The sequence below is a fragment of the Podarcis bocagei genome (assembly GCF_964188305.1).
Source record: "Podarcis bocagei genome assembly, chromosome: 1".
Taxonomy (NCBI): domain Eukaryota; kingdom Metazoa; phylum Chordata; class Lepidosauria; order Squamata; family Lacertidae; genus Podarcis; species Podarcis bocagei.
The window spans coordinates 21844868-21916956 of record NC_138125.1 but is presented as its reverse complement, the minus strand read 5'-3'; the positions used below and the strand labels follow the sequence as shown (position 1 = coordinate 21916956).

The 72089-nt window shown below is 45.3% G+C and overlaps 1 protein-coding gene across 1 annotated transcript; it reads right to left on the bottom strand.

Annotated features, from left to right (window-relative positions):
- Positions 1-36441: 36441 nt before the first annotated feature.
- On the bottom strand, positions 36442-64958 carry LOC308592706 (uncharacterized protein; the record flags this gene model as incomplete). The annotated part of the gene is made up of 10 exons (XM_081204352.1): positions 64802-64958; positions 60276-60979; positions 57831-58101; positions 56057-56204; positions 54653-54843; positions 50513-50651; positions 44222-44675; positions 39608-39878; positions 37350-37497; positions 36442-36633 (listed from the first exon to the last, which is right to left on the bottom strand). Exons 2-10 carry the CDS (start codon positions 60970-60972, stop codon positions 36442-36444), a joined length of 2511 nt encoding a protein of 836 aa, XP_081060478.1. The 5' UTR covers positions 60973-60979; positions 64802-64958.
- Positions 64959-72089: the final 7131 nt, after the last annotated feature.

The following is a 72089-nucleotide window of genomic DNA, read 5'->3' as shown; positions in this document are numbered from 1 at the left end:
AGGCCCCCTTTGGAATCGGAGGCCCAGCCCAAGTGGCCCAAATGGCCCCCCCTCTGGGCCTGCCCCTCCCCAAGCCAGCCCTTTCTCTCTCTCACGCTAAAGCAGTTCTCTGTATCCCCCAAGCCATCCCCACCACTCCCCTTAAGCAGCTCTCTCCCCCACCAGCCAGCCCCCCCCCGCAAAGCAACTCTCTCTCCCAAGCCAGCCTTCTCTCTCCCCACCTCCCTGTCAAAGGGAGCTGCCCAGCTAATCCGGATCTGGATCCCTCCCCCTCTCCATTCTCCCACCACCAAAGGGAGCCGCACAGCTGATACCGACCCCAATAGTGCCTGCACTCCCTGCTTCCCTGCCTCCCTCCTCTTCCTCCCCGTCAAAGGGAGCCACATAGACGATGTGGATCCTGATAGTGCCTTCCCTCCTTGTCAAAGGGGGCCATGTAGCTGATCCTGATCCCTCCTTCCCTCCCTGTCGAAAGGAGCCTTCCCACGCTGCTTCTCCTCGCGCCTCCCTCTGTCTCTGCCAGCCCACTCCCCAATCGGGAAAGCCACACTAAGCCCACATCCCCTCTTCCAGCAGCACTGTGCAAAAATTTGGCAGAGCTGTGGAGGAGGCAAGAGAGGGCATTGGGAAATTTAATATGTCCATTTTCTCCCATTTTATTGTACTCAAACAGCTCCCCTTTCCATTCCTCAGGTACTACCGTCTTTCCCTGAAAGTAGGACATCCCCCGAAAATAAGACTTACTTCCAGTTTTGCCACTTGCTGTAATATAAGGCATCCCCCCGAAAATAAGACCTCTCCGATATTAAGGCCTCCCCCGAACATAAGGCCTCCCCGGAATATAAGGCCCCCGAAGCTACCATAAGGCATCTGACTCCTCTGACCGTAGCAGCGGGCGCCGCTGCACAGCTCACTGATTGGCCGCAGTGCAGCCAGAGCTATTCAGGCAGTGCGAGGTCTCTTTTAATCAGAGAGCCCACACTGCCACTAGGACAAGCTGCCGCCTGTTGCTTGCTCTGCCCTGACGGAGTCTGGCTGACTCACAATTAGACAATAAATGTGTGCCGTATTCTTCTTCATGGAAAAATAAGACATCCCCGGAAAATAAGACGTAGCGCATCTTTAGGAGCAAAAATTAGTATAAGACACTGTCTTATTTTCGGGAAAACAGGGTATGTGTACTCATGGTACTATGTGTTGCAATCAACATTAAGTGTCCTGTTCTACGTAGTAAATTAAAACATATATTTCATATAAGAACTCCCATCATATATGTATGTAGATTGAGACCCTAGTATACATCTGTTTACATCTGTTTTCCTCTCAATGTAGCTCTTCATATGAACCTCAGCTTCTGCACAATCCTAGAGCCAATGTGGTGTAGTGGTTAAGAGAGGTAGTCTCGTAATCTGGTGAACCGGGTTCACTTTCCTGCTCTTCCATATGCAGCTGCTGAGTGACCTTGGGCTAGTCACACTTCTTGAAGTCTCTCAGCCCCACTCACCTCACAGAGTGTTTGTTGTGGGGGAGGAAGGGAAAGGAGAATATTAGCTACTTTGAGACTCCTTCAGGTAGTGATAAAGTGGGATATCCAATCCAAACTCTTCTTCTAAATGTTAACAGGGAAAATATCGGCTTGATATTTAAAAACATTTGGCATAATTCATGAATTTCTAGGAGAGCTTGTTCATCTGTGAATAAGGCTCTCCTGGTTTTCAGGAGGAAATGATGAATATCTTAATGTACTTCCTGCTTACTGATTTCAGTTTGGTTAAAGCCACATCTTGACAAATGCTGGCTCAGGGTGGTGCTTTTATCCTCCAGTAAACAGCACAGGAAAGACAAAAACAAAACATTATTGGTGCCAGTCACTGAGATAACATAATAGTAGAATGTTCTGCTCAAATCAATTCACTTTGTGATATTTTCATGTAGGGCGGTTGTCATCACTTTTAGACAGAAAGTGGCCATTGTTGATGGCAGGAGTGGTCTGTAATCTTCTTCCTTAACCATTTCCCTCTTCCATTCCTCAGGAGTCTCATACAAGAGAAACAAAAGCTGTGGAGCCCTCAAATATCATCATAGCACCTCCACACCATGTTGGAATCCACCCAGAGTGGCTGGGGGAGCTCAGCCAGATGGGCGGGGTATAAATAATAAATTATTATTATTATTATTATTATTATTATTATTGTTCTTGTTGTTGTTATTATATTTCTTTTTCATTTTAGATGACTGGAAATATCCCTTTAACACTGAATTAACCCATAAAAAAGATTTTTTTATTGATGAAGGAAAAACTGTGAAAATTGACATGATGGAAAAAACTGAGCTTTACAGATATTTCCACGATGAAGCTCTGTCATGCTGGGTAGTTGAACTTCCTCACAAAGGCGGTGCTGCTGCCTGGTTCATTCTGCCTGATGAAGGCAAACTGAAGTAAGTGGAGGATGCTATGGGGGAGGAAACTTTGTCCAAATGGAGAACATCTTTAAAAAAGAGGTAAGGCTTTTCTCTGCTGTTTCTAAATGTCTCTGCAGTAGATAGTCTTTATTAGAGTTGGGAATGAAGGCATCTATTTTATAACTGTAAAATGCCTCTATTTAAGGGTATGAAGATCTGACACTGCAAATGCAGTTGATTGCTGAGTGTTATAAAACTCTTCATCGCTGATGATTTAATGTTCTGATTCTCGTTTAGGGAAGAAATTCGTCTGTCCCTTCCAAAATTCTCGATGTCTGCATCCTATAATCTCAAGAAGGTGCTGTCTAGGCTGGGCATTACTGATGTGTTTAGCGGCAATGCTGATCTATCTGGAATTACTGGAAGTAGGGACCTGAAGATTAGCAAAGTACGTGTGTAAATATCATGCCTTGGGTATTTTATGGTATGAGATCAGGCTTTTAAAAGTAACTGACAAATTTACTTCGAAGCATTAGGAATCGGCCCCTGGACCTCTCCACCTTCTCTTGCAGTCTCTGTAGCAAGAAGACTGTGCCTGATCATTCCTTATCAGGAGACTCTTTGCCTCCTTGCCATAGTAACCAAGTACATAGGGTTGTAGGCAGTGTTAGTACCACTCAGAGATAACCCATTCAGAATAATTTTATTTATTTTGTTAGTTAGTTAGTACCCATTCTTCACTCTAAGGTCCCAGGGTGAGTTACAACATTGAAACACAACATTAAAAATAGTTTGAAAACTACCTGCAATCATAAAAACAAGGAGGGTCGTAGAATTGTAGAACTGTAGAGTTGTAAGAGAGCCCTAGGGTCATCTAGTCCAACCCCCTTCAATGCAGGAATCTCAGCCAAAGCATCCATGATTGACGGCCATCCATCCTCTGCTTAAAAGCCTCGAAGGTATGAGAGTCCAGCACCTCCCTTGATCTGGATATTATACTGGAATGGACTTCCTTGGCCCAGATGCCCCTTTATGCCCCTTCTAACTCTACCATTCTATGAGTCTATGAATTATTCTGGGACCTTTACTGGTGGCAACTGCATGCACACAGACTAAATTGCATTGCATGTGAGAATTTTGCTTGGGTTAGGGAAATGCTACACTAAGTTCCAACACATCTGAAAGACGAGTCAGAACCCAGTGTTGTGGAGAAAATTAAAATAAAGCAGCCAATCAAAAAACAGTCCAGACTGGAAGTTCTTTAAGACAGGCAGAACCCAGTCCCTCCATTCTTCTGTGCATATTTACAGGCAGCGCTTGTGGCCTTGGAACAAAGGTTTGGAAGGAATTCTTCCTCCTCATTCCGAGCACCTTGGCCATGTGACTATTTTCACCCACTTCGCTATCTCTTAACAGAAAAAGTTATTAATTACGTAACTTCAAGCCTAAAGACATGAAAATAACAGGAAATACACCATCATATTTCACTATCTTCTAAACATTTTCTAATGCTAATAATGTGAATGTTTATTTAAATCCTGCCAGCAAGTCTATTGACTTTCTTTGTTTCTGCATATAAAATATGAATGGTTCCCAATCTTTTTTGAAGTCTCTGTTGTCTTTTTCTCTTAGTCTATCTGTCATTTTTGCCAGTTCTGCATAGTTCATCAACTTCTCTTGCCATTGTTCTTTAGTTGGTATTTCTCCGGTCTTCAAGGTAGACCAAGATTTCCCTTCACCCAGTACAGTTACATACGCTTCAGGTTACATACACTTCGCGTTACAGACACTGCTAACCCAGAAATAGTAGCTCAGGTTAAGAACTTTGATTCAGGATAAGAACAGGAATAGTGCTCTGGCGGCGCAGCGGCAGCAGGAGGCCCCATTGGCTAAAGTGGTGCTTCAGGTTAAGAACAGTTTCAGGTTAAGAACAGATTTCCGGAACGAATTAAGTACTTAACCTGAGGTACCACTATACTGCCTCGGTTATCTACCCCACTGTCTCTTGAGTTGTCTTTCCTGCCCTGACTAACAGCCAATTAATAAAATGCAACTGCAGCCTAATCAATTAGTCCCAAACATATGAAGTTCTGTAGAGGGGGGGAAAGGAGTCCTGAAGCCAAATATTCCTCCTCAGCTCCCAAATAGGCAACTAACTAAACCCCATACCATGCAGGGACGGAAGGTGGGCACTCCAATGAAAAGACTGGAGTGTTTCCACAGATCGAGGCCTCAAAGCAGCTTCGTCCTCTTGGCTAAGTTTCCACATGGGCCAGCAACACCCCTACCCTGGGGCAACCACTCGAGTCTCCTTTCCCGGGTGGATTCTGGGCATGGCAAATTCACCCCCACTCAAGTGAGCGAGCAGCATTCCTTTGGCTGTTCTGAGGAATCAGCAACAAATATACTGAAGCTACTTGTTTAATTTTTCTTGTAAATGTATAAAAGCATAGATAACATGCCAAGGTAAACTGAATTTAGCACCGCAGCTTGAAACACCACTTTAGAATAATATGGAACAACAGGAAAGAAATAAAGAATAGGTTTATAAATTTGAACACACTTGGCACCTATCCATGCACTTCCTGGTCATTGTTTGTATCAATCCCATACTCTGAGTAAACCCACTGAAATTAACCTTAACAAAGGTCCGTATAGTTAAAGCCCTGGTTTTCCCAGTAGTGATGTATGAAAGTGAGAGCTGGACCATAAAGAAGGCTAATCGCCAAAGAATTGATGCTTTTGAACTATGGTGCTGGAGGAGACTCTTGAGAGTCCCATGGACTGCAAGAAGACCAAACCTCTCCATTCTTAAGGAAATCAGCCCAGAGTGCTCACTGGAAGGACAGATCCTGAAGCTGAGGCTCCAATACTTTGGCCACCTCATGAGAAGAGAAGACTCCCTGGAAAAGACCCTGATGTTGGGAAAGATTGAGGGCACAAGGAGAAGGGGACGACAGAGGACAAGATGGTTGGGCAGTGTTCTCGAAGCTACAAACATGAGTCTGACCAAACTGCGGGAGGCAGTGGAAGACAGACGTGCCTGGCGTGCACTGGTCCATGGGGTCACGAAGAGTCGGACACGACTAAATGACTAAACAACAACAACAAAGTTTGTTGTGTCTATTAGCAGAAGAAGAAACAAGTGGGAGACATGCAGTTGGCCGAAAGAGGGGGAGTGGGAAGAGACTGCACACACGACAGTGGCTCATTCATTCGTTCGTTCATTCATTCATTTAATAAATATACTGCCCTTCACCTGAGGATCAGAGGGTGGCTTATAACATGAAAATATGTAACATAACACAACACAACACACTGGCGGCTGACTGGAAGCATTTAAACCTTAGACCCAATGGATGTGTGCTTGTGTGCATTTTTGTTTGTGGGGTTGTTTTCTTTGTGTGTGTTTGTGTGGTTGTGGTTTTTTCCTTGTGTGTGTTTTGATGGTGGGAAAGCACTGGGAAATGATTCTTGGAATGAGGATAGGAGAATTATAAATGTGTTTCACTTTTCATCTGTGATATGTTGGAGGCTGTGATGGCTTCCAAAAATGAATATATCTTCCTTCCTTCACGAGGCTGTTCTGGATATACATGAAGAAGGTAGTGAGGCAGCAGCAGTGACCGCTGTACAGATTGGTCCCAAATCTGCACGCCTCCCTTTCTTATTGAACTCATATTTGACAAGCCATTCTTTCTCACCATAATGGCACCAAATGATGGACCCATGCTTTTCTTGGGGAAAGTAGTGAACCCTGTTCAGAAATGAACATTAGGTGGACCATTCAGAAGCTTCCAATTACCAGCCATCTTAGTGATGAAAGAGGACTTTCCCCCTTTCTTTGACAGAAGTAAGCAGCATAACCAGTAGTTGTTTTTAAGGATGACTATGACACCGACAGCAAACTGCATGTACAATAAAGATAATTTTAAAATGTGTCTCTATTTCATTTTTAATATAATTTTTATGAACTTTTATTTTTTACAATTTAGAATATTCATTTAAACAACCTTAAAATATCAATGACTTCCCTTCTTCTCTTTCCATGGTTTGTTTTGCACAACATAAATCCCTGCATATTTTACATAAACCAAACCATTCATTATTACATTATTACATCCATCACAACTTATTTACACTGTTGAATTTATCTTAATGCTGCCAATGTTTTCAAGTGCACACAATCCCCCCCCCCAATATATTCAATAAACATTTTCCAGTCTTCTTTAAACCTATGTTCTTCTTGTTCTCTTACCAAACATGTCTCTATTTCAAATCTGTACTTCCTTTTACCGAACGCTGTGAATTACATTCCAGTAATATGTCAATATGTCAAAAATATGGTCTGAAACTCAACATCAAAAAAACGAAGATCATGGCCACTGGTCCCATCACCTCCTGGCAAATAGAGGTGGAAGAAATGGAGGCAGTGAGAGATTTTACTTTCTTGGGCTCCATGATCACTGCAGATGATGACAGCAGCCACGAAATTAAAAGACGCCTGCTTCTTGGGAGAAAAGCAATGACAAACCTAGACAGCATCTTAAAAAGCAGAGACATCACCTTGCCAACAAAGGTCCGTATAGTAAAAGCAATGTTTTTCCCAGTAGTGATGTATGGAAGTGAAAGCTGGACCATAAAGAAGGCTAATCGCCGAAGAATTGATGCTTTTGAATTATGGTGCTGGAGGAGACTCTTGAGAGTCCCATGGACTGCAAGAAGATCAAACCTCTCCATTCTTAAGGAAATCAGCCCTGAGTGCTCACTGGAAGGACAGATCCTGGAGCTGAGGCTCCAATACTTTGGCCACCTCATGAGAAGAGAAGACTCCCTGGAAAAGACCCTGATGTTGGGAAAGATGGAGGGCACAAAGAGAAGGGGACGACAGAGGACGAGATGGTTGGACAGTCTTCTCAAAGCTACCAGCATGAGTTTAGCCAAACTGCGGGAGGCAGTGGAAGACAGAAGTGCCTGGCGTGCTCTGGTTCATGGGGTCACGAAGAGCTGGACACGACTAAACCACTAAACAACAACAATATGTCAGTCACTTAGTTAACTGTCCAGCTTAATCTCTTGACTGCAAAATAAATCCAATCAGATAGCAGATTACTTTTAGTTTAACAGATGAATGGGCACACTTCTTCAGATGCATGCACATGAAAGCTCATACCAATAACAAACTTAGTTGGTCTCTAAGGTGCTACTGGAAGGAATTCTTTTAGTTAATTCTACATTACATCTCCTCCCTCCAATTACTTGCAGGCTGTACTATATAAATTCTACAATAGAAATAAATCATATGGCTGGTTATTGATAGACCTCAGAATGAATTAATGAGTAAAACATTTGGCTGTTGAATAATTTGTTTGTTTGTTTGTTTGTTTGTTTGTTTATCTATCCCTCTGTGTTTCAATAGGTAGATCTCCTGATGCTGAGCCTAACACAGGGTTTCCCAAACTTGTGTCTCCAGCTGTTGTTGGACTACAACTTCCATGATCTCTGACCATTGGTCCTGCTAGCTAGGAATGATGGGAGTTGTAGTCCAACAACAGCTTGAGACCCTGGTCTAAGGGTAACAGGGGATCTCTTCTTCTCTTTGTGTAGTCTTTGGCATTAACTGTAGATATCCATGATTTCTAATGAATTCTCCTCAATTGGTCTTGATGGCATAGGAAATGGGTGACAAGTACTTCTTCACATTGGTTTGAGTCTTCCATCTTTTTTCATTGTCCAATTTAGCCCGAACAGGGTCTCCTGGATTGAAGTCAGATAGTGCACTAGCAGAATAGTGATTATTATAAAAGTATATGTAGGATTCTTTAGTCTTTCTGTCCCACTCTTGCAACTTTCCTCATATTAAGCCATGTCGGTGCGAATTTAATTTCAAGGCAGAAACAGTTGCCCTAAGTTGTGTGCTCATCAAGAGTTTTGCTGGGCTATAGCCTGTAGTCCCTAGTTTAGGATAGTGTGGATATTGTGGGCTGGAAGTAATGTGTTCAAAGTCATACTCTGGAACTGCTCAAAATCTGCAGCTGTAAACTGAGAACCAATGTCTGTCACAAGCTGTGTAGGAATCCTAAAGCATGCATGGAATTTCCCTTTTCCACAGCAGTCACACAATAGGTAGAAATCTTGTTCTGTACTAATCTTGGATCCTAGAACAATAGGCAAGTAGGATCCTAGAATGCAACAACTGATTGGCCTGCAGGAAAAGACCAATCAGGCTCCAGGAGGGAAGCAGAATCGGCCAATCAAACGGGACTCATTGTGTAAATAATGTATATAAAAACCTGAGGTTTGGGGGGCAATTCATCACTGTTTTACAAGCTGCAATAAAGAGCATGAAATCACTACAGGACTCCGAGGATATTTTAAATCTGCATGGAACAATACACCATGACCTCAAAGTTTTGTTCCTGGTATTTGAGCCCTCACGGTGAACCTTTTAAGACCCAGCCCAGGCCCTTGATGGATCTTACGGGATCCTTATGAAAGGTAGCACCCCACAAGACCTCCTGCGAATCTACCGGGAGGAGTTTAACTCTGCCTCCACCCCTGTTATCCAGGCTCCACATCTCCGGGGAATGATGCCCCATGTACAGGTAATGCCAGGATTGAGGTTTGTAATATGAGCTGTACAGTATTATGGGCTCAACTGCTTCAATGCCCAATTGACAAAAGCAGACAGGTTGGTTCTAAGAAAAGATTGTGAGTGTCTCCCTTCCAGTAAGGGAGATGGTCAAGTGTTAAAACAGGCACAGTGAAGTCTCTACAGTATGTGGAAATTTCAAGAGTATAAAGGGGAACAGCTGGAATAAAGTTTTTGCTACAGTTTCCAGCTGCTGGCTAGGATGTTTTATGTCAGTACCACAGCCAGTACTTTGAATGTCATTACAGTCAAACTTTGGTTGTCCAACGTAATTTGTTCCAGAAGCCCGTTCAGCTTCCATAACATTCGACAACCGAAACGTGGCTTCCGATTGGTTGGTTGGTCCTTCATTCAAGCGGAAGCCACATCAGACATTCAGCTTCCAGAAAACGTTTGAAAACCTGAGCATTTACTTCCAGATTTTCGGTGTTCAGGAGCCGAAACGTTCCAAAACAGAGCCATTTGGGCCATTCCCCTCTTTATCTAAAAGCCTTCATTTTTAACATGTTGACATTTGCGTAGGATTTAGCACTCTGCTAAGTTCTTTTTCGGGGCAGGAAACATGTTACACATTTGAAATGAGGCACATGAATTTCACCTACTTCCAAGAACCAGTGTTTTACAATCAACTTTATTTTACATTTAGTTTGTAGTCAGTGGCATAATCATCCGAAAAATCAACTGCTGGTTTTGATATTGGGCTGATTCCACAGCGTCTGTAGAACAAAGGGGGGAGGCTCTTTTGTCACTAAGAAAGCTGGCCATTGGAAGCCTCGGAATGGTCCCCTTATGTTCATGGATGAGCTGGGTTTACTGTTTTCCCCATGAAAAGCATGGGCCCATCAACTGATGCCATTAAGAAAAAAAAGTATGGCCTGTCAAAGACCAAACTAACGGGAGGGGGCCCAGGAGCAGCTCCAACCTTATAGCTCATAACGGTGGCGGCGGCTGCCTCGGTGCCACTTTCATCTATATCCAGAAGAGCCTTGTGAGAAGCCTGCACAGGAGGGAAAATAGGTATTTTACTGGAAACCATCACAGCCTCCAACACATCACAGATGAAACGGAAGACACATGTATACTCCCCCTATCCTCATTCAAAGGATGGTCTCCCAGTACTTCCCCAATCACTGTTCTTCCCCATGGGTACGGGATGTATGTGTGTTGGATATAGGAATACAATGCAGAGCTAAAGCGACCTGAGGTAGGTTTGTGGTGGAGAGACATGAGTGACACATTGCGCTCAATGGAATAAAGGCAGGATATAACAAATTTTCCACTTTATTTGAAGTGGCCCAGATGTTCGTCTCAGTGGGTAAAGGGACCCCTGACCATTAGGTCCAGTCGCAGACGACTCTGGGGTTGCGGCGCTCATCTCGCTTTATTGGCCAAGGGAGCTGGCATGCAGCATACATGGGGCCACATGACCAGAGCAGCGCACAGAAACGCCGCTTACCTTCCTGCCAGAGTGGTACCTATTTATCTACTTGCACTTCATGCTTTCAAACTGCTAGGTTGGCAGGAGCTGGGACCGAGCAACAGGAGCTCACCCAGTCGCGGGGATTCGAACCGCCGACCTGATCGGCAAGCTCTAGGCTCTGTGGTTTAACCCACAGCGCCACCTGCATCCCATCTGGGTGGGTACTAGGAATGATTAATGCTTCATTGGAAGGAGAAAAGGTACCATCTGCCTTGAAGGAAGGGATAGTACACTCTTTCCTTAAGACAATCTCCCTGCACCCAGAAGTGTTAAACCAGTATTCTCCAGTGGCAAATATCTCCTTTCTACTCTATTCCGAACTTAAAAATGGAAAGCGTAAAGCTGATGGTCAACAAAATAGATTTAAAGACTCTCTCAAGGCAAATCTAAAAAAATGCAGTATAAACACCGACAATTGGGAAACACTGGCCTATGAACGCTCCAATTGGAGAACAGCCTTTATCAAAGATGTCATGGGCTTTGAAGACACTCAAACTCAGGACACAAGGGAGAAACATGCTAAGAGTTGATCTTGTGCTAAGTTGATCACCGTGATCAACTCCCACCCAGAAACCTATGTCCCCACTTGTATATGCAAATCCAGAACTGGCCTCCACAGTCACATATGGACTCACCGTTAATACCATGTTCTTGGGAGACAATCTTACTCGGCTACGAGTGATCAGCAAAGAAGAAGATCCCCTTTTTGGACAAGTACTTTAGAGATGGTGGTGGTCAAGTTTCAGGCATCCTTGGAGGAAGCTAATTACTTGGAGCAATTCCTGTCTGGCTTCAGGCCATGTCATGGCACTGAAACTGATTTGGTTGCCCTTGTTGTTGATATTTATCAAGAGAGAGATGGGATGGGGAATGTGACACTGCTCAGTCTCCTTGATCTCTTGGCAGCTTTTGATACTGTTGACCAAAGTATCCTTCTGAGGCATTTCGAGGAGTTTGGGGTTGGGGCACTGTAGTTCCATCCTTGTCTCCAGAGCCTAGTGGGTGGTCCCCTAGATTGGATGGATGGGAGGTTGCCTGCTCTTGATGGGGTAACACCCCCTTTGAAGGAGTGGGTATGCAGTTTGGGGGCATTTCTGGATCCATTGCTGTCACTTGAGGCTCAGGTGGCCTCAGTGGTATGGAGTGCCTTCCATCACCTACTTAATCTTGTAAAAAGTCCAATCACATACCATGAAATACCCAAACTGACCACATTTATATACGTACTTTGTCAATCTTCACCTTGGCACCTCCAGTAATTCCAGTCAGGTCAGCGTTGGGAGTAAAGACTTCGGAAATGCCCAGCCTAGGCAACAAATCTTTGAGATCGTAGGATGTAGCCATTGATAATTTGGGGATGGACAAATAAAATTGCGTTCTGAACAAGAATCAAAACGTTAAAAGATAGGCGATAAGAAACTTTGTTTAGAAATATGCAGCATTTATGGCTTCAGGTCTACATATACTGGTACTTAAAGGGAAGCATTTTGCAGTTTGTTTTCGGGTGTATCCAGAGGCGTCGTGTGGGGAGGGCCAGGGACTGAAGCAGGGGCGTGAACCAGGTGTCAGCTTGCAGGCACCTCTACCCTGCCTGACACTGGGGGGTCTTGCTGCCGTGCTGCAAGTCTTCTCGCTGAATGGCAGCATTGGAGGAGGGGGTGGCCTGGCCCTGTGTGAGCGAGTGGGCAGGTGGTGCAACGTGGCCCCATGAACCCTCCACACCCCACACCCACTCAGTGGTGGCAGCAGCAAGGGTTGGGCTGGTGTGCTGGGTTTCACACCCAGCCCCTGGTCCCACATACAAACAAAACATGCAACACCACTGAGTATATCAGTTCTGATTGTGTTCTGTGTTTCTTTGCTGCTGTCAAGAGTGGGAGGAGAATAGCTTACTAAATCCTACAGGAATACGGTGAGCATATGCTGCTAACCAAATAAATCTTGTACTTGGAGAGCAGAGCACAAAGTTCTATTGCAGGTAAGAGAATCTTACAAGCGTCTTTTCCTGCTGACCCAGTGAAGGAAAATAGGATGGCGATGAGTGTTCATGACTCCTACAGCATCTTGAAACATTAGGTAGGCAAATCCTACCACTAGAGGGAGGGTCCTTATCATTCCCACAATAGCCCCTAACTGGCCCCAAGAAACCTCTCTCTTTTTTTGGCCTCTTTCATACTACTGGGAGTCATTTGTTTGTAGTGGCAATGCTTGATTGCTTTAATTGGCTGTTAGTCTGGGCTGGAAAGGAAAGTGAGGAGATGGCAGGGAGTAAATAACTGAGGCAGTATTGGGTTAAGGGCAACCTTTGGTCACCTTATTCAGACTTGTACTGGGTCATTGGAAATAAACTTTAGGCTTGGCATGCACATTTGGGGGCAAGGGGGGCAGGTCCAGTAGGGCTACTCTGCACTTGTCAAGCTCACCAGGAAACTTAGAGAAAGAAGGAAGTATCCCTTCCAATTATTTTATCTGCATCACTGAGTATCACCTGTAAAGATGCCCTGCTGTCAGGAGTGACACGGTTTTAGGGAACTTGTCTTCATACACCACATTTTGCTTAGGCTAAGTATAATTTGTTTTGCAGGTCCCCTAAAGGGTCATATTAAATAAACATAATTGTTTTCACCACAGTTAGTTTCTTGGCTCTTCTGTTGGTGTGTTGGCAGAGTCCTTTGCACATATGTCCTCCTTGATTTAAAAACAGATGCCTTTATTCCATGCATTAATAAATACTAATTACTACAGGGACATATAGAAACAGCAGAGAAAAGGCTTACCCTGCTTCTAAAGATTTTCTCCATTTGGACAAAGTTTCCCCTTTCAAACCATCCTCAACTTTCTCCAGTTTGCCTTTGTCAGGCAGAATGAACCAGGCAACAGCACCTCCTTTGTAAGGAAGTTCAATGACCCAGCAGGAAAGACTTTCATCACGTACATGTCTAAAATAGTCAGTTTTCTTCATCATGTTGACTTTCACAGTTGTCTTGTCATCAACAAAAAAATCTTCTTTTTTGGTATTTCGAGGAACGAATGGACTTTCCCACTCATCTTAGAAAAAAGGAAGAGTTAGTTGCCTATTTGAGAATTAACCTTCAGCCATGTGTATGAAAGCAGTGTGTTGAATCAGGAGAGTGCAGACAAAGGAGAAAGATTGCCAAGCGTAAGTCAACATGCTATTGGTGTTTCAGAACATGCCCAATCGCCTTCTAAATCCAGCCCGCAGATGGTCAGCGTAGTTTTTACATGAGTAGAATGTTTCTTTTTATTTAAAACGCATCTCTGGGTTATTTGTGGGGGCTGCCTGGTGTTTTTACATGAGTAGAATGTGTGCTTTTATTTAAAATGCATCTCTGGATTATTTGTGGGGCATAGGAATTTGTTCATTCCCCCCCCTTCAAAATATAGTCCAGCCCCCCCCCACAAGGTCTGAGGAACAGTGGACCGGCCTCCTGCTGAAAAAGTTTGCTGGCCCCTGTTTCAGAAGATAGCAAGGGAGATAAGAAATGGGAATAGTGGGGTCTCATGGGCCCAAACGTGGACTGAGTCAAGGGGAGCTGCTTCCTGTCTGGTAGATAAAAATCCAGGGGCAGGGACCTTGGTGCCCTCTGGATGTTGCTCGAGTTCACCACCATCAGTGTCAGCCAGTGTGCCCAGTGGTTAGGGATGGTGGAAGATGTAGCCCAAAAACATTTGGAAGCCTGCAGGTTAGCCATCTCAGCCTCATCCCGTGTCCTTTTCTAATGCTGCATTGAATGCTACATATTTTGGGACGTTCAACAGTTTTCAAGCCACCCCTTAGCAACTGGTAACTTGGCAGGCAATGATGACAAAGTTATGTACTTTAGTTAGCAAAGCTTCCTTTGTTTTGAAGGGATACTCCTTGCAACCCAGCCAGATGGGTGGGGAATAATGATAATGATGATGATGATGATGATGATGATGATGATAATGATACTGTCAGAGCTGCTTGAAGATCCTAGCTCACAGAGGATCACGCTAGCCAGCGAGCATTAAGTAAAAGTCTTTATTGAATTACAGTTTCCATTCTCACGCTGCTGCGCGCAAACTCTACGTCTAGTAGCTAGATCGGCGAAGCTCCGTCTGAGTCTCCGCCCCGTGTGCACCAACTTAATATCCTAGCCTTGCTCCACCTTTTCCGCCTGACTGTCCTCCTCTGGGTCCCTCTACCCCCCGGGGCTTCTTCCTTCCGGGATTCTTCTGACGCTGACCCGGACCCTCCTGCCTCCTTGCGCCGGGCTTTAGGACCTGGTTCCCTTTCGGGGCTGCTTACTGCGCCGCCTTCCTCTGCATTTGAACTTGGCGCGCGCGCCCAACCTTCCACCTTCCTCTTAACCGTTTCTTCGCTCCCCGATGGAGGTGTGGCCACTCCTGACTCATGCCCTCCCTCCTGTGGTGAGCTGCCAGCGCTTCCCCCCTGGCTCCCTTCCTCTTCCCTGCTTCCTGGCGGTGACGCTGGTCCCGATTTCCAGCTGCTCCCCCCTGAGTCCCTTCTGGCTCTATCTTCCTGGGGTGCCCCCCTTGACTCCCCCCTTGCCCTGGCCACTGGTGCTCCTTTCTGTGAATCCTCTGATTCACTGGAAAGACTAGGAGATCTCGGGTCGTCGTCATCACTCATCTTTTCTTCTGCCTCCTCCCCTTCGCTCTCTGTTTCCTCCCTTGCCCGTGCCTCTGCTCCTAAACCCCTGACATCCATCCCCCCCTCGAAGCCCCCCATTCCCCCCTCCCCTCCTTCCGGTGCTGGAGCTGGGGGCTGCTGTTGCAAAGGGACGAACGTCGGATATCGGTCGCTTCCCGTGGCGGGCCTCCATCTGAAGTCTTCCGGTTCTTCCTCCCTGCTCTCGTCGACGACGGTCACCTCCGCTTCCATCTCTGTGCCGCCGTGCTCGAAACCAGGGTCGTCCCCGAAAATGTCCATGTCCGTCTCTCCCTCACTTCCTCCTGGCGGCGTTGCTCGTCCTGAGCATTCCAGCCACTTTCTGCGGAACTGCTCCTCTGGCCTATCGTCCCACCAATACGAGGGTTCTGAGGCGGATCCCGAGGGTGACCCCTCCGGGGAACGGACGTCTCGTGTCGGTTCCTCGTCCGAGTCGAACCCCCGGAACGTGCTGGCCGAAAGCGTGGGCGTGAAAAGCCAGTCGTCGAAAAAGTCTGCTGGCATAGGTCTATGTGGGAAGAGGGCATGAAACTCGTCTTTGAGCAGAGGTTCGTCTAAGGCGTAGCCCGGCACCCAGCTGTTCGCACTGGCCGGGGTGCCCTCCTTGGCGAGAAAGTATTCTACCCCCTCTTCCCCCCATCTGGAGTCCCAAATCTCCGTGACTTCGTTGATGCGCTCCTTCTGTGCCACTCCCGCGTGCCCTGTTCTGTCTCTGGCCGGACTCGGCGCCGTTCCGGGTTCCTGGAACCTGTGCGGTGCCTTGTAGGGAGTGAGCACCGATCTGTGGAATACCGGATGCATTCTGGAACCCTCCGGAAGTGCCAGTCTGAAAGCTACCGGGTTGACTTGCTCTTCGACTTGGTAGGGCCCCAGTTGCTTATGCCCTAGTTTCTTCTTGGCCAACGACCTGGCCGGCACTGCGTTGGCTGCTAACCAAACCCAGTCTCCCACGTGGAGCTCTTCTCCAACCCTTCTGTGCTTGTCTGCTTGTACCTTGTATGCGTGCTTGGCCAGCTCCAGGTGGCGCCTCAGCTGATCGTGGACTTCCTGCAGCTCCGACGCGAACGCATCTGCTGTCTGCGGCTCCCCCTCCCCCATTCTTTCCAGTCCCGGGAAGGTTCTGGGGTGCCTTCCGTTGTTGGCGAAGAACGGCGTGACCCCCGTGGACACGTGCTTCGTGTTGTTGTAGGCGAACTCGGCAAGCGGCAGGTAATCCACCCACGTCGCAGGCTGTTGATTTGCATAACATCTCAGGTACTGCTGCATGATGGCATTGACCCGCTCCGCTTGCCCGTTGGTCTGCGGGTGTCTCGCCGACGCCAGGTTGATCTTGACGTTCAGGAAGCCCATCAGCTTCTGCCAGAAATTCGAGATGAACTGCCGCCCCCGGTCGGACAGAATAGACCGTGGCAGACCGTGAACCTTGAACACGTGGTCTATGAACAGTTTGGCGGTTTGCTCCGCCGTGGCCACCTTAGCACACGGAATGAAATGGGCCATCTTGGAAAACAGGTCCACCACCACCAGCACTGCCGTCTTGCCCCTTGAGCTGGGCAGATCCGTGACAAAGTCCAGGGCCACCCTTTCCCAAGGTTCGACCGGAGTTTGCAGGGGTTCCAACAGTCCGGCCGGCGGTTTGTGCACTGGTTTGGCCCTCTGGCATGTGTCACACCTCGCCACGTAGTCTGCGACCTCCCCTCTCATTCCAGGCCACCAGAAATCCCTGGCTACTAATTCCACCGTCTTCTCCTTGCCAAAGTGCCCGGCCGTGGGCGCGTCGTGCAGCTGCTGCAGCACCTTGGCTCGAAGTTCGTCTCCCGGCACGTAGATGGCCCCTTTACGGATGAGCAATCCATCTCTTAGCTGGAAACCGTCGGCCGCTGCCTTGCCCCTTTGCACCTCTGCCATCTTTGCTTGTGCGAAGGAGTCCCCCTGCAACGCTCGTCGCACCGCCTCTAGGTCCACGGTCGCCGCGGCGCACGCCCACACTGTCGGTGCGAAGATGTGCATGGCGGCCGCTGGTGTTGCGTCCTCCAGATACTGTGGCTTACGGGAGAGAGCGTCTGCCATGATGTTGGTGTCCCCCGGGACATACTCTATTCGGAAGTCGAAGTTCGCAAAGAACTCAGCCCAACGTATCTGCCTCTGGTTCAGGAACTGTGCCGTGCGCCAGTGCTCTAGATTCTTGTGGTCCGTGCAAACCTGCACCGTGTGCTTGGCGCCGATCAGAAAGTGCCTCCACGCCTTGAACGCTGCGTGAATGGCCAGCAACTCCCTGTCCCATATGGTGTAGTTCTGCTCGGACTTGCTGAGCTTCCTGGAGTAAAACGCTCCCGGTCGCCACACCCCCTGCGGGTCTTTCTGCAGCAGGACCGCCCCCACGGCTCTGTCCGAAGCGTCTGTCTCCACCCTCATCGGCTTGCTGGGGTTGACATGAAGCAGCTGCTCTTCCGACGCGAAGAGACGCTTGAGTGCCTGAAAGGACTGCTCCGCCTGCTCTGTCCAAATGAACTTCTTTTTCTTGGAGCTAAGCGTGTCAGTGATGGCCGCCGTCTGCATCGCGAAGCCCTTGATAAACTTGCGATAGAAGTTCGCAAAGCCGACAAACCGTTGGACCTCCTTCCGGTTGCGCGGGCTCTTCCAATCCAACACCGCTCGCACCTTGGCGCTGTCCATGGCGAGCCCCTTGTCAGACAGCTTGTAGCCCAGAAAATCCACCTCCGTCACGTCAAATTGGCACTTCTCCAGCTTGGCGTAGAGCCTATGTTGCTTTAGCCTGCTCAGCACTTCCTTGACGTGTTTGTCATGCTCCTGCTGCGACTCCGAAAAGATCAGGATGTCATCTAAGAAACAGACGCACGTCTTGTAGAGAAGTCCCGCCAACACGTGATGCATAAATGCTTGAAAAACGTGGGAGCCATTTTGCAATCCAAAAGGCATAACTCTATATTCGTAGGTCCCCAGTGGCGTGAACATGGCTGTCTTCCACTCATCACCCTCCCGCATGCGAATGAGGTTGTACGCCCCCCGCAGGTCCAACTTGGTGAACACTCTGCCCTTCCGTACCTTTGCGAGGAGGTCGTCAATGCGGGGCATGGGGAAGTCCGATGGCCTAGTCCCACTGTTCAAAATCCTGTAATCCACTACGAGTCTCTTTTGGGGCGTGTCCCGCTTCTTAACAAAGAATACGGGACTGCCCCCCACTGCCTTGGACTCCCGGATGAAGCCGCGCTGCAAATTATGATCAATGAACTCCTTGAGTTCTTGCAGTTCGTCCTCTGACATGGAATACAGTCTCCCTTTAGGCAGCGCCGCCCCCGGCAGCAGGTCAATTTTGCAGTCATATGGTCTGTGAGGGGGTAGCCTGTCTGCCTCCTTCTCGCAGAAAACTTCCAAAAATTCAGCGTACTTGTGGGGAATCGCTTGCAGCGTGCCTAGCAGCAGCTGTGACTCCTCTTCCTCTCCTTCCTGCCTGGGCACGATGCAGTGTTCAGCACAAAAGGAAGAGCCGAAGGTCAGCTGCCTCTGGTACCAAGCCATCGTTGGGCTGTGCTTGTCCAGCCAACTCATGCCCAATACAACGGGCGTGTCAGATAGTTGAGTGACGTTGAAGCTGATGATTTCTCTGTGATTCCCAAGTCGCATCACCATTGGTGGCGTCTGCTTCACCACTTGCCCCCCGAGCAGCTCCCTGCCATCCACCGTGACAACCTGCAGGGGCAGTGTGGCCGGCAGCAACTGCACAGCGTGCCTGTCGACAAAGTCCTGCCCTATAAAGTCCGCATTGCTGCCTGAGTCAATGGTGATTGGCACGTCTATGGTGATTCCATTGGGCAGCTGGAGAGATGCTGTGAGCCTCACTACTGGTTTGGCGGGAGGGGGTTCACGGGCTGTAAAATCTCTGGGGACTGCGTCACTAACACGTCTGGCTGGGCCCCAGTGCCTCTTCCTCCAGCCAGACTGCGTCGTTTCCCTGCTGTGGTCCTCCTTGCTGCGTTGCTGCAGTCACCATTGCTGAGGCTGCAGTGAGCTTGTGGGGCCTCTGGGGACACTCTTTTGCCATATGCCCTGGTTCCTCACAGACGTAACACTTCCTGTTCCCTCTAGGAGGCTTCGCTCTCACTGCTGCCGGTGCTAGGGCTCTGGTTGCTGACTGAGCCCTTGCACCTCCAACCTCCATAGGTTTGGCTCCTCCTCCTGGCGGAGGCGTGGATTGCGCCCGCGCTGCTTCTCTGGGAAGGAAGGAGGGGCCCCCGGCTGGTTCGCGCCCTCCACGCCCTTCGTCCTTGCTCCACGGACGTCCTTCCAGCCTCACCCCCACTGCCAGTGCCCTCTGAACGACCTCCTGGGTGGTTCGGGGTCTCTCCCCCCTCGCGATCTCATCTTTAATCGAGTTGTGCAGTCCCTCCCAAAAGAGGTCTCTTACAGGAGCCGAATCTCTGTCCCATTCCAGGGCACTGACCAAGGCGAAAAAGCGGGCATGATACTGCCTGACGCTGGCCCTCCCTTGTCTCAGCCCATGCACCTCCTTCCGTGCAAGATCCACGTCAATACTTGATAAAAAGCACCCATCCATCGCTTTAATAAAGGCATCCGCATTCTGGAGCGCCGGATCCTTATCTCTCCATAAATTGCGTAGCCATGCTTTCGCATCCCCATGCAGATGGGACATGATGAACCCCACTCTCTCTTGTTCATCTCTAAAGTCTTTATGCAGCAGTTGCAGTGCACACAGTACGTCGGCTCTAAAGTTGGGATACTGTTGCAGGTTCCCATCGAAGTGAGAGACCAGCCCGCCTGTCCGTCTCGCCAACCCAATTCCCTCCTGCCGGGGTGTCTGCTTTGTCAGCACGTCTAACCTGACCTGGAGATCCCTGCAGGCGGCAGCTGCCTCCTCCTCTCTCTTCCTGGATGCGAGAACCTCGGCGTTCAGTTGTGCCACTGCTTTTCTGAGGTCCTCTATCTGCTGCTCAGCCGTCATGTCGTCTGCCGTTCGTGAGCTCGCTAGTAGGCACCTGTTTCTCTCCCCTCCTCGAGGCTGTAGATGCCCACAATGGCGAGACGGAGCTTACTGTCAGAGCTGCTTGAAGATCCTAGCTCACAGAGGATCACGCTAGCCAGCGAGCATTAAGTAAAAGTCTTTATTGAATTACAGTTTCCATTCTCACGCTGCTGCGCGCAAACTCTACGTCTAGTAGCTAGATCGGCGAAGCTCCGTCTGAGTCTCCGCCCCGTGTGCACCAACTTAATATCCTAGCCTTGCTCCACCTTTTCCGCCTGACTGTCCTCCTCTGGGTCCCTCTACCCCCCGGGGCTTCTTCCTTCCGGGATTCTTCTGACGCTGACCCGGACCCTCCTGCCTCCTTGCGCCGGGCTTTAGGACCTGGTTCCCTTTCGGGGCTGCTTACTGCGCCGCCTTCCTCTGCATTTGAACTTGGCGCGCGCGCCCAACCTTCCACCTTCCTCTTAACCGTTTCTTCGCTCCCCGATGGAGGTGTGGCCACTCCTGACTCATGCCCTCCCTCCTGTGGTGAGCTGCCAGCGCTTCCCCCCTGGCTCCCTTCCTCTTCCCTGCTTCCTGGCGGTGACGCTGGTCCCGATTTCCAGCTGCTCCCCCCTGAGTCCCTTCTGGCTCTATCTTCCTGGGGTGCCCCCCTTGACTCCCCCCTTGCCCTGGCCACTGGTGCTCCTTTCTGTGAATCCTCTGATTCACTGGAAAGACTAGGAGATCTCGGGTCGTCGTCATCACTCATCTTTTCTTCTGCCTCCTCCCCTTCGCTCTCTGTTTCCTCCCTTGCCCGTGCCTCTGCTCCTAAACCCCTGACATCCAATAATAATAATAATAAACGGAACAATTCATAGCCTTAAATATTGATTACTTATCTTTCTTCAACATACCTTTGAAGTAGATATAGTTCACAAGAACCATCATGGTGTTTGGATCTAAGCCTCTTACTACTTCGCGTATTTTTCCTTTAGTGTTGGCCTTCACAAAATCATTTATCTGCTTTTCAGCCATGACATTGTCTTTGAAGTTAACAGCAAAGATCTCAGATTTGTAGAAACTTTGGAGATCCTTATTGTACCTAGTGGCTATTTTGATGCCCTTAGCTAGGTACAAGCCGTTCCCCATGTTCACTATGCCATGATGATTTGACCTGGTCAGCACCTTGAGGAGCTCTTGAAATCCTTTATGTATCATGCTTGTGTCAATTTTCTCCAATCCAAGTCCTTTGTAAATTTGCTTTTCGGTGTTTCCTTTAGCACCCATGCCGATCATTGAAAATGCCATGGAGATACTCATAGGGGAGAAGAAGATATTTTTGCCACCCTGGAGTGAAGCTACTTGTCTGGAGACCTTTCTGGCACCTTGACGTGAAGTTATGAATTTGGAGAATTTAAATGCAAAGTCAGCAATGCTGGAAGCTAGCTTTTCTTGAAGTGGATCTTTATCTCCATGACCATTGTGGACTTGAAGGACAATCAGTAACAAGGAGAGGAGGATGGTTGGTTTCATTGCAATTTGAGATTCACTAAAAAGAAAACGCAAACACCACCAGACAGAATGTATTAGCACTCTCCTATGGAAATATACTTGAATAATTCATTTTGGTCAAAAGCAAAATTTACTGGGAATGAGTCATCCTCATGTGTTGCTTGTGGCATAGTTCTACAGAACTATGTAACAGAAATACATACAGGTCCCACAATGCATTCCCTCGAAATCATTTGTTAGGTGAGTGTTTGCATATAACAAGTTGACAGTTTTCATTATTTCCTTTGGGAACTTTTCTAATCAGGGATTTGTCCAATCCCTCTCTCCATTCTCCCCAAGGTTTCTTCCTGAAATGACTGCTACCAGATAGCAAAGAACAAAGAAGTAAGGAACTGGGAAAAAATTACCTGTTTAGATAGCTGAATCTGCATAGTGCATAGCAAGGTTTGGGCATAATTCCTTATGTTTGGATAAGTGAATTTTCACATATGGAGCAGGCAGGTAGTGGTAACCGCATGTAATTTACTTTGTATACAGAAGGATATATGAATCTCTATCATATATGCCTTTCAGAATTTATAATAATTTGGAGCCAAATTCAAATTTCTTAACTACTTCCACTAAATAATTTGGTTCTACACAATTAAGTGCTTAAAAAAATTCCAAGGGAGAGACTTGCTAAAGTGTTTTTGTTATGTACTAAGCTTGGATCCTAGAAAAATAGGCAAGTAGGATCCTAGAATGCAACAACTGATTGGCCTGCAGGAAAAGATCAATCAGGCTCCAGGAGGGAAGCAGAATCAGGACTCATTGTGTAAATAATGTATATTAAACCCTGAGATTTGGGGAGCAATTCAATCACTGTTTTACAAGCTGCAATAAAAAGCATGAAATCACTACAGGACTCCGAGTATATTTCAGTTTTGTTTTTGATTTGCTTTTGCTTTTTTACTAAAATGAAGAATGTTTGATGATTTTCTTATTGGATCAGTCATTCTTTGCCCTGGAACAAAATCAGTTTGTTCTAGGTATATATAGCTGCCAATAAACGTTTTTAATCCATTGACCAGACTGGCCATAAAGATGTTATAGTTTAGATTTAACAAAGAAATCAGTTGGTATGAGTCAAAATTAGTGGGGCCCATGTGGGGTGTAGAAATAGCTACTATTCTTGAATGCTTCTAAGTTGTTTGTTAAAACTATGTTGAATTCTCCTACTAGCTACATATGTGGTGTGTGCAATTGTACATACAGTGGAGTTCGTTTTTACTTCTTTTCCAAAAATTCCAAGTTTATGGCTCCTCCAGCTACCCTGCTAGAATCACATGAAGCACTTCCCACACCTAGGAATCAGCTGCTGAGTTTCCAATTCTCACACTATTTGGATCTTAGCAGACAGCCGCCTTACTGTGCCCTGATTGGTCCATTTGCTTTTCTAAAATAAATAAATTGTGATGAATTAACACTTCATCAGCTGGGGTTCCCTCTAGTTCATCATCCTTGCCAGTGATGTAGCCCATCATCCACAACCGGCTTGCCTTATATTCTGTCTTCCTCAAAACCGATGCAAGGTGTCCTAGTTTGGGGACTGTCCTGAGCTGCTTCAGCCACTCAGGCAGCTTCACCAGGCCCTGATGTTAAATGCCACCTTTTAGAGTCAGCCACTTCTGCAAGGGGGCTGGTGGCCTGATGTTAACTTGTACCTCTCCCCACTCACACGCATTCAGCTACTTGTCTCTGCCCCACGTACCTCCTCCTGCTTTCCCCTGCACTTTCATTGTCTAGTTCTACTTCTCCCCTCCTTAATTTGGAAAATCGTGAACATTTTCACCCTGTCCTTTTTGGATGGTGTATTGTGAACAATTACTTTTCAGTTCCTTTTTATACATACCTAGGTTTCCCCCCAAAACGTCCTGTAGTGCCTCTTATTACTTTGGCACTTGCTCCTTTGGGCTGAGATGTTTGCTCTTGCTTCTTGCTTGTAGAGTAAGCTCTCTTCTCCCTAGGTTGCCTTCCATTTATGAGCCTGGCTTGCTTCTACCTGCTGCTGCAGCAGCCAATTGGGTAAGGACACCTACCTGGTTTGTATCTGATGCTGCGCCAGCCGATAAGATCACGACTTGATGCTTTGAAAAACACAAATATGTGGTGGTTCAGTAATTCAACTGCATCCAGTTCCAATGAACTGTAGTTAAACAGTGGGGTTTAGGAAAACTTAGCCCCCAGAGTATGGGGAGTTTTGCCAGCGAAGTTCAAAGTGAATTGTCATTGAGTAGGGATTAAAGGGAGGATGAACTTCGTTTCATCACTCCAGAGATTGCAAAAACCATGAACTAAAGTGTGATGTCACTCCATGGTTTGAAAAACACCAATATGTGGTGGCCAAGCTACTGAACTGCATCCAGTTCTAGTGAGCTGTAGTTTAATAGTGGGACTTATGACAGCTCTGCCCCCAGAGTATGGAGAGTTTTGTCAGTGGAGTGCAGAGTGGATTGTTGTTGTTGCTGGTATCCATATGTCTCGTGAGACAATGGAGTGTGCCTCAGGGGGCAAAGTCAAACCGCTGTGTTAGCAGCACCAAAGTGACTTCCCTGGGGTGCAATCCTAGGCAGTGTGATTAAAGGGAGGATGTGCTTAGTTACATACATACATACATGATGCTGGTTAAACCACTGAGCCTCTTGGGCTTGCTGATTGGAAGGCTGGCGGTTCAAATCCACACAACAGGGTGAGCTCCCATTGAGGAGATTTTACCCCTCCCATACCCAAGAATCTCCTGATGATCTCCTGATGGTCTCTGCTGACTCTGGGTTCTGTATATTCTTTCCTTCAACTTCCAAATTCGTAATAGTATTAAGTTTTTGTCTTTTTTTAATTTGCCAAGCCAACAATTTTCTACACTTATTTGCCAATTCAAATGTATTTTGCCTCATTTGTTTAATCTTCCATTCTATTTCCTGATTCATCAGCTTCATATATTGTACTTGGTATAGCTTTATCTCTTTCAGGATCTCCTGTGACTTTGGTTTTACTCTCAGTTTCTTCTCTCCTTCCTTTATTTTCCCCAGGATTTTATCCTTTTTTTCATTCTGAATTCTCTTCTTAATTGCATTCTGTTGTATTAGGAAACCTCTCACAACCGCTTTGCTTGCGTCCCAAATTACTCTTTTTTCCACTGTAGTATTCATGTTTATCTCAAAATAGTCTCTTAGAGTTTTTTGGGCCTTCTTGGTCACCTCTTCATTCCTGAACAAAGTATCATTCATCTCCATCTAAAGGAACCCATTGGCATCAATTTCATTTCCATCTTCACAACATTATGGTCAGAACAAGTTTTGGGGCAAATCTCTACTTTGCTGATCTTCGGAGCCAATCCCCTGGTTACCCAGATTATCAAGTGTTATATCTTGGGGGGGGGGGACCAGGTTCTTGTATGTTTGTCTTCCCCAATTGTAGTAGATAAGGAAAGCGTTGATTTCAGGGATGTTGTTTCGCAGTTGCCATCTCTCCAGTGCTGTACATGTACGCCGATGGGCTTCACTGTTAAAATTACTTTTATGCTTTCTAACAAACTCCATCTTTTTCCTCTGTGTGGATATACCATTTGTAGGCATCAGATGGACACATGCTAATTTTGACTCCAACTAAAGATCATTTTGTAGGGAGCACGTCTGTGGGTTTCACCCAGGGTCAGCAAATACTCATGTACCAGTATGTTACACCATTGTTCCATTAAAGATGACCACCCTCGGGATAAAAGTGATGACAACTATCTGAAAATATCTCAAAGTAAAATTGACTTGGGCAGAACATTCTCCTATCAGGTTGTTTCAGCAGCTGGCAGCAATAATGTTTTGTTTTCCATCTTTGTTGTGCTGCTTACTGAAGGATAAGATTACCACATTGTGCCAGCTTTTGTCAAGACGTGGCTTTAACCAAAGGAAGGTCAATGGGCAGGAAATAGAGATTTCCATCATTTCCTCCTCAAGCCCAGCAGAGCATTAGTTAAAGATGAACAAGTTCTTCTAAAGATTTCTTTTAAAAAATACTTCCAGGTTTGCTGTGTTCTGGAGGCGATTTGTTCTTCAACTAAGCTGTTCAGGAACCAAGGTACCACTGTATATGAAATAGGTATACCATAGAGTTGATTGGAGGTTACGTACACACACACAGAGAGAGAGAGAGAGAAAATGCACTTAATTATAAATCTTACAGTCACATCTTAATCTTCTTTAGAAACTGTATTCATTTTTTCGAATGAGCTATGGCTGCTAAAAGAAACAACCACCTGGAGCTCAGCGTTGCAAATGAAAGGCAAGAAAAAGTAAGGAGCAAGCAAAGCAAGAGGGGTTCTTCCTGAAATACCTTTGTACCCAGAAAGCAACTGAAGAATAAGAATTTGAGTATACTCTTGTTGAAACCAGCACTGAGGGATAGGACAGGATTTGGAGATATTTCTGGAAAACATACAGAGGGAAAAGAGGATGTCAAGGAAAGTGAGATTACTGCAATTGATGATATAAACTAGCAGAAAATTAGGCAGGAAGAACAATATTGGTGATAAATCATGGAATACTTTATTGCCTTGGTCAGAGTTCTTGCCACCAAAACTTGGCATTCCGTGATAGGGCGTGTTGAATTTTTAATTTTCAAATTCCAAAAATGGGTGAGGGGTGCAAGATGATTTGGGAATTCAAAAGATTGGTTAAAGTAATATAGTTTTGCTTGGTAAATAACTACTTTTTAACGTTTTTGTGGAATTAAAAGAAAACATCATTAGATCCTTTAAATCTATCCAATTACCGCCCGGTTTCGAATCTTCCATTCCTGGGTAAGGTGATTGAGAGAGCGGTTGCTGAACAGCTTGGTAGGTTTCTGGATGAAACATCTACTCTCGATCCATTCCAGTCCGGCTTCCGCGCTGGTCATGGGACCGAGACGGCTCTGGTCGCCCTAACAGATGATCTCCGCAGGCAGCTGGATAGAGGCGGGTCGGGGCTGCTGATTCTTCTAGACCTGTCAGCAGCTTTCAACATGGTCGATCACGAACTCCTGGACCACCGCCTTGCCGACGTGGGGATCCAGGGCACAGTCCTTCAATGGCTGCGCTCGTTTCTCTCTGGTCGGGGACAGAGGGTGGCGCTTGGGGGGGGAATTGTCATCGCGCCACTCCTTGGTGTGTGGAGTGCCTCAGGGTGCGATTCTCTCCCCGATGCTTTTTAACATCTTTATGTGCCCCCTCGCCCAGCTTGTCCGGAGTTTTGGGCTGGGTTGCCATCAGTATGCTGATGACACCCAACTCTATCTGTTGATGGATGGCCATCCTGACTCGGCCCCAGACACACTGACCAGATGTCTGGAAGCTGTGGCTGGATGGTTACGTGGGAGCCGGTTGAAGTTAAACCCTTCGAAGACAGAGGTCCTCTGGCTGGGACGGAGCGATGTGGGATTGAGGGGGCAACTCCCATCTCTTGCGGGGGTGCAATTAGTGCCAGCATCGTCCGTGAAGAGTTTGGGTGTAATCTTCGACACCTCCCTTTCCATGGAGGCGCAGATTACAGCTATAACAAAGGCGGCATTTTTTCATCTCCGCCAAGCTAAGCAGTTGGCCCCTTATCTCTCTCGCCCTGACCTAGCCACTGTGATCCATGCGACGGTCACCTCCAGACTGGATTATTGTAACTCGCTCTATGTGGGGCTGCCCTTGAGACTGACCCAGAAACTCCAGCGGGTGCAGAATGCCGCGGCGAGACTCCTTACGGGGTCTTCGCTGCGAGATCATATCCATCCGGTGCTGTACCAGCTGCACTGGCTCCCGGTGGAGTACAGGATCAGGTTTAAGGTGCTGGTTTTAACCTTTAAAGCCCTATACGGCCTAGGACCCTCGTACCTACGGGACCGCCTTCCTGGTATGTCCCACAGAGAAACTTACGGTCTTCAAATAAAAACATCTTGAAGGTCCCAGGCCACAGAGAGGTTAGGCTGGCCTCAACTAGAGCCAGGGCTTTTTCGGCTGTGGCTCCGATCTGGTGGAACGCTCTGTCACAAGAGACTAGGGCCCTGCAGGACCTGACATCCTTCCGCAGGGCCTGCAAGACAGAGCTGTTCCACCAGGCCTTTTGTCAGGGCGCAGCCTGACCCCCTCCTCTGGCAATCTGCACAAAATTTTGCCTGATGGTTGCCATTAATTTGATTTTAATTTGATTTAATTAATTTTATAATGAATGTTTTAGAATGTTGAACTATTTTGATTGTTGTTAGCCGCCCTGAGCCCAGCTTCGGCTGGGGAGGGCGGGATATAAATAAAATTTATTATTATTTATTTATTATTATTTTAAAAAGTGTGCTTTAATTTTTGTGAAAAAATGTGTGTCAAATTCCATAAAAATCATAAAAAAATGATTCCCAAGTACTTGCAATTATATTATATATTAATAATTATATTATTGTTATTCTCATATTTCTCTACATGCTTTATATTGAATTGCATATTACAATTACACAACTACACACACAACTAATGTTGTGCTATATCTGCATTTGCTTCTTTTACAGGTTGAAGACTCTTCATCGGTGTGTTAAAAATTACTTGTCGGGCAATGCTACTACTACCATCATCCTAACCAGTAGGATTTACCAAGCTAAATGTTGTCCAGACACAACAATAATAGCAGATTTGAATTCCTTATGCCCAAAATGTATTTTTAAGACCCCTCACTGAAGAAATTTGCAAAAAATTCCACCCCCTAAAATGGCATACCCTAGTGGCGCAACTGAGAACTTGTAAAGTGCAAGCAATGGATTTTTATTTTTTTAAGATTATCTAGCCCTTTTTGATCCTATCATGAATGAGACCACAAGCTAAACATGCGTCAACAGTGTGATGCAGTGGCAAAAAAAAAAGCTAATGCTATTCTAGGCTGCATCAACAGAACTATAGTGTTCAGGACAAGAGAAGTCACAGAACTGCTTTATTCTGACCACACCGGGAATACTATGGCTAGTTCTGGGCACCACAATTTAGGAAGGGTATTGATAAGCTGGAATGGGTGCAGAGGAGGTAAACCAAGCCTCATGAGGAACAATTGAAGTAACTATGTTTAGCCTGGGAAAGAGGAGATATCATAGCCATATTCAAATCTCTAAAGCGGAGGTCAGCCAACTTTTTCAGCAGGGGGCCAGTCCACTGTCCCTCAGACCTTGTGGAGGGCTGCACTATATTTTGAGGGGGGAAATGAACGAATTCCTATGCACCACAAATAACCCAGTGATGCATTTCCCGGGAAAATAAGAGGCTCACTATGTCAGGTTCCTATTGGAAGACCGGACAAACGCTAGAACATTAGCAGTGGCAAAGTTTTTATCGGTGCTTGCAAGAACCAATGATCCCTATCTTTAAGTCTGAACAAAATGCTTGTTTAACCTGGAGGTAGGCTGTCTGAATTGTGCATTGCTTTGTAACGATTTGTTGGGTCTCTGGACCGTAATAAAGATTGATGATGGTGATTTTAAATAAAAGCATACATTCTACTCATGTAAAAACACCAGGCAGGCCCCACAAATAACCCAGAGATGCATCTTAAATAAAAGGACACATTCTACTCATGTAAAAACATGCTGATTCCCAGACTGTCCGGGGGACAGATTTAAAAGGTGATTGGGCCAGATTTAGCCCCCAGGCCTTAGTTTGCCTACCCATGCTCTAAAGGGCTGTTATATGGAAGATGGTGCAAGTGTGGTGTAGTGGTTAAGAGCGGTAGACTCGTAATCTGGTGAACTGGGTTCGCATCTCCGCTCCTCCACATGCAGCTGCTGGGTGACCTTGGGCCAGTCACACTTCTCTGAGTGTTTCTTGTGGGGGAGGAAGGGAAAGGAGAATGTTAGCTGCTTTGAGACTCCTTCGGGTACTGATAAAGCGGGATATCAAATCCAAACTCTTCAAGCATGTTTTCTCCTGCCCGGGAGGGTTGGACTCGATTCAATGGATTCAACTTCCAAGAGAGGAGATTCTGACTGAACATCAGGAAGAACTTTCTGACAGTAAGAGCTGTGGTGGTGGGGTTTATGACAGCTTAGCCACCCGGGAATGGTTGACACTGTAGTGCATTGTAATTCACAGAGCATTAGAAGGAGGATGTGGGTATAATAATAATAATAATAATAATAATAATAATAATAATAATAATTTATTATTTATACCCCGCCCATCTGGCTGGGTTTCCCCAGCCACTCTGGGCGGCTTCCAAAAGAATATTTAAATACTGTGATACATCAAACATTAAAAGCTTCCCTAAACAGGGCTGCCTTCAGATGTCTTCTAAAAGTCTGGTAGTTGTTGTTCTCTTTGACATCTGGTGGGAGGGCGTTCCACAGGGAGGGCGCCACTACCGAGAAGGCCCTCTGCCTGATTCCCTGTAATTTGGCTTCTCTCAGTGAGGGAACCGCCAGAAGGCCCTCGGTGCTGGACCTCAGTGTCCGGGTAGAACGATGGGGGTGGAGACGCTCCTTCAGGTATACTGGACCGAGGCCATTTAGGGCTTTAAAGGTCAGCACCAACACTTTGAATTGTGCTCGGAAACGTACTGGGAGCCAATGTAGGTCTTTCAAGACCGGTGTTATATGGTCTTGGCGGCCGCTCCCAGTCACCAGTCTGGCTGCTGCGTTCTGGATTAGTTGTAGTTTCCGGGTCACCTTCAAAGGTAGCTCCACGTAGAGCGCATTGCAGTAGTCCAAGCGGGAGATAACCAGAGCATGCACCACTCTGGCGAGGCAGTCTGCAGGCAGATAGGGCCTCAGCCTGTGTACCAGATGGAGCTGGTACACAGCTGCCCTGGACACGGATTTAACCTGTGCCTCCATGGACAGCTGTGAGTCCAAAATGACTCCCAGGCTGCGCACCTGGTCCTTCAGAGGCACAGTTACCCCATTCAGGACCAGGGAATCCTCCCCACCTACCCGCCTCCTGTCCCCCAGAAACAGTACTTCTGTCTTGTCAGGATTCAATCTCAATCTGTTAGCCGCCATCCATCCTCCAACCACCTCCAGACACTCACACAGGACCGTCACCGCCTTCACTGGTTCTGATTTGAAAGAGAGGTAGAGCTGGGTATCATCCGCATACTGATGAACACCCAGCCCAAACCCCCTGATGATCTCTCCCAGCATGTAGATGTTGAAAAGCATGGGGGAGAGGACAGAACCGTAAGGTTCACAAGTGAGAGCCCAGGGGTCTGAACACTCATCCCCCCCCCCACCACTTTCTGAACACGGCCCAGGAGGAAGGAGCGGAACCCCTGTATGAAAGTGCCCCCAGCTCCCAGCCCCTCAAGACGGTCCAGAAGGATGTTATGGTAGATGGTATCAAACGCCGCTGAGAGATTCAGCAGAACTAGGAAACAGCTCTCACCTTTGTCCCTAGCCCACCGGAGATCATCAACCAGTGCGACCAAGGCAGTTTCAGTCCCGTGATGAGGCCTGAATCCCGACTGGAAGGGATACAAATGGTCCGCTTCTTCCAGGCGTGCCTGGAGTTGTTCAGCAACCACTCGCTCAATCACCTTGCCCAAGAATGGAAGATTTGAGACTGGGCGATAGTTGGCCATCGTGGCCGCATCTAAAGATGGTTTTTTAAGAAGCGGTTTAATAACCGCCTCTTTCAGCGGGTCTGGGAAGGCTCCCTCACGGAGGGAAGCATTCACCACCCCATGAAGCCCATTGCCCAGTCCTTCCCGGCTAGCTTTTATAAGCCAGGATGGGCAGGGATCAAGGAGACAGGTGGTTGGTTTCACTCGTCCAAGCAGCCTGTCCACATCCTTGGAGGTAACAGCTTGGAATTGATCCCACGCAATTTGACTAGACAGGACTCTAGCACTCTCCCGCCCCGGCCCTGCTCCCACGGTGGCGTCTACCTCTTCCCGAATCTGAGCAACTTTATCTGCAAAAAACTTTGCAAAATCATTGCAGCAGATCATGTGGCCTGTACTGGGCCCCGATGTAGCAGGTGGTTCCGCTAAATTGCGGACCACCTGAAAAAGTCTCCTGCTGCTGTTTTCTGCAGATGCAATAGAGGCGGTGAAGAAAGTCTTCTTCGCTGTCACTACCGCCACTTGGTAGGCTCGACACTGAGCTCTAACCTGTGTCTGGTCAGCTTCAGAATGGGTCATCCGCCACCGGCTCTCTAGCCGTCTCAACGATTGTTTCATTGCCCTCAGGTCCGGGGAAACCACGGGGCTGTCCGGGCTCCATGCAATCAGAGAGGGCGCTTCGGAGCCAAACAGTCAATAGCCCTGGTTAACTCCACATTCCAGCGGGCCACCAGGGAATCAGCTGAAGGGCCATCAACATGGGATAAAGCATCCCCTACCACTCTCTGTAAACCATTTGGATCCATTAAGTGGCGGGGGCGGACCATCTGAATCGGTCCCACCTCCTTGCAGAGGGGAAGGGTTGCGGAGAAGTCAAGTTCCACCAGGAAGTGGTCTGACCATGGCACTTCTTTCGTTTTACTTTTACTTAGTGTCAGATCACCAACATCCATAGAGGTAAACACCAGGTCCAAGGCATGTCTGCGGCTATGGGTTGGGCCAAACTTATTCAGGGACAGCCCCATGGAGGCCCCACTTTCCACGAAGTCCTGAGCGGCCCTTTGTAAGGTCATGTCGGCATGAATATTAAAATCCCCTAGGACAACCAAACTAGGTGTCTCCAGGAGAACATCCACCACGACCTGAAGCAGCTCGGACAGGGAATCCTTGGTGCAGTGGGGAGGTCAGTACACCAAAAGGAATCCTGTACTGCCCCTATTGCCCAACTTCCAGAACATGCACTCAGAGAACTGGGTCTTCCCAATAGGACACCTGGTGCAAACTAATGACTTCCTAAAAATCACTGCAACCCCCCCTCCCCGCCCACAAGGCCTGGGTTGCTGTGCGTAAGAGAAACCTGGTGGACAAGCAGCGGCAAGAACAGGTCCATCTGCTTCATCCAACCAAGTCTCTGTTACACATGCCAGGTCAAATCCTCCATCCATGATCAAGTCATGGATGGCAGTGGTCTTATGAATCATTGACCTGGCATTGCACAGCAGCACCTTCAGGTCATGTAGGTCAGGGTAGTTGCAGGCCCTCTGGGAATGCAAGAACTCTATATGGAAGCCTTAGATCTAAAGCTATATTTCTGTTGGTTGCATGGAGAAAGTCTACTAGCATTTGCTTGAACATGAGTAGAACTCTCAGGGATCCTGGTTAATCAGGGTCCCCAATCACACCCTGGAGTTTACCTGCATTCAAGTGAATGGGAGTAGAAGCCTCCCACACATCTGCATCATTTTCAAGTGACCTTTAAAAAAAGGTATTCCTGATCTTAACACGTGTTAACAAAAGGACCCAATTGCTACATGGTTCCTGAAGATTTTGGGAGATTAGAAGAGTTGGGAGATGCTTCTGAGAAGCTGGACCTGGTATAGCCAACCAGTCTAATCCCAATTTTCCATCTCTCTAACTTTTATGAGGTTGCCTTAGTTTTGACAGTAATTTCTTTGCAGTAGGGCTCTAGCTCAGTGATAGAGCATCTGCTTTGCATACAAAAGGTCCCTGGAGGCTTTCTTATCTATAGGACAGATATGGCAGGTGCTTCTGAGAAGCAGGAAGTGGCATGACTAATTTGTCTAACTCCATTTCCCCATCTTTATCACCTTTAAGAGAGTGCATCAATAGTTCAGTGGGAGAGCACCATGACTGAGCACTTGCAGAAAAACTATGTGCTCATCTCTTGATGACTTTTACTGACAATTGAAGGTGGCGGCCAGAACATAAAAGGGAAACTGGTCTGTATCCCATGACATCAATGAGCCCTACAGTCTTCCCACCACAGAGCCAGAACAACATTGTAAACAGAGCTGTGGGCATTGTTTTATGTTTGGTATTGCCTAGAGAACCTTGACCAAGAAGGAGGTTATTTAGCAATTGTCGAGAAGTTTAAGGAGCAGGATGTCTGGACGCATTGCCTCATCAAGGATTTTCTCTTAGACCTGCTTCAAATATAATGAATTTTCCATATATTGAGGTCAATTCTGGATAGAAGGAGAAGTGTTCATCCTTCCACATGCGCAAACATTGCAGAAGTGTCTGTAAAGCTGCAATTGTTTCTTTGAACCTTCAGACAGGGTTATACCTCTGGCCTGAGAAGCTCCATTAGTAACAATGCAGGGTCTTTGGTTCAGTTCTTACAATATGATGGGTTGGCCTGATAGCCTACCTGACCCTTCCCCAACTTCTCGCCAGGACAAAATCATTCTGAGTCATTTTCTCAGAGGAGTTGGGGTGTGGCAAATTCATCCCCACTTGAGGTTGGGAACAACATTGTACTAGGAGATTTTTGCCTTCATTGTAAGTATCCCTCATGAAGAATAAATGAGAAAGCTATAATTCTTAATCAGTTATTAGGAAAAAGAATAATTGGGAAAGAATTTGGCCAAACCAATAACACATCCACTTGGGCCCCGCTCTAGCAACCCTAATCCATGTTTACTTTAAAGCCCCTCCTGCAAATCATTGTGATTGGGATGCACTGCTAACATAATTCACTGTGATTAAAAGCTAGACCTGTCCTGTCAAAATGAAGGGTTTCACTTGCTTCACCTGTTCCCTTCTATAGCCCTGGGCATTTCCTTAGTCAGTGGTTTCATTTCTTAGGGGGGGAAAAGGGCAGCAATGAATTGTTGGGGGGAAATAGTCAGCTCAGTAGACTGGACACTCCCTGATCTTCCTCTACACTCCTTGTTAATTGTGCAATCTGACTCAGTAACATGAAATCACACAATTTTTCCATGCTACGCAAGGAGCCAGGGCACATTTATGTATTTGCAAGGCAGTTCATATAAATTGCTCCCAAAACAATCCTTTTTGTTTGGCTTGTTGATCAGAAAATCAAACAATAGAAGCCATTATTTAGAAAATAAATAACTTGAGACAACCAGCTTCAACTTCTAAAGAACACCTCACATGTCCTTTCTCTTGATAAGGAGAGCTTCAGAAATGTTCTGTGTTCAAAGCAGATATGCTGCCACTGAAATGGAGCCTTTACCCAGAGGAAAAATCAACTGTGTCCAGAGCCACTGAGCGAGTCTTAGATCACCACCTGTCGAGTTGGATGGCCCAGAGAGATTCAGGGCTGTCAAGGGGTGGATTGTCAAGCAGGAAGAAAAGCTAGTCACTTTCAGGAAAACCCAGAAAAAGGCCAAGGCATAACAAACCACCACTTTTATCTTCTGGGAGAATGTAGGCATGGGGTGTGTGTGGCAGAATGGGGTATGGGGGTTCTCCTTTTCTGCCTGACCATCCTCGTTTCCAATCCACCCACCTACAACAAACACCTATGTATTTTAATCATTCATCCTTCATTCCCTTTGTTCTTTCTCATTTTGTTTGTGCTAATGTCTCTTGGAGTCCCATTGTTCCCACCCCACTCCACTGCATGTGTGCGTTAGTTTCTTGCTTCTCTGTTTTAGTTTGCATGCTCAAAGTTTCATATCAGCTGTGGCACAAATTTTTATAATTTCTCTAGAGGAGAAACTAGATTGTTGGGGTCCTGTAGGGGAGCAAGGAGGGAACCAGACAGTGGACTGATGACCTAAGCTTGGAGGCTTGTTTGTTTGCTTCTGCCCCCACCCCAATGGCTTAGCTTGAAAGAATAAGCTATAGCTCATGGTGTGCAAGTGGAGATTAAATATATTAGACCAATTACCAGATGGCATACTTCGAGAGCCATAAAACAAAGGTGGGAAAACTTTATCTCCCAAGGGTTGAATCCCCTTTGGGGTTCTCTCAGTGGTGGAGGGCACAGGGCCAGAGACGAGAGTGGGTAGAGAAATGAATGCAAGGTTTGTCTTTGTACAGTAGGCTAGTTTGTACCCCACTTTTAACCGTGGTGTGTCTGGGGCATGGGTGAATCTCCTGCCCATCACCAGTGCTGATTGCCCAACAGGACCAGCTGGGCATGGCCCCACCCAACTCTGACAATCTGGCCAGGGATACGCATGAAGGGGGTGCCGAACTCTGCCCCCGCGCTGGAGCACTATTGGGTGCCCACTATTGGATGCCCAGCCGCAATGCCACCCACTGGAAAAGGTGAGCGGTCCTCTCTTTATCCTCCAACAAAGGAAGAAAAAGACTCTATAAGACATATAAGGGCACATTCCAGCCAGTCCAAACCATTAAAGGAAGGTACAAAGGAGATCTGGTAGGGGGTGTGGCTTCGGAGAGAGTATGACCTTGGGAGAGTCCCAAGAACCAAATAGAAAGGATCTCAGAGGCTTACATTCAGCCCCATGGCCTAAGGTTCATCTTCCCTGGCATAGAGGAACAGGGAATATTTGATGGCACTGCTGTCCTTCCTCTGATCTACAAACTTGTCATACAGTGACTGAGATGCTGCTGTCAAGATCATACTCCTTTCATGCAATTAATAACATGTTTTTCAAGATTGCGATCTTAGGGATGATATGCACCACACACTGGTTAGCATGCATCTCTTTGGCTATTCATTTTCTGCTGCAGAAAGAAACACAAAATGCTTTAATAGATTTCCGTGTATCACATCAGCATTTGATTTGTTTTAGAAGGTGTGATAGTGACAGCCCAAGCATAGTAAATGAAATCTAAGTATCTTTTCACGCATGCTATATATTTAAGCGGCACTCAACTGCCAGCGCTGCAGGAAGAGCACTAGGTGACTTCTTAGTTCTTTGTGGGATCTGCAACTTTCCCGAAGAATAAGATGGCCTCAGTAAGCCAGTCCATAATTAAGAACATGAACGGGTGATTTAGTTTAATTTCAGGTGGGAGGGACGTAGGTCCAATTTCAATAAAAGTGACAGCTGCAGCTTCAGTGCCATTCTCATGGACATTTAAATAAGCTTGGTGAATAGCCTGTAAAGAAAGCAAACAAACATTAGTACAGACAGTGACCCAGAGTTAAGTATATGAGAGACTCCTGCTCCTTCAGAGGAATCCATTGAAAGTCTTTGTCGACTTTGTCACTTCTTACTCTCATGATCTCTTGATCTCACCCTCCCAACCAATCATGTGTGTGTGTAAAGTGTCATCTTGCACCTGTTAGCCTGGAGGAAGAAACTGAGAAGGTTTCCTTATGATCTCTCCTCTCCAAAATGATCCTTAATGATGTGTGATTCCAATGGTCTGTGTCCCATGACACCAATGAGCCCTATGCTGCTCCCAACACACAGTCAGAGCAGCATTTTAAAGAGTTGTGGGTATTGTATAGAAGCCTGAGGAGCAGGGTGCCTGGACAGCCTTGCCTTATTAGAGATCATATCTTAGACTTGCTTCACACATGATTTTTTCATCTATTGAGAGGAATTCTGGATGGAAGGAAATGTGAGCGCTCTTCCACATGTGAAAAATCGCACAAGTGTATCTTAAGTTGTATTTGTTTTCATGTAGAAGACACTGTGCACATGAATTTTGCTTACAAGGGAACGATCTCCATGTGTGGTGCCACATTCAAGTACTCTAAACCTCAACTTTATTTGAACCCTCAAATATATATCTGACCCAGAAAGCAACATATCAATGTGGAGTCTTACGTTCAATTCTTACACTATGTTGAATTTTGATAAACCTACCTTAGTAACCTTCACCTCAGGCTTCCCAGTAATTCCAGAGAGGTCTGCTTGGTCTGTGAATAATTCAGTTATACCCATTCTACTTAGTATCTCTATAAGATCATAGCGTCCACGAATCATTAACTTTGGAAGGTGAAGTACTATTCTCCTATTGAAAGTAGAATCAGAGGCTATTAAGATTTCACTCTTAGAAAATGTTTAGATGACACAATTTGTAGACACTTTACAGTTTGGCTAGATAAAAAATGTCAAGACTAAAGTTGTAAAAATAAGCACAACAGTGTAAAAATGCTACCTAATATTCACACAGCTTTAAATTAAAAATGTGTATTTCTTTTTGGATTAAACATTTCCCCCAACTTTTATTATGTTTCAGTCAGAGGAATGGAGTCAATATGGTGGATTTAAGCACACATAGACCTCTGCTGAATATAACATTTTGTATGTGACTACTGTTCCTTCTCTCAGATGCTAAGTGCATCAGTGGTGGTAGTGGGAGCAATTCTCCCTATGTGGTGCCAAAGGAGACAAACAGCCCATCTACAGCCTCAATACACAGTTGCTGTTTGCTTGAACCAGCCCACCGATCCAGAATGCACTACAGGCTTAGATTATCACAAACAGGCTGCATAGAAATGTAGACCACTCCCCTTAGTTTTATTTCAGGGCAGGTTTTCTTTTGGTTTCACTGCCAATCCATGGGTGAATTTATTTACTTTGCAGTGTTTTCTAAGGGACAAATCAGGGATAAAAAAATAGGACTCTTCTTTTGATTTAGACCATTGGCCCTCTTAGCCTAGTATTGTTGACAACAGGGCCAGCCTGCCCATGCAATGGGCTGAAGCATCTGCATTGGGCAGTGGCACCCAAGAGGTGGTCCCCTTGTGGGCGCTGTACCCACCCTGCCACCGACGGAGAAGAGATGGAAGCAGTGTCAGCAGCTTTCGCCAAGATCTTTTGAGAGCTAACTAGAACCCAGATAAGGAAGGTTTCGCAGGGGGTGGGGGTGGGTTTTGGTGTCAAGACAGCTGTGGGAAAGCACCTTCCCATTTTGCCTCAGGCATTGAAACAGGATGGGCCATTCCTGGTCTACCATGACTGGTTGCTGTTCTCATAGATTTCAGACAAAGGCCATGAAATCCAGCCCTGCCTTGAGATGAGGCCTGAGGCTTTCTGCATGCAAGGCATGTGTTCTGTGACTCAGCTATGGTCCTTCCCATGAATAACTGATTGCAGCTAACGGGGCAGTCTGGGTAATGAAGAGGTGCCAAGAAGGTGAAAAGGACTATCATAGACAATTCAGGGGAGATGAGACTTTGGGATTAGAGAACTTTAAGCATGGTTGGGAAGATTAATAATTGGCCAAGTAGCTACTTTTCAGTCTCTGAACTGAAGCTTAAGCTGATCCACCACAAGAGGGATGGAGGAGGTCACTAGGTGGCCTCATTCCCCCCTCCCCCACATTGTAATTAAGTGTTCATGGCAGGTTTCCTCTCTTAAATGTTAATAAAGTTGTGGTCCTAGTGTTTCTTCCTATTATACCAGGCGTGTGCACTATTTGTGTCCACTGTACATGACATCTTTGGGTTTGTTTTCAAGCAGTACTAGCAGATGGTAACACCTGTACTCAATGAGAACTTTGAATAGTAAACTCCATTAGAACCTCTTTTGTGCCTATTGAATATATATTTATATAACCAGCCTAAGGTTAGTACACACACACACACACACACACACACACACACGAGAGTAATTTTAATGCTCGCTAAATCTAATATTTTAAATATTAATTATATTGTAATTTGTTACGATGTACTTATGAAATAAAAGGTTGGGTGTATTCCCCCCCCCGCCGCCGCCGCCGCCAAAGAACAGGGAAGTGTTGTCCAGTAGCTTGCATTTTCTGTTCTCTGTAAAGAGAACAGGAAGCCCTAGATTGTATCATGTTCCATGGACACATTGAATAAGGACTTGAATCTGTATTGTAAGCATTTCGCTCTAGAATCAGAAAACATCTGTGCAAGAGATGTGGGCTTATTAGCACTGATGGATTTTGCTTTTCTTCCACAGAGATCAGGGTGGAACAAAGGGTTCTGCTCCCTGTTATTTAATCATACAAGATAATAACAGCTCTGAGGCTGAAAGATGCGGACTTCCTTCAGGTCACCCAGTGAGCAGGAATGGCTATTAAAGTCCTGCTTGTTCCAGGTGTAATGCCCCCTTTGTGGTGATTTGTCTGCTAGAGCACACAGACTTACTGTTGCCTCACTGATTTCATCCATTTTAGCAAGACGTCTCTGTTCAGACCATCTTCCACTTGCTTCAGTTTCCCTTGATCAGGCAGAATGAAGAATGCTATGGCACCGCTTTTGTAAGGGAGCTGCACCACCTCACAGGACAGACTTTCATCATAGTACGCCTTAAAAGTGCTGTCTTTGATCATCATGGGAACTTTCACTGTTGTTTGCTCATCCACAAAGAAGTCTTCTTCTCGAGTGTTCTGACTATTAAAAGGACTTTCCCAATAATCTAATGAGGACAAAAACAAGAGGGTACAGGTCATTCCCATAAGATCTGGTTTGGATGGGTGGGGTATAAATAAATTATTATTAGTATTATTAGTATTATTATTATCTCAGAAGCAGCCATTCGCTAGGCTTCCAGAGACAGCGAGTCTGCAGAGTTCTGCTAGGAGATCTTGTTTCCACTCCAGCTGCCCTAAAAGTCTGGGAACTGATGGTTCCTGGTTGTTTTTCCTCATTTAATTGGCTTACAGTGTGAAATATTTCTTCTTGATGCTCCATCAAGAAACATGCACTACCCTCAAGATGGAATTTGGACCTCAGTTCAGTGCTTCACCTCAGTCTGAGGCTCATTGTAACCTGCTTTTTTAAAAAAATATATTTATTGCTTTTCCAACAATTTAAACAATACACACAAAAAGAACAATATAATACAACACACAAACACCACACAACACCAACACATTAACAAAACAAAACAAAAACACTCCAAAACACATCAAACAACTTCAATATCCCATCCTTCATTCACTTATTTCAACGACCTCCTCACACCTCCCTTTTTGTATTCCACTTCTATTAATTGTTTCAGCAATTCCTTTCCATCTTCCTCTGTTTTCTATCCTATAATTATCTTAACACATTCTAACCTTATTTTTCCTTTAATATTCTATTAATCTATTTATACTTAATTCCTTATAACATTTCTACTAAAGCCATATAACTTCATTCCAACATTCTTCTAACATTCATTAATTTTACAGTATTTATGTAAATAGTCTTTAAACTTTTTCCAGTCTTCTTCCACCGACTCTTCTCCCTGGTCTCGGATTTCTGCCAGTCATTTCCACCAGTTCCATATAGTCCATCAACTTCATCTGCCATTCTTCCCGGGTAGGTAAATCTTGTGTCTTCCAATACTTCACGATGAGTATTCTTGCTGCTGTTGTTGCATACGTAAAAAAAATTCTATCCTTCTTTAACACCAATTGGCTGACCATGCCCAGGAGAAAGGCCTCTGGTTTCTTCAGGAGGGTATATTTAAATACCTTTTTCATTTCGTTATAAATCATCTCCCAGAATGTCTTAATCCTTGGGCATGTCCACCAAAGGTGAACTCTAATCCTCAGATTTGTCTGTTTTTCTTTTAAGTTTAATCATAGCAAGCGTCAACTTATGTTCATCAAGTTGCCTCTGTAGGGCTGGGACTCTCTCTCTCTCCAGTTGTGTTACTTTACATTCAGCAGCAACGGCTTTCTCCCTGGCTTCCTCCGCAGTTTGCCGTATCAAAGTAGATTCCTGTATCAATTTCTGCGTGGTTTCTGTATTGGTATTGTTCATACTTTCTGTATTTAAGTTGATTTTAGTAATTGCAACATCCACTTTCGCATTTATCACGTCTATTTTCTTGTGAAGCTGTTCCAGTGAATCATTTATCTTATGTAATGCAACCACTAAGGCCTCTTCTGTCGACATTCCTCTTGGTTTTGAGTGTGCTGGTGCAGAGGCAGCAGCAGAAGAAGCAGGGGGGCCTGATGTTGAGCCTCTCCTGGGTTGCTGCCAATTCCTCCCAGACCTTAATGTTTTTTCAGCAGTTGACTGGTCTGTTTTTTCCTTTCCATTTGCCATAACACTTAAAAGATTCAAGGTCAGTCCCAGAGTCTCACAGTTTTTTATCTTGCAGCTGGAAATTCCTCTAGTCCAGCTCTTATAAAGCAACCAGTTTCAAAGGCTTCCACTAGGGGAAAACAGTTTCTATTTATATTAGTCAATAATGTCCTCTTTTAAACACAGTTCAAACAATCCAAAGTTAGTTTCAGTTTTCAGTTACTTTTACTCCTTTTTAAAAGCAGCCGGAGACAGTAGAAACAATGTATTTCTCTTATTTAGCTAACTGTCAATGAACGTTCTAAACGCTGTCAATGAACAATCCAAAAAACGTCAGTCCTGCTAGCAGCCCGTTTCCAGGATCAGAGCGGCGGTATTTTAGCTCTCTTCACTCTCCTGCAGGCATACTCAGTCCACAACACCCCCCCCCCTTCTCCTGCCTCCAAGGGGGGGGGGTTAATGTTCTTTACCGATGGAAATTTAGTCTTTTACAAAAGGCTTTCCAAAATGTCAGCTTGCAGCCTCATTGCTTCAGTCTATTTACAAAAGGGGAAGGTGGACTTCCTGTATTGAACCTCCCTGTTTCGATACCAAATTAAACGTTTAAAAATCCAATTCTCCCACTTCAGCTCTACTCACGGGTAATTACTTTGAAGTCAAATTGTCCACAGGAAAAAGTTAGTGCTCTCCGGCAACAGCTATGCGGCTCCACTCCGTGGAAGAAGCAGATGATTCGAAGCACCGCACCGCTCACCCCACGTCGCTCCGGACCCCCGACACCGGGTTTCCCCACAAGTAGGGGAGGCGCAAAGGGTGCCCGCCGAATCCCACATTCACAGGCTTCTCCCGCCTGTGATTTTTTGCGGGTCTCCGCCTTCGCCGTGGCGGCCAGACCCAAATTCCCACGGAGCAAATTCCTCCCGATCAGAGGAATTCCACCATTACCGGAGGCACCAACCCAGAAGTCTCATTGTAACCTGCTTGATTCAGCTGTCAGTCTATCTGCTTAGTCCACCTCCCCTTCATTATCTGAAGAACAACAGTGATTGTAACTCTCCCCCCCCCCTTTTGCTAGAACGTGATGGAATTTGTAGGCATAACAGCCTCTCTAACATTGATAAAGTCTACAAAGTTGCAACTAATTCCCATTAACTTTCTTATGGTGGTAGTGGTGGGGAATTGAATGGAATTTGCAGGCAAGATCACATGCAAAATTTCCTGCAAAATTTCAAAAGGACAGATGCTGTGTTATTTCCAGCAAAGGCTGATGTTACAATTCTGGGGTGGGCAAAAAAAATGAGTCACTTAAATATCCCATAGTGCTTTGTGGGTCTGACCTTTGCAAGTATGAGAGAGCTGCCATTTGATCAGAAACCTGCCAAATTGTGAACAAACTGGGCCAGGGTCCTTTGTGCTGCACACTTTTAATAAGACATGGAGGGACACCTAAAAGGGATTTGCTTTCCAGTTAAAACTACAGTGGTACCTTGGGTTAAGAACTTAATTCGTTCCGGAGGTCCATTCTTAACCTGAAACTGTTCTTAAACTGAAGCACCACTTCAGCTAATGGGGCCTCCTGCTGCCGCCACGCCACCGGAGCACGATTTCTGTTCTTATCCTGAAGCAAAGTTCTTAACTCGAGGTAATATTTCTGGGTTAGCGGAGTCTGTAATCTGAAGCGTATGTAACCCGAGGTACCACAGTATTGCCCCAATTACAAGTTTAACCTATCAATCACAATAGAGCTCTTTCTTCCCTCACCTTTTGCTTTCCCTTCCCCCATCATTTAACCCAGGAATAATTATGTACGCAGGAAGTTAAGAGAATACACTTTTGTTATGTACTGAGTTAAATAGCATCCAAAATGTAGCAGTCTGATTGGTCCTAGAACAATGCAGCAGTATGACTGGTCCGCAGGAGCCACCCAATCCAGCTCCAGGAGGAAGTGAATCCACAACCTGATTGGCCTACAGGAGAATCCTGGAATTACCAATCATGTGCGGCCCATTGTGTAAATAATGTATATAAAGCAGATATTGTGGGGGAACTTTCATTCCTCATTACTATGAGCTGAATAAAGAGCATGAAATCCACACTCGACTCTGAGTATATTTCAACTTTTTAGCTGATGCTCGCGAGAAGCTTTCTTTTTCTTTTTTAAAGAGCTGAATCTGCAAAGCACTACAGAGTTCTTCAGGGGCCCTGCTTTGAATTATCCCACCTTGTATGCATCCTGCTTCTAGTCTGACAAGGCCCAAATCTGTCTGCCCTCATGGTTTGGTTCAGTATTCATCTGAATACAGAAGAAACCCATGGTATTTGCCTTATTCTGAGCCAATAGGGAAAGCTCCGGGGTGGCGGGAGACTACATGCTATGCTGAATGCAGTTTCTGTAGCTCTTCTTCCCAAATGAACCCATCTCATTACAAGCAGAAAGAGTGATAATGTTGAAGGTTAGTTATTACCAGCAGGGCAATACCATTGGAGAAGGTCATTTTTCCTCCCCTGCCCTCAAGTTGATAGACATTGCCATTCAAATGGTCTGCATGTGCTCTGCCATGTGCTCAATTTGGTGGGGCAAGACTTACCTGGCCCCCCCCCCAGTATTTTATTCAAGTTGGCTCTCCTGCAACAGATACAACAGATTGAGCAGCTCCTGCCAACCTAGTGCTTAAGCAGTGGACATTTTAAGTTAGTTACAACACCCTGCAATAATAATAAAGTAAACTCCATCTGACTTACCTCTCATGTAAAGAAAACTTATAATAACCAATATAGCTCTTGTATCAAGATCCTTGACAATATCAGTTATTTTTCCATGGGTTTTCTCCTTTATGTAGTTATTGATTTGGTTCTCGGCTTCTGTAGCATTCTCGAAGTTAGTAGGAAGAACATCAGCCTGATAAAAATATTTGACATTATTTAAGAACTTTTTCCGCAGCTTAAATTTCTTATTTGGGAAAAGGGTATTCCCAATGCTCCGTTGGATTTCGGCCTCAGTACTGTTTAGCTTCTGCATAAGATGACGGAAACCTCTATGAATTTCCTGCTTGCTGATATCTGTCTGGTTAAAGCAAAGTCCTGACAAAAGCTGACTCCGAGTGGTAGATTTGGCTGCCAGCACCAGCAAAGCCAAGGGCATGGAAATGATTGTAGGAGAAAATAAAATGTTTTTCTTACGAGCCTCTGGAGCAACCTGGCGGTAGAATTGAAAGGCAAACTCAGTATTCCCTGGGGCTATCTTCTCATAGGTTAAATTGCCTGGTTGACCCGTCTGACAGTTAGCAACAGCTAAGAGTCCAGCAAAAATCAAGTACAGATTGAAATGAGGCATTGTGTTCCTCTGAAAGTAACCTGTAAAGAATGACATTTCTGTTACTAGATCCAGTGACAATAATATAGTCATTGCCTAGTTTGCATATAAAGCCAATCTGTGGTTTGTTGAGCCAGAATGTGGTTTGTTTGAATGTCTGAACCTAGTGCAGACTAACCATGGTTTGTTTTGGGCAGCAAACCACAGACTGCTTGCCTTACAGACCAGGACTTGCTTTAACTGTTGTTTGGCATTATGCCTGAACTCCCCAGCCATGTTTAACCATGCTTTGTTTGCCACTACCCCAAGCTCCATACAATTGCCAACCTACAGACACATGAGACAAGAAAATAGAAAAGCAAAGAAAGTTCTGAAGAAAGAAGACATGGTGTCTGGATACATAGGTAAGAGGCGCATCAAACATAACATCCACCCAAACAAGCCATGGATTGGTATTATGTCTGAACACAGGAAACTCTCTTGAGGTGTTTGCTTTCCAGATGGCATTCTTTATGATGATTGACCTATGGGAGTCCATTCAGTGGTGGATCCTATCTCATTGCTGGGACTAGCCTAGAATAGCATTTGGCTTTTTTGCTGCTGCATCACACCGTTGACTCATGCTAGGCTTGTGGTTTACTAAGACCCCTAGATCCTTTTCACCTGTACTACTAGTAATCCAGGCGTCCACCATCTCATATTTGTGCAGCTGGTTCTTCCTACCTAAGTGTAGAACCTCCCCGTGGTTGAGCCCAGTTTTCCAATCTGTTCATTTTGAATCCCGATTCTGTATTCTGCAGCATTAGTTCTCCCTCCCAGTTTGGTGTCATTTGCAAATTTAATTAGCATCCCCTCAACAACAAGCTGGGGACAGAACCCTGCAGACCCCACTTGTCCCTTTTTTTCCTGGATGGTAAGGAGCTGTTAGTGAGCACTCTTTGTGTTTGGTCAGTCAACCAGCTACAAATCCACCTAACAGTTATCTCATGCAGCCCACAGGTTAGGTTACCAGCTTCTCTGCACATATATATGGAGAATATAATGCAGAATATCATGGGGGACTTTGTCAAAAGCCTTACTGAAATCAAGATACACTACATCCACATCATTCCCCTGATCCACCAAACTTGTAAGTTTATATTAAAAAAAAAAAATGAAATGAGATTCATCTATCATGACTTGTTTTTGAGAAACCCATGTTGGGTTTTAGTAATCACAGCATTCTTTTCTAAGTCTGTTTCATTATCTGTTCTAGGACCTTTCCTGGTATCAATGCCAAGCTCACCAGTCAGTAGTTATTTGTTCAATTTGCATGATTCAAATCTCTGACTGGCAAGCCAGAGCCTGGAATTTCATGCTAATAATTCAAAGTTTATCTTTGTTTTACCCTAAGAAAGTGATGTAGTTTGCTGGCACTGCAAATAGTGCATACTTTTCCAATTTAAAATAATATTTCTGTGACAAATTGGAGTTGTGGTCTGGCTGTCTATGGAACATTGTTTTAATCAAGAGTGGATTGGTTTAAATTCAGGCAAGTTTAATCTCAAGCTGGGGTTCCATTAAAAGGCTAATTTGAAGCATTGATTTGAATCACCTTGTACATATGAGAAACAGGTTAATAACTGAAAGGAATGACCCAAGTTGCAATGGGTATAGTGGCGCTGTGGTCTAAACCACTGAGCCTCTTGGGCTTGCCAGTCAGAAGGTCAGCGGTTTGAATCCCCAGGATGGGGTGAGCTCCCATTGCTCTGTCCCAGCTCCTGCCAACCTAGCAGTTCAAAGGCATGCAAGTGCAAGTAGATAAATAGGTACCATTGGGTAAGGTACATAGTGTTTCCGTGTGCTCTGGCTTCCGTCACAGTGTTCTGTTGTGCCAGAAGTGGTTTAGTCATGCTGGCCACATGACCCGGAAAGCTGTCTGTGCACAGACGCCAGCTCCCTTGGCCTGAAAGCGAGATGAGCGGCACAACCCCATAGTCACCTTTGACTGGACTTATCCATCCAGGGGTCCTTTACCTTTTTTACCTTTTTTTTACCTAGTCCTTTGCATAGGATCACCTCAAATGTATGCTCACACCCCACAAGTACACTCCTTAACATTCATCCTTGTAGCACTGGGCTAATGAAAGTATTGCTTTTGCATCCCCCCCCCCCGGCCCAGAAGCACACATACCAAGTTAAGATTTAAGAAACTCAATAGGTGTTTGCAAGGACAGCAGGAAAATATTCTGGCAACAAGCAACTCGCAGATTTTTTAAAAACCATTTTAAAACATAGTATTGTATGTTACCTTCATAGATCATATGATAATCTGTTTCCCACTGTGAGAGTTCCAGCAAAGTAACCAATGTTGTACCTAAAGTTTGAGAGTGCAAGTGGTCTTTCTCACTCAGACTTCCTGCTTCTATGTGCTCTGAATCTTGACTACTTGATACTTATATGGAAAAATCCTCAATGAAGTCCAATGCAATCTCAGTGGTCAACAAGAGACTCCCTCAATTAAGTGTCCCAAATAACCAATCATATTCTGCAGCATCATGCTACAGCATCAGCAGCATTGCCAGAATAGTTTCTTAAACAAAGGGAGGACGTGAGAGATGCCTATCAGAAGCTAGAGCTGGTCTAGCCCACTTGCCTAACTCAGTTTCCCCATTTCTCTGACCTTTATGAGATTGCAACAGTTTGGACAGTTTTCCTTTGGGGAAGGACTCCAGCTCAGTGGTAAAGCCTCTGCTTTGAGCACAGAAGGTTATTGAAGACCTTCTTTCTAATCAGCAGAAAAGACATGGGAGACAATCCTGAGAAGTCAGAGCCAGCAGCATGAACTTGCCTGTTTCCCCACCTCTCCAGCTTTTACATGGTTGCCTCAAGTTATTTATTATCTAAATAATGGCTTCTATTGTTTGATTTTCTGATTAACAAACCAAACCAAAGGGGTTGTTTTGGGAGTGTTTCACATCATCTGCCTTGCAAATATGTTAATGTACAATAGCTCCTTGCGTAACAAAGCAAATTGGGGAGGTTCAGGGTCGTCATTCATGTTAATAAGTCAGCTCACATGGTATATATTGGCTCTTCAGCTAACAGCTGATCCAAATGCTCATGCTAAATTAACCTTGTGAGGTAATCCAGATTGGAAGACTAAGAGACAGTCTTTTTGGGAGAAATGGGTGGAATGTGGCATACAGTGGTACCTCAGGTTAAGTACTTAATTTGTTCCGGAGGTCCGTTCTTAACCTGAAACTGTTCTTAACCTGAAGCACCACTTTAGCTAATCATAGAATCATAGAGTTGGAATAGACCACAAGGGCCATTGAGTCCAACCCCCTGCCAAGCAGGAAACACCATTAGAGCACTCCTAACATATGGTTGTCAAGCCTCTGCTTAAAGACCTCCAAAGGAGACTCCACCACACTCCTTGGCAGCAAATTCCACTGTCGAACAGCTGTTACTGTCAGGAAGTTCTTCCTAATGTTTAGGTGGAATCTTCTTTCTTGTAGTTTGGATCCATTGCTCCGTGTCCGCTTCTCTGGAGCAGCAGAAAACAACCTTTCTCCCTCCTCTATATGACATCCTTTTATATATTTGAACATGGCTATCATATCACCCCTTAACCTCCTCTTCTCCAGGCTAAACATGCCCAGCTCCCTTAGCCGTTCCTCATAAGGCATCGTTTCCAGGCCTTTGACCATTTTGGTTGCCCTCCTCTGGACACGTTCCAGTTTGTCAGTGTCCTTCTTGAACTTCTTGACACAGTACTCCAGGTGAGGTCTGACCAGAGCAGAATACAGTGGCACTATTACTTCCCTTGATCTAGATCAGGGGTGTCAAACTCAAATTCATCGGGGGCCGCATCAGCAGTTTGGTCACCCTCAAAGGGCCGGTTGTATCTGTAGGACTATGTGTCCACTCTTTATTATCATAAATTATTGCCACTGCATTCAATTATTACTGTTTTTTGTAATAATGTAATAATGTAAGTAATTCCCGCTTGGATTACTGCAATGTGCTCTACGTGGGGCTACCTTTGAAGGTGACCCTGAATGCCAGAATGTGGCAGCTAGACTGGTGACTGGGAGCGGCCGCAGAGACCATATAACACCGGTCTTGAAAGACCTACATTGGCTCCCAGTACGTTTCCGAGCACAATTCAAAGCGTTGGTGCTGACCTTTAAAGCCCTAAACGGCCTCGGCCCGGTATATCTGAAGGAGCGTCTCCACCCCCATCGTTCTACCTGGACACTGAGGTCCAGCACTGAGGGCCTTCTGGCAGTTCCCTCACTGCGAGAAGCAAAGCTACAGGGAACCAGGCAGAGGGCCTTCTCGGTAGTGGCGCCTTCCCTGTGGAACACCCTCTCACCAGATGTCAAAGAGAAGAACAACTACCACGCTTTTAGAAGACATCTGAAGGCAGCCCTGTTTAGGGAAGCTTTTAATGTTTGATGTATTTTAATATTCTTTTGGAAGCCACCCAGAGTGGCTGGGGAAGCCCAGCCAGATGGGCGGGGTATAAATAAATTATTATTATTATTATTATTATTATTATTATTATTATTATTATTATTATTATTAATCCCGTGAGTCCTGTATCTAGCAGTATTTTGCTTTTGTCTTCCCAGTACCCACATGCATCACACCAATTTTATTCCAGGCAGTAAGTACTGGTACCTTACTCAAGACTCGTTAACGTGCTGTAACTACCAAAGCCTGATTTCCAATACGTGCTTTCGCGTGTGTGGGTGGCATTTTAATCCACATTAGTGACTGACAAGGTGAAACTGGAGCAGGGTAGTGATTCCAAATCACCGCCACATTCAGAATAAAGGCTTGCCATCGACTGGTGTATTTGTCTCATCAGTATTGTAACAATTCGATTCGGACCATTGGTCCATCTAGCCTGGCACTGCCAGGCACTGACTAGCAGCGGCTCTGCAAGGGTTAAGGCAAGAGTCTTTCCCAGCCATATCTGGCGACAGTGAGGGTTGAGCACGGCTGACTAGCAGCGGCTCTGCAAGGGTTAAGGCAAGTCTTTCCCGCGCTAAACAGCCTCTCCCCAGCGAGGGGTTGCTCACAGAGCACAAATGGTCACGTTCAGACCAACTCCTTACGTTGCGTTAGCGGCTGATGTGGATCGGTAGCCTGCAAACAGTTTAAACTGCCACTTTTTGAACAATAGACCCTGTGACAGGCGTGACCACTCTATTATGTCGACAAGCAAGGTCGAAGTTCCACTGGGATTTATTTGTTTGCTCCGGAGGAAGCGGTTTGCGGATCGTGGCCCTAATGCAATTCCCAGCTAGTTTCCCCATCCCAATTTAATTATCCTTATGGGATTTTTATGATTACCAGGACCTTTCCTCGCCTTGCAACTGCCTCTCTGCAAAAAGTGAACACGTGCCTTGGGAGGAACGAGACTTCTTTAGAAACCAGCGCGCTTTTACGCGTGGTTGCCGCTGGTGCCAACCGGGGAGGCGCGGAGAGAGGAACCTATAACTTGATATCTCTTTCTCCGCAACAACTGCTTTTCGGAGAAAGCTCTGCAGAGCGAGCCGCTAAGCAGGCGTGAATCCGGTGCTCTGATCCCCCGAGCTCGGCTGGCGCGCCAAAACGCCACCGCCCGAAAAGGAAAAGTCCTCTGTCGCCTCGCCATTGGCTAGCAGGAATGGTCGTGGCTTGCTATTGGGCAGCGTGGAGGGGAGAGCCCTCCTTTAGGAACGTACTATGGCTTGTCTGGCATTTTTCTCTCCTGGGGGGGGGGGAGAAAGGGGTGGGACGGCGCGTTCCTCCTTTCCCGCTTTGCTGCTCGGAGCCGGACTCCCGTGCGCTTCGCCTTCTGCGCGATAAAGCGAAGAGGCGGCACTGCGGCAGCCAGATTTCGTGCGGAGGGAAAGCCCAGCCTTGTTTGCACAACCTCGAGCCAGTCAGTCACATAAAAGCATCAGCCCGCCCCCAGGGCTGGCCTCCTTTTCTCTGAATGTGCGGTGCTGCCACCCCGCCCCGCCCCGGTCTTTCCCTCAATGAATACACACAAGCTTTCTCCTTTAAAAAAAAAAGCGAGAATAAAAAAAAGCGCTGGCGGCCGGCGGCGTCTACACGGGCCGCATGAGGAGGTCTGCCGGGCTGGATTTGGCCCGCGGGCCTTGAGTCTGACACCCATGATCTAGATGCTATACTCCTATTGATGCAGCCCAGAATTGCATTGGCTTTTTTAGCTGCCGCGTCACACTGTTGGCTCATGTCAAGTTTGTGGTCAACCAAGACTCCTAGATCCTTTTCACATGTACTGCTCTCAAGCCAGGTGTCACCCATCTTGTATTTGTGCCTCTCATTTTTTTGCCCAAGTGCAATACTTTACATTTCTCCCTGTTAAAGTTCATCTTGTTTGTTTTGGCCCAGTTCTCTAATCTGTCAAGGTTGTTTTGAAGTGTGATCCTGTCCTCTGGGGTGTTAGCCACCCCTCCCAGTTTGGTGTCATCTGCAAATTTGATCAGGATGCCCTTGAGTCCATCATCCAAGTCGTTGATAAAGATGTTGAATAAGACCAGGCCCAAGACAGAACCCTGTGGCACCCCACTAGTCACTCTTCTCCAGGATGAAGAGGAACCATTGATGAGCACCCTTTGGGTTCGGTCAGTCAGCCAGTTACAAATCCACTGAGTGGTAGCATAGTCAAGACCGCATTTTACCAGCTTCTTTACAAGACTATCATGGGGCACCTTGTCGAATGCCTTGCTGAAATCAAGGTAGGCTACATCCACTGCGTTCCCTTCATCTACCAGGCTTGTAATTCTGTCAAAAAACGAGATCAGGTTAGTCTGACATGACTTATTTTTCAGAAATCCATGCTGACTATTGGTGATCACAGCATTCCTTTCTAGGTGCTCACAGACTGTTTCCTTAATGATCTGCTCCAGAATCTTCCCTGGTATTGATGTCAGACTGACTGGGCGATAATTATTTGGGTCCTCTCTTTCCCCCTTTTTGAAAATAGGGACAACATTTGCCCTCCTCCAGTCTGCCGGGACTTTGCCTGTTCTCCAGGAATTCTCAAAGATAGAGAATTGCCTCCTGCTGCCGCTGCGCCCCCAGAGCACGATTTCTGTTCTCATCCTGAAGCAAAGTTCTTAACCTGAGGTAATATTTCTGGGTTAGTGGAGTCTGTAACCTGAAGCGTATGTAACCCGAGGTACCACTGTATATGCATTAGATCAGTTGATAAGCTCAGATGGATAATTTTAATCACTTCCTATTCTGCAGCTAAGGTATCAATTAACCATGAATGCAAAATGACAATATTTTCAATTACAACATCTGTCGGTGTATTTTTATGGCCTATCTGCTTTGAGTGCTTCAGCATTTCCTATACTGCTGGAGAGAATTACTGGATCCTTACAGAAAATTCAACCTATAACCACTGTTTATAAATACTGAATGCATAGTTAGAGAAATTTGGAACAGGGAATTAGAGAGTAGTATACAGTATAAACAATAGAAAAGTGCTTTAGAAGCTGTACAGAATGTTTCCCTGAACATGAAGTTTATTATGCAAAAATTAATATTTAGAATATATGGGACTCCACAAACTTTGTACAGGAATGCACTGTCTAATATAGATATATGGGGTCTGTCAGACTGCTCTTCTTCCCAGACTCAGAGGGAAAATGGTGAAAAACAGGTTATTTATTGGGACAGAGTGTCTTTTGCAGCTGTTGTTAAAGTGGCAAAACAACATAGCACAGGACACAGCAATGGAGAAAATAGGAAATCAGCTCTGCCCAAGGCCTGCTGGATAACAGCAACAATTGGGGGAAAGAAAGACATAACATCTTATAAGGACAAGACAAAACACCACGAACAATTGCCACGCACAGGAATTACAAGGATATAGTTTTAGTTCCTTACTTGTAGCTTTATAAATCATTGAATATGCCAACACAAATAGAAGTTATTAATATTGCAGTTGTTGTATAAGGGATTATTATTATGACTGGAATGTAATAGAAAGTAATAAGATTTTGGAATGCAGAAATAAAGCAAATAATCAATTCATCCAATCTAGCATTCAGGGGGCCACTTTATCTAAATTATATAATTCGGTATTTGAATTATTGGTATTAATAATTATTGTAACTTAACATTTAAGGTCAAAAATAAAAGTATTTCAAGGGGCAGGTCTGTCCAAGGTGCTTTCAACAGGCCATCCTATGCAGTATTGATGACCTGAGATATGGGACTACTTGCACTTTCCCATCCTAAATGGTTGTGTGTATGGAGGATGAGGAAGAGGCCACAGACACTTATTCAAGTGGAAGAAAACTTGTTTCTAAACAGAGAAGATTAAAATAAGCAACATCACCACCTATTGATAATATGCTATAACAGTTAGCTGGGAGCCAATCAGAGCATTTTTGTTTGTTTGCTAAGTAAAATTTTTATTTTAATGTACCAAATTATGTACCTAATATTATGATGTAGCTTGTATTAGGGGGGTTATTGGGATGTTTTTGTTTTTGTTTTGAGCATGTATTTTGAGTATCATATTGTGATCTTATCTTGAGAACCACCCTGAGACCTGAGGATAATAATAATAATAATAAATTTTATTTATATCCCGCCCTCCCCAGCCGAAGCCGGGCTCAGGGCGGCTAACAACAATAAAACAGTACAAAAGTACAGCATAAACAACACTCTAAAATCATTCATTATAAAATTAATGAATATAGGGCGGTATACAAACGTATTTTATTCATTCATTCATTCATTCATTCTGGTTCACACATATGGTTTCATCCATCCCATATATGCATGCATAAACAACAGTACGACTAATATTCACTATTATAAATACAAATGAATGAAACATCACTGTCATCATCATCATCATTTATGTACTGTCCTTCCAGTGAGCACTCAGGGCTGATTTCCTTAAGAATGGATAGGTTTGATCTTCTTGCAGTCCATGGGACTCTCAAGAGTCTCCTCCAGCACCATAATTCAAAAGCATCAATTCTTCGGCGATCAGCCTTCTTTATGGTCCAGTTCTCATGGACGTGCGCAGTGTGACAGGAAGTACTGATAATGGTTCTGTGTAACTTGTAACTTGTTGTGAGTCTCTTGCTTGCACCTTGTGGTGAGAGAAGCTGAGAAAGAGTCTTTGACTCTTGTTGGACTCTAAGCATGCCTTGACCATGGCAGTGGTGAATGTCTGTATATATTTGCTACCAATATGCTTTTATGCCTGTCAAGTAAACCTCTACACTTGACTGAATCTTTGTTTATTGCCTACTGGTGTACTTTCAACCCGAAGATGCTTCCAAGGAAGGAGCTGCTTTGAGATGTAACTCTGCCGAGTATGGATACTGGCGCGCATGCACACACATCCATCTAAATCATTCATCAGAGGTTGATGGATTGATCCAACAAACAGAAAGGTGTATGCATGTAAAAACTAGCCTGCTGTGCAAAGATAATATTTGCATTCATTGCTGAATCTTTGCCTCTGGCCCTGCCCATCACGAGCACTTGCCCTGTCCCAGGATGCCCAGAAGGGAACACTGACCTTGGTTTGAAAAATGCTCCCCTCCCCTGCACTAGGGATTCATCTATTTGGGCAGTCAATATATATGAATAGGGTGATAGAATGGGTCTGAAGCTACCACATCACAAGGTGCTGTTCCCAAATTTGCAGGTAATGCTGATTTGATGACACCAGTTGGCCTTTTGCCCTTCCTTTCCTCCCCAAGTAACCCAGTAGTGCAGCTTAACTGGAGAAACAATAAGCAAGTCAATTCATTGCTGATCAGACCAATGAGTTTATTGAGTACATGCTGATTAACAGTCAGGTGATCTTGGTCTACAGCTACTTCTCTGTAGGATTGAAGATCTTTGCCATGAAGAGGATACTGTTAGTAGGTTCATCAACAACCATGGTTATAAAAGGCTTGTTGAACTTAACGATAGTAGGCATAGACATTGGCACCGTGTCCATAGAAGAGGCTGCTGCGGCTTCTGTTCCTCTCTCATCTATCATCATCATAGCCTTATGAAGGGCCTGTGCAAAGGGAAGATGGGGGGGGGGGGTAGAGAGAGAGAATGTCATTTTGCCAATGGATGGATAAAATGCAAATGCGTTTTCTTGGATTAGGGGTGGCTTACAGTTTTTTGAGATTGAGGGAAGCATTCTCATATGCCCAAACTTCCAAGAGCCAGAAGCCCCACACTCTCGAACACACACCCTCATATGAGCACACACAGAAGACACACACAAACACCATTTTTCCTGATGGGGAGGGAGGAGGTGATTTGCATCACCATCGGGTTGTCCACACCAGCAATGTGTCTACTTCTTTTCTTTCTTCTTCTTAGCCACTGCCTCCAAAATTGGTGGGTGTTTGGGAGGGGGAAAGAATCAACTTGAGTGGCACTAGGGTTGTCTTTGTTATTTATTACATTTGTTGGCTGCTTTAGACCAAAGAAAACAAATGCTCAAAGCAACTTATCAAGAAAAACCAGGTGCGCTTTGTATGCTTCCTGACACAGGGTTGGATTCTGGGTTTGCAAAAGGGTTCTGTTTGCAAAAGGGCCAGTTTTCACAAGTTTCCTTGTCCCTTCCAATTTCCTGTGAAAATTCACCAGCATTTTAGTACTTCTCCCCCGGGAAGTTAAGTTATTAAATTGTGACACCAGAGGGCACCCAAAAAGTGTGTTTTGATGGACAAAACAAGGTAATGAAGATTTTTAATTTACCAGTATGCCATGTGACATTTTAGAACGACATATCTAATATTGTTCTAATAATCTTAAAAAGGTCAGTGTAGATCCAGCCAAAGACTGCGTCCCTAAACAGACTTAGCAGAGATCAAGCCCACAGTGGGCTAAGTATGTAGAAGATTGCCCTGCCAGGTACACATATAAATTCCTTGGTATCCAAGGAATTGGAATTTACTGTGCAAGGTAGCTGGAACTTTGGCCATTATCTTCATCCCATAGCTGTCTTAAAGTAGTGGAACAGGTCATTCTATTTTTTCCCAGAATCTCTAGAAACTTTGAGTTCTTTGAGAGGCCCCGAGTTCTTTGGCCTGGGGCTAACTAACAGAAAATGTTTACCACCCTCATCAAATGACAACACCTGGATTTTTTGAAGGACACCATGATGCTGAAACAAGTTAGCCTGGTGATATGCAGACGCAGAAATTCAAGCCTTCACAGCTTCTACCATATTCATTCTCTTTCCTACACACACATAAATAAAAGCCCCAACTTACTCCCGAGAGCCTGTGCTGAGGCTGCCCTGTAATTCCAGACAGGTCTGCTCTGTCAGTGAATACATCAACCACACCCATGGTGTACATTATGTCTTTCAGGTTAAGCTCTCCACTTGCCAAGCATCTTGGAAGATACACATCTACAGAGCTATTCAAGAATAAAACAGGGAAGAAAGACAAAGAAGAATTTATTAATCATATGAGAAAATACTATGCATATTAGGCTGTGTATATTATACAGCAGAATGAAGTGGTAAAATTGGCTTCCCCTACTTCAGAGTATAGATGGATGGCTATCTATCTCTCTATAATGTACCATTACATGTAAAAATCCTTGCAAAGAGAGATCCAGCAGAGCAGGCTAAGGACTGAGCTAGAAACTTTCTCCCTGCCAGGCTAGCTTTCTATTTTCAAGGAGGGGCAATTGCATGGGGGAGTGTTCAAAAGTGGTGCCCTCACCTGTAGTCCAAAGTGAAACCATCCATGTTACCTCCTTATTCTCATGTGCAAACCCAGGATGCACTCACACGGCAGTTATTCCATTTCCCCAACATTTCCCTGCCTGTTAATTTCTGCATTTGATTTCAGCTTTCATGCAATGTAAAAAAAAAAAACACTTTCATAAATCTGGCTCAAGTTTAGGGCTCATTCTGCATTATTTGGAAATGCTTATCTTCTGGAAGCATGTAACATGAAAATGAGTGCGAAATCTGCACTATATTCTGCTATATTCCCAGAAGACAGCTTCCTAATCTCCATGTGTAGAGGCAGGCTACCTGAACACCAAATGCCAGGAAGGGCTGCTTAACAAAGAGTGTGCACCAGCAACAAAGGTACAATTTGGACCCTGATCTGTACTTTGTCACAAAGGCCACCTCAGTCTGAAGTGCCCCAAAGGCTGTCTGGTTTTGCTTTATGTCCAACACTGGGGGAGGGGGAGGAATGGGACCACAAATTCTCCATCCTTGCCATCAGCTTTCTTAAAGGTAAAGGGACCCTTGACCATTAGGTCCAGTCGTGACCGACTCTGGGGTTGTGGCGCTCATCTCGCTTTATTGGCCGAGGGAGCCGGCGTACAGCTTCCGGGTCATGTGGCCAGCATGACTAAGCCGCTTCTGGCAAACCAGAGCAGCGCACGGAAACGCCATTTACCTTCCCGCCGGAGCATGCTTTCGAACTGCTAGGTTGGCAGGACCTTTTGATTGGCAAGTCCTAGGCTCTGTGGTTTAACCCACAGCACCACCCGCGTCCCATTGAGTGTCCAACATCTTGAGTCCCAAAACACTGGAAGATGCACATCTTCCAGGCTGTGTACCTGCACAAAATCATGTGACCTGTGTGAGATCACATAACCCAAAAGACACTTTTCCAGGGCAAGATCTGCCATGCACTCATACAATAAAACAGGATGTCCCAGTTTTTTCTGGGACACTTGTGGGGTGTTGTATGTCCGCCCCCTGCATGCATTTGCTGAAATAAAACAAGGATGGCAGGGGGTTGGACTCGATGGCCCTTGTGGTCTCTTCCAACTCTATGATTCTATGATGGGGAACTTGTAGACCTCCAGAACCTGCTCAGCTACAACTCCCTTCATCCATAGCCATTGGCCAGGATGGCGGGGACTGATGGGAACTAGAGTCCAGCAACATTCAGAGGGCCTCAGGTTCCGCACTGCTGAAGTAAGGCCTTTCCTTCAAAAGCTCACCCCACAATTGTTCTTATATCTCTGAATCTGAGCTGCCTGACACCAGAGTCAAAAGTTGAAAGCTGTTACCTCCGTGTGAGTATTCTCTTCCAAGTCCGCAAAGCTCCACACGACAAGCTGTTAGCCACCCTCTCCATCTGCCCGTTGTCAGGTAGAATAAAATAGGAAGCAGCATGTCCTTCGTAAGGCAGCTTCAGAACAGTGCACAGTCGCTCGTTGTCATAGCCGGTTTCAAACATGCCCGTCTGAAACATCATTGGCACTTTCACAATCGTGTAAGGATCCACGTAGAAGTTCTGCTCTGTCGTGTACTTTGGGTCAAAGGGCTTCTTCCATTTGGCTTACGGAAAAGAAGAAAGGGATTTATTTTTTTAAGTGGCATAGATACTTGTTACTCATTAGAACAATTCTACTCTTGCATAGACCTGTTTGCATGCAAGAAGCTGCAGGTACTTTAGGACACTCAACATTTCTTGACCTAGGTTAGATCTTTAGTCCACGGGATTTTGTCTTCTTTCTCTTTACCTTTCATTTCTCCAAGTTGTATCCAATGTTAGTCCTACTCAGAGTAGAGTCCCTGAAAATAATAGACATGACTAGTTTGGTTCATTAATTTCAATGGGGCTAAGGATAATGGCATAGGCTACAACCCTTACTCTACAGCTGTCCTTTCACTTTTCTTTCAGCTTTCAAAAATATTTCTGCTTTTCCCCCTCTCTCACTTTCTCTTTCACCATCTCTGAAATATAGTTATAGTACATGATGTAATTCATCACAACCTAGATCATAGAATCATTGAATCACAGAACTGTACAGCTGGAAGTGACCCAAAGGAACATGTAGTCTAACCCACTGCAATGCAGGAATCTCAGCTAAAGCATCCATGACAATCTCTGCTTAAAGATCTCCAAGGAAGTGAAGATCACAACCTCCCAAGGGAGCCCATTCCACTGCTCTTACTGTCAGAAAGTTCTTCCCGATATTTAGTCAGATTCTCCCATGTTAGCTGACATAGTTAAAAGAAACGAAAAGTTTGCACGTAGGCCCACATGGTTGTGAGTGGCATCTGCTAAACAATCACAGAGATATCATAAACTGAGGTGTGTATATTGAATTCACTTTTGAAAAAATCAGTTCAGCGGGCGGGAACGTAAACACCAATGTGTACCCTTTTATAACACTATTTAGAAGACATCTGAAGGCAGCCCTGTTTAGGGAAGCGTTTAATATTTGATGTATTACAGTATTTTAATATTTTTTGGGAAGCCGCCCAGAGTGGCTGGGGAAGCCCAGCCAGATGGGCAGGGTATAAATAATATAATAATAAAATAAGTTGTTGTTGTTGTTGTTGTTGTTGTTACTATTTATCAAATAAATTATTATGGTGCCCAGTTAATTTTTTAAAAAACTGAGTTGCCTGTTAAGACCTCTGCTCCTTGCATTTTCTCAAAATCCAAAGTTAACAAGCGGCTTAAATCCAGAGCCAATGGAACTGTATCATTTCAGGCTGCAGTTAAGAGGGGGTTCTATGGATGAATGTTACTCTACACGCACACAGACAGACACCTCTGATTTAAGCAGATGTTGGATGGCTATCTGACAGAGATACTGTAGTTGTATCCTGCACTGTAGCCTCCCAACAAAAAATAGTAAAAGCACATGTATTACTCAGGGGTTGGACTTGTTGACCTTTAAATTACCTTTCAACTCATTATATCCTACAGATGTCATGGTGGTTTGACCGCCTTGGTTTTGTATTGATTAGCTGTTTGTCCAACCTAAATTTAACAGTTCTAAAACCTCACTAATGAATAACACCCTGATATCTTTTCATGGTTGTATGTGGTTGAATACAACTTCAGTATTTGGCTAATAATTCATATATGGAAACATATTTAATTATTTGTTCCACTTTTTCATCTAAATCAGAGGTTGCTGTATTTTCCCCCTTCTGACATTGTGCCTAATTTAAATACTTTTACTAAGTGCTCTTTAAATACTTTTACTAACTTCAGTGAACACACTAAGGAATTCCGGGCATTTTACTGGCCTTGGAAGTGCAGGGCATAAGAAAAACAGAAAGACAGACAGAACGAGAGGAAGAGAGAGAGAGAAGGAAGGAAGGAAGGAAGGAAGGAAGGAAGGAAGGAAGGAAGGAAGGAAGGAAAGAAAGAAAGAAAGAAGGAAAGAAAGAAAGAAAGAAAGAAAGAAAGAAAGAAAGAAAGAAAGAAAGAAAGAAAGAGGTTAGAACATTGAATTAGGTTCTGAACTGAATTGAGGCTGCCTTGCACAGTCGTAATTACTGAGGTCACCTAATGACAGATCCATTGCATAAAATCACTGTGAAGCAGGAATTGGTTGCCTGACCAAAATTCTCTTCCTCACAAACAAAAGCAAACATCAGTACACAGGATGAAGTTCTACTTTGGAAGTATGTGGGAAGTGACAAGTATCTAGGATTAGCCATAAGGTGAGGAAAGGAGATCACAGGGCAGGCCCATTAGCTTGTCTTACCTTTCATGTAAATATAGCTAACCAGTAATATTTCAGTAATTGGGTCGACTCCATCAACGAGCTTAGAAATCTTCCCATGGGTTTTCATTTTGACATATTGATTGATGTGCTCCTCAGTTACTGCTGTGTTCTTAAAATTTTCCATATAGATCTCTCCTCCATAAATGTTCCTGAGCTCCCTTAGGAACTGAGGTTGTGGATGCAACTCATTTTGCACAAACAGACAATTCCCCATTTCCATTTTGAGGCCTGAACCCCCGTTGCTTAGCGAGTAGATGAGGTTGTGGAAGCCTTCATGTATCATCCTCTCCTGAATCTCTGATGGCTTGAAGTCAAGTCCTCTAAGGATCTGATCTAAGGTGTTGGCCCTTGCGCCCAAAGCCAGCATCGCAAAAGCTGTGGAGATACACATGGGAGAGAAGACGATGTTCTTCTTGAATGGACTGCCCCGGTTGCCTCCATTAGAAGAAACCTGCCTGAAGAACTTGAATGCAAAGTCTGAATTGCTGTTGACCAGGACCTGGTTTGGAGTCTGTGTTCTTCCTCCATTGGGTTGGTTTTGGCGGTTCATATCTTGGGGGTTGCTCTCATAGTTGTCACACCTGTTCATGTAACTGCTGGGATTCACAGAATTTGGTAGGTTAAGATTGTTAGCCTGGATCCCAGCAATTAAAAAGAAGAGGAGGGAAATCGCCATTTTCCCCCTTTAAAAAAAAAAAAAGAGGGGGGGGAGGGAGAAATAAAAAAATACATTAGTTAAATTAACTCATTATTTTCAGCTCCTCCTCCCCCCCCCCCCAAATCTAGTGTGCTATTTGCACCATTGGCTGTAAACCATGGTTACCCTGAATCATGCAGGGGCAGAGGTAGTAGCATCCTTTTGGTGGTACTGCCCTTGTTGTTAGAAGAAGAGGAGGAGGAGGAGGAGTTTGGATTTGATATCCTGCTTTATCACTACCCAAAGGAGTCTCAAAGCGACTAACATTCTCCTTTCCCTTCCTCCCCCACAACAAACACTATGTGAGGTGAGTGGAGCTGAGAGACTTCAAAGAAATGTGACTGGCCCTAGGTCACCCAGCGGCTGCATGTGGAGGAGCGGAGACGCGAACCCGGTTCCCCAGATTACGAGACTACCACTCTTAACCACTACACCACACTGGTTAGGATAGAGATGAAGGAAGGAGGTGGCAAGGTTAGGGGCACTTCCCCTGAGCTGCCCCAATTTCACTGCTGCCCCCTTATCCCACCTCAATGAATACAGCACCCCCACCTTCATTATAATTCAGCAGATGGAATATTGGGTTCCATTATAGAAGACTTGCAGGCTCCTCCCTGTTGAACTTTGAAGTCCACTTACAGGAACATTAGAGCATGAGAAGAGCCTGCGGGATCAGTCCAGTGACTCATCTAGTCCAGCATCCTGTTCTCACAGTGGCCAACCAGATGCCTGTGGGGAATCCTCAAGCAGGACCCACGCACAGGAGCCTTCTCCTTGCCCCTGCAGTTTTCAGCCAACCAAATTCTACTATGGTCTATTAATTATTGCAACATTTTTTACAGAGCATTGTGCATGCATAGTTTGCCGCAGCTTCCAGTTCCTTTGCATTCCCCTTTCCCCTTACACTTAATAAAAATACTGGAAAACATCAACTGTGATATGATTTTATGAATAACTACATCGTGAAGGAGGGACGCAGGTGGCGCTGTGGGTTAAACCACAGAGCCTAGGACTTGCCGATCAGAAGGTCGGCGGTTTGAATCCCTGCGATGGGGTGAGCTCCCATTGCTCAGTCCCTGCTCCTGCCAACCTAGCAATTCAAAAGCATGTTAAGGTGCAAGTAGATAAATAGGTACTACTCTGGCAGGAAGGTAAACAGCATTTCCGTGTGCTGCTCTGGTTCGCCAGAAGCGGCTTACTCATGCTGGCCACATGACCCAGAAGCTGTATGCTGGCTCCCTCGGACAATAAAGCGAGATGAGCGCCGCAACCTCAGAGTCGGTCACGACTGGACCTAATGGTCAGGGGTCCCTTTACATCGTGAAGGAGCTCATGTATACACCAGCAAGCAATGGCATTAAGATCTATCATTTGTTTTTGTTTTGTTATTTTGCAGTGTATTATCAGCATTCATGTGCACAGCTATAAACAAGAGGGGCCGGGGTTGGGGAGACAGGTGTAAATTAACTGAAGGAACTGAAAGCTGCAGCAAGCAGCCCTTGCTCCAGTTTTGGAATTAAGTTTAGAAAATGTTCTAGTTAAACCCAAATCCAGGACGAGTGACACTCAGGGAGAGACAACCCTGGAACAATAAAACAAAGGAATGGAATTGGAGTGGGATTGGATACTCCCCCTGTTTCAAACATTTATTTAATACATTATTAAATAATATATTATTAAGAATCAGGCTCTTGTTCCATGTTGCAGATAAAAGTAGAAGAGCCAAGCAGTACAGCATTTGTTTGGCATGCAGAAGGTTCCAGATTCCACCCCTGGTATCTCCAGGTACTGCTGGAAATATCTACAGTCTGAAGCCAATACTCAGCTAGATGAGTAAGTCATCTGACTATGTTCACAGAAGCTGTTACCTCTACTTTCCTTGCTAAGGCAGGAGTAGAATTGTTGACCATAATGCTATACCAGCTTCAACCAGTGGATGCCACTACAGTATGTCTAAGCATAAACTATCTCAATGAGTTCTTGTAAGACTCAAATGAGATAAGCTTGTATTGGCCATGCTGAGCCACTGGAAAGAGTTGTGACAGGAGACCAGTGGACCATATATATATGGTGAACTTGGGGGAGGAGGGTGAAGATCCTAGAATCATACAGTTGGAAGGGACCCCCAAGGTCCAACCCCTTGCAATGCAGGAATCTCAGCTAAAGCATCCACGAAGCTGTCCTGTCTGTACAAGGACTTCTGTTGAAGGGCCCTCACTGGAAAACGTTCCCACATGTGGAATAAAGTGCGCCTTATTCTGCAGTCTCCCCAGTACAAAGATATTTTGACAAGCTCACTAGGTGACTTGCTTTATTGCTTAATGGCTCATACAGTTAAACTCTCATTCAAACTTCAGAAGTGTTAATTGCTTCTATGCAGCCACCCAAGAATGGTTTGGTGTAGTAGTTAGGATACCAGACTAGGAGCGGTGAAGCCCATGTTTAAATCTCACTGGGTGATCTTTGAGCAGTTGCTATTTCTACTCTAGCCTACCTCATATGGTGACTGTGAAGATAAAATGGGTGCAGAGGGGAAAAACTTGAGCTCCTTGGATGAAAGGGAGAATCTACAATAAATGCACAAAAAAATCCCACTAATTGTACTCTAGTTTTGCGACGGTGTAGTTGGTTTGATCAGTGGCATAGCATGAGGGGGGCCACAGGGGCAGCTGCCCCACGTGCAAAATTGCTAGGGGGCACAAAATTTCAGTACCCAGTCCTGCATCAATACAGCTGTGCGCTTCCATCGCTGAGCTTTGTTGAAACTGGCTTCTCCATGTGAACCAGGAAGTGACCTCTCCAGACAACGGAATGACTCTTCTTTTCTTATCTCTGTGGCTACAATCTCCTGGGTTACACAGGCGCTGTTAGGCAGTTGAATGCGCATGCACACTCCATCCGTTTCCCTCCCTTCCATGGCCCTGGGAGCTGGCAACCCACGGTACGCTACTGATATTACCTTCCATGTGACTCAGGTGCTGGAGAAACGTAATTACTCTCCTACCCTACTTCTCATTTGTTTCTGGTTGGCTATTGCAAGAAGCAGGACTTTGGACTAGAAGAAGAAGAAGAGTTTGGATTTGATATCACTATCACTACCCGAAGGAGTCTCAAAGAGGCTAACAATCTCCTTTCCCTTCCTCCCTCATAACAAACACTCTGTGAGGTGAGTGGGGCTGAGAGACTTCAGAGAAGAGTGACTAGCCCAAAGTCACCCAGCAGCTGCATGTGGAGGAGCGGGCACGCGAACCCAGCTCACCAGATTACGAGTCTACAGCTCTTAACCACTACACCACACTGGAACTAGACATGTTTCAGGCTACAATCCTAACCCCATTTACTTTGGAGCAATCCCATCTAATTCAGTAGGCTTTACTTCTGAGTAAACATAGATTGGCAGCCTTTGTCTAACTCAAAGGACTATTCTGGTGTTCTTTGTGCCTTTAATAGCACCCTCCACACGGCCCCAGGTGCTCACGGCCACCCACACTACGCCACTGGGTTTGATCACTCTTTTTTATTTCAACGTATCAGAAGGCCTACCAATTTCATTCTTCATCTTTCCACTTTTCTTTTTAGTTTCTTATTATTTCTTGGTAACTTACCTTGCTCAATACTTCCAATAAAAATTTATGATAGGATCTCCCTTGCATAAGGATATTCTTCCACACTAGCTTATAAGAACTTTATGAAATTCACCAGCAAGCCCGCCTTTCAATTAAGTAGGTTCATGAATTTCAGATATCCAACACCGTGACTAATAATATATTGATCACAAATCCCAATTTACTAAGAGAATTTTACTTACAGTTCAATCAATATTGTCCTGCCACTCTCTCTGTGTCTTCACCACCGCTCCTTCTTCTTTGATCCCTTTGGACGCTGGAGAAAGCAAAGCATCCTTTGACACTGGCAAGCTAGTTTATCTGACTCATAGGCACAAAGGGAACTAGTTTTACTAGATGCCGAATTGACATGTGACTTTATAATGATACAGGACTGTCTGTCTCCTTGATATTTGGGAACTGGTTTTCATCAAACTGAATCCCTTTGTGAATGCATAAATAAATAATCAATCCACACCTCAATTGTCTTGATCTTCCAACTCATTATAAACAAAAGGAACAATTTTGAAAATGGCAATTAAGCCCAAGCAGTGTGGATTAATTTGGCAATGACAAGCACTATCTAGAAGGCAACAGCCCCATATAGCTAATTATATCCCTGTGCACTTGATATTCTTTGAAATGGGAATCACATTCTTCAAAATTGGTGAAAAAAATATTTGGGGTATAGCATTTGAGAAATGGACCATACTCCTATGCAGAACACCGATTCATGTAATGAAGATTTCAAAACTATCTGTTCATGCTTGGTTAATGTAAAAGGATGAGCTTCAGTGTGTGAACAGATGAAATGCGTAGCATTGTAAACAGGACTATAAAAAGTTGCATCACTTGGTGAGAGACATGTTATTGAACCATCTGGAAACTGTGACCACGGGGCTATCAAGCTCAATAAATATGTATGTCATTGGCGCCAACAAAAGTTTTGTTGTGGGTGCTCAGAACCCACACTGCAGGGCCTCTGACATGACTTCCAGGGCCTCACGAAGCACCGGAAGTCGCATCGGAGGCCCCACGAAGCCTCAGACACCACCTCAGAGGTCTCGTGATGCCTTTTGTTGCAACTTCCAGTGCTTTGAGAGGACTTGAAAGTCACATCCCAAGACCTTGTGGGGCCTCCAACATGGCTTCTGGGGCTCCCAGGCACCGCTATGGCGCATAGCATGTGCTGCTGGGCACCCATAATCTGGTCCCCACGTCAGGGCCCCTGATGTATGTGGACAACTACCAAGGAATTCCAACGTATTTGAGTTTGAAAGAGGGCACTACCACTAAAAAGGGGGTGGGAAGCAGTGTAGCATTCTGTTCCCACAGTAGCCAACCAGATCCCTTTGGAAAGCCCAGAAGCAGGACATGGTAAAGCCTGAGACTCTTAATCCAAGAGTTGTGAGTTTCAGCACCACATTGGGCAAAACACTGAGCATTGCAGGTGGTTGGACTATACGACCCCTGTGGTCCTTTCCAGCTCTACAGTTCTATGATTCCATGAACACTAGAGCACTCTCCTGCTTGAGTTCCTTAGTAACTGGTACTCAGAGGCAATACTGAAGGTCATAAAGCCATCCAGGCTATCAGTACATCCTCATAGAGAATTCCATATGTGCTGGGTTCCTGTTGTCTGTCCTGAATCTCCCAACATGTGACTCAATTCTAGTACTTAGTGTAAAAATCCTTCTCTATCGACTTTCTCTGCACCGTGAACTTAACTTACCATCTGCCCCCTTACTCATCCTTTCTCTAAAAATCCCAAAGGAGGGGTTCCCTATCAGGGAATGTTGTAGCATTTGGTGAGTAAGAGGCAACAAGATGGAAATGTATAGAAGATTCCTGCATCGCAGGGGGGTTGGACAAGGCAACCCTCGTGATCTCTTCCAATTCCACAATTCTTTGATTCTATGAAAATTTCCACATCCGACCAAGAGCAGAAGGATTAAAGCTTGTCTGGTTCTGCTTCACAAGCAACTTCCCTGCAGAGGTTATTGCAACTTCCCTGCAGAGAAGGTTATTGCAAAGAAGAACCCTGCAGAGCCCACTTTTAGGTCTGTGGCTTTGATTCAATCCCATGGGGTGCTATTTCACAAGGGTCTTCCCTGAACAAAACACCCTGGTGACAAGACCCCAGCAGCTTTCCCGCCTGATGCCCTGCTCCCTGAAAATCCCAGATCACTCTGGCAACCTGACCCAGCCTAGAGTGATCCACCACAGCCCATGCCCAGATCTCTTTGAATCGGTTCAGTTGGGTTTTCTACTGATTATGGCTCACAGCCCTAATATATTACCCAGTGGCGTGGCATGGGAAGGGGCACGGGGAGGCTGCCCCAGGCACAAAATTGTTAGGGGTGTAAAATTTCAACACCCAGTGCTGCCACAACACAGCTGCGTGCTTCCGTTGCTGGGCTCCATTGATAATGGCTTTTCCATGAGAACCAGGAAGTGACCTCTCCAGACGATGAAACTGCTTCTTTCCTTATCTCTATGGCTGCAGTCTCCTGTGTGACACAGATGCTGTTAGGCAGTTGAATGTGCCATTTTCCAACCTTCACGTGACCCCGGTAGTTGGCAAGCCATGCTACGCCACTGGTATTACCTTTCGAATCAGTAAGGTGCTGGGGAAACACAATTGCTCTCATGCAATCATAGAACTGTAGAGTTGGAAGGGCCACAAGGGTCATCTAGTCCAACCCCATGAAATGCAGGAAACGTTTGCCCAACATGGGGCTCAAACCCACAACCCTGAGATTAAGAGTCTCATGTTCTACCAACTCAGCTATCCCGTAGCCGGCTTATGGGTTTCTCATTCATATCTGGTTCGCCATTGCAGGAAACAGGACCCTGGACTAGATATATTTAAGGCTGCTATCCTAACCCCATTTGCTTTGGAGTAATCCCAACAAATTCAGTAGGCATTACAATTCAGTAGACATAGTTAGATTGGCAGCCTTTGTCTGATTCAACAGGGCTCTTCTGGCATTCTTTGTGCCTTTAATAGCAGCTTGATCTGCTGGAACTATCAAGTGGAGCTTTCCCAAATGCTATTCCCTGATAACTGCTGCAGATCAGGCTGTTGTTCAAGAAACAGCAAAGCCCTTTGAAAAGTTGACCGTGCATGTTAGTGAGTCCCTCTCCATAATATGGATGAGAAGAAGAAAATGCACTGAAGGGTTTTAATGCTTATGCTCACTGGTTAAATATAGGAACATAGGAAGCTGGATTATACCATTGGTGCATCAAGCCCAGTAATGTCCACACTGACTGGCAGCAGATCTCCAAGTTGCCTCTCCCATCCCTACTTGGAAATGCCAGACTTTTTGCATGCAAAGCAGATGCTCTACCACTGAGCTTCCCAATATGCTTGTCAAACAACATAGTTGCTAACAACATAGTTCATATTTGTTGGTCCTCGCCAACACACTCTTTGCAATGGGAATCATTAGGGGCTTATTTTCCTGCTAACTGGTGTGGATCCACAGTTTTAGAAGCCTTTGGAAAGAAGTTTTTTTTTTTAATGTGGTTAGCTATGAGCAATGGGGTTCTAAACAGCAGGTTTTAAACTGCCTGGAAATGAAGTTTCCCAAGGCAGAAGTCGAGATGCTATGACAGGTGGCGCTGGACCACAACGCACAACTGCAGGAACCTTGGAAAATAGGATTTTGTTTCATGAAATACAAAGCCCTTCCTTAAAGCGTGCCAAACCCAGGCATGGGCCAAGTATGCACATGTTTGCAAAGGGAATCTCATCATATGCCTTCCCACTGAAACCACAACATCTCCTCAGAGCTCTAATTAAAGAAGGAGGCAACACCCTCTGGCAAGCCGACTCGCACTAAGCCGGAACTGTGTTTGCTTGATGGCCAAAAGAGATGCCAAGTCTATTGATAGCACCGCAAAGTGCTTGTCGTCTGATGTAAGAGGTACAGTACCCATACGGCATTCAGTGGTTTCTGTGTTATTTTCAAGATAAAATGTCTGTTCTTTTTTAGTGAAGTACATTTGGCGTTCAATACCTATGGGATTCTTTATTTATTTAGTGCATTTCCATCCCACTTTCTTATCTGAGGAGCTCAAGGTGGCATACATTGTCTTCTCACTTATCTCCCACAGCAACCCTGTGAGGTAGTTTAGGCTGGGAGAAGGCAATGACTGGTCCAAGGTCACCCAGTGAAATTCATGGCCAAGTGGGGATTTTAACCCTGGTGTTCCAGGTCCTAGGACAGTGTTTCCCAAACTTGGGTCCCCAGCTGTTTTAGAACTATTCCCATCATTCCTGTCACTGGTCTTGCTAGCTAGGGATGATGGGTGTTGTAGTCCAAAAACAGCTGGAGATCTAGGTTTGGCAAACACTGCCCTAGTATGACACTCTAACCACCATACTAGACCGGCTCTCTATTTTTAATAGTAGTAAAAGGTAAAGGGACCCCTGACCATTAGGTCCAGTCGCGGACTCTGGGGTTGCGGTGCTCATCTCGCTTTCTTGGCCGAGGGAGCTGGCGTACAGCTTCTGGGTCATGTGGCCAGCATGACTAAGCTGCTTCTGGCGAACCAGAGCAGCACACGGAAACGCCGTTTACCTTCCCGCCAGAGCGGTACCTATTTATCTACTTGCACTTTGACGTGCTTTCAAACTGCTAGGTTGGCAGGAGCAGGGACCGAGCAATGGGAGCTCACCCCATCGCGGGGATTCGAACTGCCGACCTTCTGATTGGCAAGTCTTAGGCTCTCTGGTTTAACCCACAGCACCACCCACGTCCCTTTTAAATAGTAGTAGTTGTATCGAAAGATACACATTCGTGAGAAAGACTTTGGGAATAAACCCCAAGGGAAAATCCATACCCGCTGCCTTGCAGGATACCTTTGGGAGAAGAAGAAGAAGAAGAAGAGTTTGGATTTGATATCCCGCCTTTCACTCCCTTTAAGGAGTCTCAAAGCGGCTAACATTCTCCTTTCCCTTCCTCCCCCACAACAAACACTCTGTGAGGTGAGTGGGGCTGAGAGACTTCAAAGAAGTGTGACTGGCCCAAGGTCACCCAGCAGCTGCATGTGGAGGAGCGGAGACACGAACCTGGTTTCCCAGATTACGTGACTACCACTCTTAACCACTACACCACACTGGCTAAGGAGGAAAGACTTGCCAATCAGGATCCTAAGACTTGCCAATCAGAAGGTCGGCAGTTCGAATCCCCGAGATGGGGTGAGCTCCCATTGCTCGGTCCCTGCTCCTGCCAACCTAGCAGTTTGAAAGCACGTCAAAATGCTAAGGAGGAAACCCTACACAAATCTGGAGTGGAGTCCCTAAGGCAGTTGGATAGCGCCTTGTGTGCCTCTTTCCAGCAACTCCTGCAGCCAAGCTGGTGCCAAACGGTTTGTTTTTCTTTTCTTTGGACCACATCAATGAGGCCGAGACGAAGCTTCTTGTCATCCAGGCAGCCCAGGACCTCCATACTCACTGACCTGGTTTGTGCCCCAAGAGGTTTGCTAACACAGCAAAAACAATGTGGGAGGCAGCATTTAAAAGTTACTGGTTTCTGCAGCCACAGTAGGAGCTGTGGTTTTCCATCAGTTTGACAGGTAAAGAAAGGTAAGGACCCCTGGGTGGTTAAGTCCAGTCAAAGGCAACTATGGGGGTGAGGCGCTAACCTCGCTTCAGGCCGATGGACCCAGTGTTTGTCCACAGACAGCTTTTCCAGGTTATGTGGCCAGCATGACTAAACTGCTTATGGTGCAGCAGAACACCATGGTGGAAGCCAGAGCACACAGAAATGCAGTTTACCTTCCTACTGCAGTGGTACCTATTTAAGCTGGGACAGAGCAACGGGAGCTCACCCCGTTGTGTGGATTTGAACCACCAACCTTCTGATCAGCAAGACCAAGAGACTCAGTGGTTTAGACCGCAGCACCAGCCACTCCCTTGCCCCCTGGATGCACACTCCATTGTCTCTCGAGACAGACAGGTGCCAACAAATATCCAAAGCATCCAAAATAGTGGCATTAGAGTTCCACTGGTGCAGCAGCAATTCCATTTCCTCTCCCTATCCCCACCCTGCACCCCAAAATCTTGTCTGGAGGGTCCCCCATCACCCCAGAGCTGATTTTGAGGGGGGCTGCAGAGGAATGGAGAAGAGGGGTAAGGTATTGTATTGTTAATATGCCCTGAGCTTTCCAATGGGCTCACAGTTTTTTTCAGAGTATGCATTCATTTTTCCTGTTATGCACAGAGGAAGGAAAATTTAAATGATTGTAATAAAATTAATAAAAATAGCAGCTACAGAGACACAGGCAAACAAAAAATTAATTACACATCTACAAATCATTAAACCAGAAGATACTTACAACTGTCAAATTATAGAGACATGATGTACACTTAAATCTATATTAGGAAATATTTGCAAAAAACTCTAATTTGAAATTTCATATTTGCACTGTAACACATCTTAATGGATCTTAAATCATAAATTTGGACTATACATTAATAAATTGTGTCCAATTCTCCCTAAATCACTCTTCCCCCCTTTTTTTGTTACAAATTCCCTTAGTTCTCATCAAAAAGTGGCTTACATCAGTTTCCACCAGTTTTTCATAAATGTTAATAGCATTTCTCCCCGGGGGCTCACAGTCCAAGGCAATCAAATAATTTATGGGATAAATGGCCCCAAATGAAATGAAAATGTCATTCTAAACATAAAACCTTTTTTAAAAAGATAATATATACCATACCTTAAATAGCCAGTCCAAAAGTCATCCAAAGGAGAGCTGGGTTCGTTTGTTTTTAACCACCGTCCAAATATATTTTCCTTAAGCTGCTACAGAGTGGACTGGGTTGGGTAGGGGAACAGAGTTCAGTTCCCCGGAGTAATGGTGGTGATCCCTCTGGAGCTCTGCCCAGGAGGCAGAGGGCTCTTCACTCCCAAGTTCATGAGGGCTCTTCCTTTCCACCAGCAGCATCAATGATCAGCCAGTAGTGGCAAGTGAGAAAAGTGCTGCAGAGAGCAATGGGATGGGGAAAATAGCAGAAAAAACTGTCTGCAGAAGTGGACAAATGCCAGCTCTCTTGGCCTTTAAAGCAAGATGAGCGCCGCAACCCCAGAGTCATTCACGACTGGACTTAATTGTCAGAGGTCCCTTTACCTTTACTTTTAGTCACAGTCATTTAGTGCACGTGGCACTTTACAGAGTAAGATAAGCAAAAAAGAAAAAAAAAAGGTCCCTGCCTCAAGGGGATTACAATTTATTTTTTCTGTTGGGGGGGGCAATAAGGGAATGCAAGAACTGAGGATATTATTTATTTTATTACATTATATTTGCATTAAACCTGTCTTCCAGGTATTTTCCAGACCTGCTTAGCTTCATCAAGATGGCGGCCTCATGCGCCTCCAGCTCATACCCTGGGTAAGAAGAGATCAATGCGAGCAAATGCATTTCCACATTAGGAAATTGCGATATTGCAAACATATTGCAATATTCACAATAGCACTT